At 45.9% G+C, this 72089-nt stretch overlaps 1 protein-coding gene across 1 annotated transcript; it reads left to right on the top strand.

Moving 5' to 3' along the window:
* Positions 1 to 25679: 25679 nt before the first annotated feature.
* Positions 25680 to 59881, top strand: APCDD1 (APC down-regulated 1). The gene is made up of 5 exons (XM_047828093.1): positions 25680 to 25903; positions 38843 to 39026; positions 42049 to 42580; positions 56033 to 56354; positions 57808 to 59881. The coding sequence occupies exons 1-5, from the start codon at positions 25846 to 25848 to the stop codon at positions 58257 to 58259; spliced, it is 1548 nt and encodes a 515-aa protein (XP_047684049.1). The 5' UTR covers positions 25680 to 25845; the 3' UTR covers positions 58260 to 59881.
* Positions 59882 to 72089: the final 12208 nt, after the last annotated feature.

Genomic DNA, 72089 nt, shown 5'->3' with positions numbered 1-72089 from the left:
GTATAGAAACGTATCAACCCATGGGACTTTGAACAATAAGTATAGAGATAAAGTAACTCAAACTTACAGGATTAATTTTGGGCTTTGGTTTATATTTATACATAGAACTGTTCGATTTGTGGGTTAAACTTAAAGTCGAAATTATATTTTAACATTGGTGATTTTTGTCGGTCAATTTTCCTTTTAAGCCGATAGCTCATGAGTAATCCATTCTGTACCTAAAGTCACTGCTTTAACATTATAAAGAACTCCAGAAAACAATAGGTAAAATAGGATTTCGGAAAAACACAGGGTAAGGATTATGGAATCACACAACTGAAGAAATAATTTGAGCGCGGAAAGAACACCATTACAGAGCCAGTACATAGATTAGAAATAATGAGCAGCAAAATAGTTAAAGTCAGAAGTCAATTACTAACATAAAATAATGGACTCCAATAATCAGAGTAAATGGAGAGGAAAAAGACAAATTACAACAAAGAGAACGTAATTCATAAAAGTTAGTGTCCTTAAAGAAACATGTCAGCAAATGAGTGGATGATGGGCATTGAGGAGGGCACCTGTTGGGATGAGCACTGGGTGTTGTATGGAAACCAATCTGACAATAAATTTCATATTAAAAAAATTAAAAATGAGGGAGTGATTCATAATAAATAAATTAATTCATTCATTCATTAATTCATAATTAATTAATTAATTTTAAAAAAGTATTCAAACTAAGAAATGAATTTTCCTGAGATGCAGGGAAAAGGGAACCTCCGAACCACAGGGACATGTTTTCCAGAAAGTTGATGCAAAAATTATGACCGCTGAGACTTTTCCTGATATTAACCTTCCACGCAAAGATCAAGAATTCTTCAGTCATCCAAATAGAGAAGCTTCTAGAGACTATCTGGCTGGCCTCAGACTTGTCCACAACAACATTCATAGCCAAAATACGTTGGAGCAATGTTATTAGGGAAGGAAAGCACAATCCAGGAATGTTACACCCAACCAAGGTATCACTCAAATACAAAAAGTCCCAAACATGAAAGAGCTCCGGAAATACGGTATCCTTGAGTCCTTCTTGAAAAACAATGTATTGATATAACCAATGGACCAATGAATAAATGGAGAAACCAAGGACTAATATTTAATGCCAGAAAATACTGAAGCAATGTTTACAAGATTCTAAAGAAAAGTGATCCAGGAATATGCTATCTGGCCAAGTTTTCCTTTCAAGCATTTAAGAATGAAATCCAGCCAATTAAGTGATAAATCAAAGTAAAGAAGTAAGAACTGGAATAACCACAGTAAAAGAACAGATGGCGAGTAAGGAATCATTTACAAAGAGAACTAGGGTTAGAAAATGGAATATCAATGTTATAAATCTTAAAATCATATAGGACCTAAGAGAGGAGGCAGGAAGAATAAATGTACGCAAATATCCCACTTTTCACATCTAGATGTGAAATGGACTTTAAAACAACAAATGCCTCCTGCCGTTTAATGTTGTCTTGATCTTTTCCATCAATCATAGAAGAATATCTTCAGGAAAGGCTCTTTCACGGAGAAACAAATTGATCTGAATTCCTGAAATCCCATTATTTAACATACATTTGTGCTCACTTGAAGAAAAATTGTTTTTCATTCTTTTTTAAAAAATAGAATGCACAGCATGATCTCACGTTTATAAGACAATGTTTTGTCTGGTTTTGATTTGTATATATGCCCAGAAAGATTGCTGGAAATTTGTTCACAGAGTGCTAATAACACTTGATTCTTTGTGATGAGGTTTAGGATGATTTTTTCCCTTTCTTTATATTTTTCTGCATTGCTTAGACTTTTATATCAACTATGAGCCATTTTTACAAAAAGGATACAGTAGTCATTCTTGAAGAAAAATAAATTAGCCTTGGGGCGCCTGGGTGGTTTAGTCGGTTGAGCGTCCGACTTCAGCTCAGGTCATGATCTCACAGCTTGTGAGTTCGAGCCCTGCATCGGGCTCTGTGCTGACAGCTCAGAGCCTGGAGTCTGCTTCGGATTCTGTGTCTGCCTCTCTCTCTGTCCCTAACCCACTCATATCCTGTCTCTGTCTCTCTCAAAAGTAAATCAACATTAAAAAAAAAATTAAAAAAATAAATTAGCCTCAGGGGGTAAAAAAATTAGCAGACCTGAAGGAGAGGGTTGTATACACCACTAATCAGTTCTGGGCACAGAATGAACTTTAAAGACAATAGAGAAGACATCTGCCTATATTGCGTAATTTGAAGGACATAAAATGACACCAGCCCTTCAAAAATTATCATCCTTTTGACTTATCAGTTATGGTTACATCCACATGAATTCATTTATCAAATCTTTTATCAACCTGCTGGCAGTGAAAAACAAAGATCCGAAGGGATGACAGATGTTTGCTGGAAGCCTGAACGGAGCTAGGAAAAACCATACCCAAGATCAGCAGGTGCATGGGGGAATGAGGATGGAAGAAAGCAGAGCTGATGGGCAGAACTGGCCAAGGAACAAGGTGTCTACAAAGCAGAGACTCCAAAGACTGAATATGTCACCAAAGGAGGTCAGTTTGAGAACTAAAGTCAATGAAGAACTAAGGGACAGATAGGATGGAAGAATAATTTCAAGATGGGGAAACTGGAGTAATTACCTTTGGGCAAGAGTCGTTTGCCAGACTCTTCTTTGGGAGGCCACTGGCTCACATTACAGGTTCAAGTTGCCGATGTGGGACCCCCCAGAAGTGTAGTCATAAGGCTTAAATATTAGGCCTGGTCTCAATGGGGCTAACTTGGGCAGGATCCCACAAGAGCCTGGGAGTGGCAGGAGACATCTGAGGCTCCACGGCAAGCGGGGCAAAGCGTAACCTTGAAAGGAGGGGTGTCTGTAGAGAAGGGCAATGTGTAACCAAGCCCCAAAGATCAACCTCGTAGCCTTCACCCTTTGTCCTATCTCCAGCTAGCCTTGCCCCTGTTGGAACTGTAGGGCACACCCCTTAAAATAAGCCAAGGCAAAGATGCCTAAGAGCTACTAGAAAACATCTGTTTAGGTAGCAAGTGTCGGTCTCCTTGTGATCAGGGGTGGGGATATATCCGTGCTGGTCACTCTGTACACACAGCCATTTCCGAGACCCTCACCTGTGTCTGAATTTTAAACTGGTTAACCCTAGCCGAAGGCAAAAAGCCTGCGTGGCCTCTGTTTGTGCAGCCGTGGTATAGAGGCGACACTGAGCTCCTATTAAGCTAGCTGACTCACGCTGAAACTCGGGATTTATTTCCAATTAGCAGTGATGTTAAGTAGAAGGTGCTCCTCGGGCAGTCTTGAAACACTCCCACTGTGTCAACATGGTTCACAAAGATTATGTTTGGAAGCACTATTGCCCAGTGAGTTGAAAATGGAGAAGGGATTAATTCTGTGCAATAGAAATTCACTTAAAAACCAGTATTAGTCACGTTAGTGTACTCCCAAAGATGGACAAAGCCCGAGTCCGCACACTCCCTCACTGATGCGAAACTTGGAACAAAGATTAGCACAAACCAGCATGCACGGGGTCAGAGCAGGAGTCAAAGAGCCACAAATGAGGTGTAATAAATGGCGTTCCCCGAAGGGGCAAAATGGCTCCCTGAAAGGAAGTCCACGAGTAGAGAGTGTTCTGGGTACAGCTGCTGAAGCAGCTTCTCACTTCTACTCCTATCCTTGTGCTCCTTAAAGACCACGACAAACGCTATACCCACCCCACTAGGAGGATGTCAGAGTCACCGTAAACACTTTGTGGACAAAGAAGCAGTGTGGCTCCTCCCGTAGTGGATATTGTAGGCTTGGCCAATGGTTTAAATGTTCACAGTCTCCTATACCTATCTGTTTATCAGCACCATCCACTCAACCCCCAACCACAAACCCAGGAGCCACCCTCCGGTCTTCAATGCCCGGAAGCCAGGGCAGCAGATCCAGTGTTTCTGTCTGGTAGCATATTTAGCATTTTTGCCCCTTACCCGTCACACCTCAAGCACCTTGCCTCAGGTCATGTCGGTTCTCACTGGATTCCCTGAACTCATTACAGCAGCTTCCTCCCTGCCTGCCCTCTGTTCCTCCCTCTTTTAATCGAGAACATCCATGAGCCTTTTGAAGTGATTTTTCTAAAACACAAAGTTTATTATGATTCTCCTCTGCTGAAGGCCCTTTTTATGGGTGTCATGGCTTCCCGGTTGGAGTTAAAGCCCTATGACCTGGCTCCAAGGAAGACCAGCGTGTGAATTATGCCCACCTTTCTGGCTTTATCCCTTGCTGTTCCCAAGAGACCAACCATCTAGGTTCACCCAGGTTTGTCCTGGTTTTAGTCCTGCATCCTGGGGAACCTCCCAGTCACTCAACAACTGGTAAGATTGCTATCCCTACTGAGGCCCTTCTCTACAGCCCTAAGGGCTATTATAGCTCCCTAGAGGATCCCTATCTGGGCCTTCACCCTTGGTATTGTGTAAGCCTAGAACGATCCTCTCTTTCTTCTTTTACAAAACCCAGCCAAGAGCCTCATCCTCCAGTACAGGGGTTCTCAAAGTGTGGGCCCCCAGTAGGGGTTCAGCATCATCTATGAACATGTCAGAAATGTGTATCCTTGGGCCTCCACCCCAGACCTACTGAATCAGAAACTATGGGGTAAAGCCTGGCAATCTATGTTATAACAAGCCCTTCAAGGGATTTTGATGCTTCCTAAAGTATGGGAGCCACTGCTCCAGAAACCTTTCCTGAGCAAGGGCCCCAGCCCAAGCAGCCTTACCAAATCCCTGCTCTACATGACCAGGAGGCCAGTTCTAGGTGATGTTAGTCCATGTTGATAAGTTTTTGGCAGTTTTATTAACTCTTTTATTAAGGGAACAGACTTACTAAATTGAACTTAGTTCCCTAAGTCAAACCATGCTGTAGAGAGTGGGAGAAAGAAGATCAGAGAATGACAAAGAAGCAGGTGTTCACCTGTATGAGTAAATTTTACCCTAATTCTCATTAAAAGACACAATTCTTGGCTACTCTCATTTCATCTTAATGATAGACACTCTTTTCCTGCTCAAAGGATTATCACTACTTTCCAAAATATCTTATCCCTTGAGCTCTAAGGCTGCACACTGAATTTTTAGGCATTAAAAAAAAAAACCCCTCTGGGGGACTAAAAATTGATCTTGAATATTTCACTGCCTCTGAGTTCTCACTGTCTTTGTACTATGAAGAACCCACACTTTTGGTCTCAATTAAAAACACTGCCACATGTCTGCTATTAATAATGACAGCAATTTACTTCTGTTGAAATTAAAAGCCTTCAATTCTCTTTGAAAAACCTAAATGCAATTCACATGGTTTACAGACATGTTTCAAAGCTTTCTTCCCCTTTATAGTTTTTTTTTTCTTTTTGTTTTTTAAACTAGGCCTAATCTTCAAAGTTTACGATTGCCATTTAGGGTCTGAAGATACAGATCTAAACACACACACAAGCATATGAGTGTGTGCATATACATTGATATTGATATTTGTATGTTGTGGTCAAACAAATAGTTCTGCCTTTTGAGGCAACATGTTATTTGTTCATCTGAATATAATGTAATTGATTTTTTTTCCCCCTAGCATTTTTACTTGACATTTTAAGATTCAGTGAAACTACGGGGAGAAAAAAAGGAAGAAAGAAAAAAACCTTTCAGTGAAGAAACATAATTGTTTTCAGCAAACCACATGTGGCATTTGAGATGTATGTTTTATATAGCATTGTCTTGAAAGAGTATACATTAGGGAAGATTTTTTTTTCAGTAAATCATTAGAAGAAAACCTAAAACAACTAATTAACATTCATCAAATGCACAAGAAGAGATGCAATTTGGACCACATCAAATGTCCAAGTTTTAATGGTCCAGTTTCATACAGTGAACATTGGAAAAACAGATTCTGATTCAAAAGGATTATTCCCTCCCCCAAACAAGTGCATATGGTCCAGAGTTGCTGGTATGGGTGAGGGAGAGACATCTGGAAGCAATTGGGGCAAGACTTCCCCAATACTCAATAGGAAGCAAATCCTATGCCAGGGCCCTGGATTTCTGAAGGACTAGGAAAACTTAGGGTCAATATTAAGTGGAAAGTTTTTAAGGCAATAATATGAAAACTTCATTTAAAAATTATCTTAAAGCCATTAGTAGCAATGTTGGAGATTTTGTTTGAAATGTGTTCAGCTTGACCCATGTTCACTGATAGTTGTTGAAAGAGCTTATCTGTGCCATTTTGTTGAATAGATAGACATAAAACAAAACCATATGCAATCACGTAATTACCTACAACGGAGTGCATACAGAGAACGCCCTAGATTTATGATGACTCAAATGAGGTTTTTGACTCGTTGGTTTATTTGTTCACTGCTGAAAGAGTGGTTGGCTCATTATAGGCGCTTGATAGATTGGCTATTTTAGTAATTGTTCAATAGCTATTGTAAATTCCTAACAGATATTATCTTGTACTATATTGCCTTTGTAACTTAGTTTTGTGTGCAGGAGCTGAACAGACCACATATTTCAGGGTTACGCAGTTTGGCTATATTCGCAAACGTGATGTGAAAAGAGCATACAGATATATTACATGTGGGTGGTGATTAATGAGAAACTAGTTGGAAGTGACATGCAAACAGGTAAATACACCAAAAACCCAGATGCTGCTGCATTACCAGCTCCACGGGAGTCTGTAATCAAAATCAAGTAAAATGCTAATCATGAAGAGCTAAATTAACATAAGTAGATTTCACTGGACCTGGAGAATAGATCAATATTTTTGATAAGGTAAATGTGGCATAAATATTCCCCAAACTTCCACCTGAGAGCACAGTATTTATAAGACTCTTTTTGTAAAGCGACTCTGATATTTAGTAAACCATTATCTAAAATGTGTCAAGACTAGAAGCTGGAAATACATTTTAAGATAAATAGAAATTAAACAGGCTAAAATTCCTTTTACTATATTCACTCTCGGTCAATCACGTCTGTGTTACTGTCATTTTTATTCTGCCACGGCCAGCTACTTTTGACACTTACTTAGGGCACGTTTTAACAAATTGAATAGTCGATGTATTTATAAACAGTTAAACGTGGAAAATTATACACATTTTCTCAAGTCCATACTCTCAACTCCGTCCTTAACTTTTGATTTGAGACACAAAATGAGCACAGTTCAGTAAACCCATTGAGGTTTCAGTTTACCTTACATGGTGCATGCCTCTAACCAATGGAGAGAAGACCATGTTCCATTTGCCTTGTCTATAGGAAGGGATTCCGTTCTGCCAGTTTTATGCAACATCTAGAGCTGCGGCCCCTTAACATTTTTGATCTTATGCACCTGTCAGTTTGAAAAAAGGCATCACTGCTACATCCGTAATAAAACATACGTAGTGAGTATGATTTTCAAAAGGATGAACTAAGGGCAGACTAAACAGTATCTTAAACAGTATTAACGCTATTAAACACTTTCTCTTTGCTTTGTGATTGACTGTGCTCCCTTGAAAAATCTTTGAAAATCTTTCTTTGATACTTTGTGATAAAGAAAGTTAAATGGTTATCTTCTTTCTTCACTGTAATAGTTCTGATGGCTGAAGTAGGCAATGCTCAAAGTTACATCCCTCCAAATGGAAAAAACGTTGTATTCGTTGGGTGTTTTAAATCATGACACGCGTTTTTCAATCCTGTCTACCAATTTTATCAAGGTTTCCAGTGAAATTGGCTGAACAACTTTCATTTTCTTATGTCAATCATGACTTTGAACTGTTCTGTTTCATTGCAAACTAATCGGAAAGTTTTGCACTTGAATGTTTGGGCATTAAATTGGACAGTTTAGAAAATGTCCAAGCGTTTTAGCCATAGAGATATGAGGGCGTTGATACAATGTTAGCAACAAATCATATAATGATTGAAACAATTGCAAAGATATATTTTGAATATTTGAGGGTAGCAATAGTCTGTTTCGAAAACCAGTTTATTCCTCATCTATTATTTTTTAAAGGCACCTTTGCTTTGAAGATAATAAATAACCGCTGATTACTTATTTTTGAGTCTTGCCTTTTCAACAGATTACTTCCCTCATCTTCCTCCCATCTGCCTCCTCCCGCACACTCTGCCAGGTAGCTTTCCACTGGCAGGGACTTATTGTCAAAGAAAAGGTCAGAGTTGCCGAAGCATGCTGTCCCTTATTAATAAGAAAAAAGATACTACCTATTTTATAATAGATGACTCTCCTAAAAACGTTCCCATATGACTAACAGTAAACCTCAGGGTGGTACAAAAGGTATGTTAACTCACAACCTCATTACAAAGTTTCATGAACATTCCCCATCTGAAGTTCTCAGTTTGTGGGGGACCTGGGCGGCTCAGTCGGTTAAGCGTCTGACTCTTGATTTTGGCTCAAGTCGTGATCTTGAGGTTCGTTGAGTTCGAGCCCTGCATCGGGCCCTGCGATGAAAGTGTGGGGCCTGCTTGGGATTCTCTCGCTCTCTTCCTCTCTCTGTCCCCCTCCCCTGCTCTCACTCTCCCAGAATAATAAATAAATAAATAAATAAATAAATAAATAAATAAACAGATTTCTTAGTTTGCGAAAACAGCAAACTGAAGACCCCTAGGACACAAACTGCCAATGCTGCAGTGGGCCCTAGCCAGCACCCGTGAAGGTCCTGCTAGGGCTGCGCATTTGAGTCCTGAGACCCCCTGACACACAGACCAACTGAGGCCTCTGTATGAAAAGTGAGGAAACCTGCATCTTTTTTCTTATTTTAACACAGGAATAAAAGTAAGCCCAAATGCTGCGATCTTCTTCCTGTCCCCTCATGAGGCAGGAAGTGGATAGGGACCACTTTGGAAATCACCGTCCGTGGCTTTCCCAATCATGTCTGTGCATCCCGTCCTCCTGCCTCCAATCTCAAGTCTGGGGATAGGCAAAAGTATAACCATGTTCTATAATGTCAGATCAACCCCTGCCAGTCATATCCAGAGAAAGTGGAGGTTGGTAACTCTTTCCCCTCCATGTCACGGACCTGGGAGCAGGGAAAGCATTGGTGATCTCCCATGGGTTTTCCTGGCTCTGCTTAAGGAGGAGTAAAAGTTCCATGAGCACCCGGTAGGGGCACGAGGAGCTTCTTCAAACCTCATCAGTACACAGGGTAGGGACTCAACCCATGCTGGAGCCATGCGACAAGGCAGAGGCCGGACTGACCTCCCTGCAACCCAGGTGCTCCCCCCACCCCCCACCCCCGTGTGGAAGTGTAGCTGGTGATATGCTCAGGATTTTCAGCCTGTTCCCTCGGCTGACCCCCCTTCTCAAAATTCAGTGATGTCTTCTTCCACATTCATGTTCCAGTACAAAGCAAACTTGCTCACTGTTTTCTGTCAATTAACCCCATAGATGCCTTTTGCAAGGAGACTCACCAGTTCCCACCTTCTGAGCTTTAGCGAAGGCTGAGACCATTACAGACGGGTGGGCTGAAATATCCAGAGCCCCGCCACTGTCCAGTCCTCAAGCATCTCTTCTTGAGTCATGGGTCCCAGGTGCTGGAATGGACTGGATCCCCACCACAGAATTGGGCAGCCCCTAGGGGGCAGTAGTGCAGAAAGTCTGAACAAGAAGAGCCCGTCTTTCCCCAAAGAGTGACTTCAAGGGGTGCCAAAGGTGCCAGTCCAACTCACCCGCTCCGGGTTTATAGCTGGAGCTCATGGTGACAAAAAGGGTTCCCGAGGAATCCGTTCTGCTGTGGGTGGGGCCAGCGGGGGAAGTTAGTCACCACTTTAGGGGGAAGTTAGTCACCACTTTAGTTCTAGTGGCCATCCCGGGGTCCAGTGTCAAAGGTGTCCACAGAGCAATCTACACAGTGTGGTCCAGTGATAGCAGTGACCAGCTGTATGCTTCTCTGTTTAAATTAACTAAAGTTGGTCTGTATTGCTTCACAGCTAAGAACCCTAGCTTGTACAATTAGTGACTCAAACAGATTTCAAGGAAAACGTCAAGAGTTGCAGGGGGCTCTCAGACTGGCTGCTGGCACGGGCTGGCACCATTAGGAGCTCATCTGCTCAGCTTATCTCAAAGGCTGCTCAGCTTTCACCACTAAACACACATTTATTGACTTCCACCAGGTGCCAGGCACGGTGCACAGAGCTTTTTTGTGTCACTCAGCTAATCCGCGCACAACGCCATGAGATCCCCACTGTGTCATTACCATTTTACAAACGCGCAAACAAGGTTTTCGAGAGATTGGATAATGCGCCAGAGCCCCGCAGCTATAGTAAAGATACGAAACGAGGCCCATGGCACACGAAAGTCCACGCCCTTACCTCCAGTCTCACGCATCGCTTTCCCCCAGGCACACAATCATTTACCACCACGCAGACCAGCAACATGTTCCTGACCCCGACAGGACCTCCCTCCACAATCTGATCCGGTATGAACCGATCTGAAACCTGGGAGCAGCCTTCAGCTGCTCATTCAGACTGTTGCCGCTGTATACAAGGCGGGTTTGAGAAACAGCCGTCAACACGGCCAGTCTGGGTCACTATGGATGTGGCCGTGACTTTCGGTGTCACTGAAAAAAAGAAAAAAACTGCCTGAACCACTGTTGGCTTCATCGCCCTAAGCCGCAGAAGAAAAATCTGTCTTCCACCAGGCAATGGTCTGTGGTCTCCCTTTGACGGTATTGTCTCAGGGCCAGACACCCCCATCAATGAGTAAGTGGTGTTATCTTACTCAACACCTACCAGGAGACATTATCAGAATTTTTCCTAAACATCTGATCAACAGCCTTCCTGCCTTGTCTGAGCCAGTCCCGACCACGTGGGTGCTACCTAACTGAACATCCCTCTTGTCAGCCGTCTTGAGGGCGAGCGATGCCATCACTGAAGTTGGGACAATGGAAAATCAGCACTCTGAATGCTCCTTCAATGCACATACAAGTCCCCGTCACGCCTCCCTGCGCACTGGTCTTGCCCAGCAGATGGTTTAGTTTACTTTTACAAAGCCATGTTGTCTCATCTAGTGACACCATCCACACTTCCTACACTTCATAAAGGGAGTTGGTTCTCTATGCTACGGTTTTAATATTTTCCCTCTTTGTATGAATGTTAGTGCTAAAATGCTCACGGGAGACTGTCAACCGGCTGACATGTGAACTTCATCCAGCTCGGTTTTGTTTTCCTCCAGTTTATCCGTATTATCATGCGTATTCTGTGAATGTATGGAGCGGGCACCCTCCGGCCTCACACCCACACAAAGCTCGATTGTTCAGCAGCTGCCTGAAGACAGCTTCATTGTGTAGTGAGATACAACGTCGTTTAATGTTATTATTATTTTTCTTTGTGTGCGTAATTTCAGGCTAGCTTTTAGCCGTGCTGTGTATTTTATGGATTGTAAGTAAAACCGAACCCCGAAAAGCAAATGAGTTAAAGCTAAACTACTCCATTTCTCCTTTGTAACACCTTCTGCATCTGCTTAAAATTACCTGAATAAACTGAAGATGTGACACCTTCAGATTACTAGAAATTGTTCTGCTTTAAAAGCAGAAAATAAAGGGGACATTTTAAATAAACATGGACAGCCCCCCTCTCAGTAGGACAAAAAAAAAACCCACAAAAATACTTTTCTTTGTGTTTCCCATCTCATAAAGAATCACCAGGCTTATTGCAATCCAGAGAAATATGTTTCATTTTACTGTGTTTTCTGGGTTTTTTAATTTCTATTTATTGTAATTTCAAAGAGATCTGCATCCAAAAGGACTACAAACTGAAAAAAAAAAAACATTTTGGAACTCTGATAAGAAAATGTCTGCTTTCATCTGCAAAAGGGCAAACGTCTTTCCAAATGAAAGAAGTGATAGGAAGCTGTTTTCAGAGTCTGTCCTAGTTATTTATTTATTTGAGCCAGGTATACTAATGTTCATAATGGGTTACAAATAAGTTTGTTATAGCTGACAGTTATCATACCAAGTCCCACGAGTAAAAATAGATTTATATATTCCTTAGTTAATACTGAAACAGCAGAGTAATTTTCGTAGGTCTCAGGCTAGGCAAACCCCAGTCCCAGGCCACCATCACCACGTTTGGGGTTTTTGACCCATCTTGAGGTCCATCTAGAGCTTGTAAAGTCCATTGCGTCACTGAAAAAAAAGACCCACGCAAAGTGCTTCTTCCAGGGGTCATCTGCATTTTCCCATTTCGTAAAGTGCTCTTGGACAACGCAGAGCACCATTGGCATATTCAGTGATAGGATCATTGTCCAGCTCTTGAAATGCACCAACTTCCCATCTATTACAGGAGACCTCTTCCATAATGCCACTGGCTAGTAGAGAACTTGAGTCAGAAATCTTGATCTCGGCTTGCTGATGATGAAGAAATCACCACTGGGAACCCAAGATACGGCAATCTGAGCAAACCATGGAATGAAAGCCAGGTAGAGCTTTCGGTTATTCCGCGTATGTCAAGTCTTTCCCCAGTAATACTTTACAGAAGATATAGTGACTGGCCAAAGGATAGTAAAAGCGGGGGAGAGAATAGAACCTTCTTACACATGAGAAGCAAAAGATCCTCTAAATCTAACTAAATATGTATGGTGACTATCTACAGCCATGTCTCCTCTTCCTCTCTGCTTTCACATGGGAAAGGGAAAGGTTTTGCAACCCAATTCATGGTTCAGGTAATCTAGCTGCTGAAAGTATATTACATAAAGTGGAAAACAGAATAGAACTAGATAACTTCTACAAGTTAGAACAGAACCAGAAGACGATACCCCAGTGGTGTCACCAAATTCTCCACTCCCAGATAGAAATCATACACAAAACAACCAGAGCCATAATGAGAAATCTGGCTTCCCCAGAGTTCAAAATAAACAAGTCTCCACCACTCCCTCACTCACACCCCCACAAGGGAGCAAGCAGCCTCTTAAATACAAGCACAGAGGCTCACAGGCAATACGAGTGTTTCGCAAAGTTGAGATGCTCTGGGGTCAGGGTAGTTACTCAAGACGGTTCTTGGATGTCCCTCTGTACTTCCAACTGAGATGCTCTGGGGTCGTCGAGTGGTTACTCAAAACAGTTCTTGGATAGCCCTCTGTACTTCTAACTGATGCCTGAAACTCCACCTCTCCAGCTTCATTCTGGGTCAGGGTTTTGTCTGCAGTTTAAATGCTGACACTACAGACTTATTCTCTGCGTTTTCGTATGAATGAGTGTATGAGATCAATTCTTGTTTTGTTAGGGAAGAAGGGCAGAGGACACAAGGACACTCTGGTATCTTTGGGGAGGATGGGACAAAGGAAGGCAGGGAGGAAGCCAAGTCAGATGAGCGCCGAGCATGACCTCGAGCAGCACCAGGGAGATGAGGGTGGGAAATTCATCTTTTTGAGACCCTTCCTCTAATCCCGATGCTCTTCTGTGTTTTCCTGGTGAAAATAGCGATGCACTTACGTAAACGGTGTCTGAAATACAGTGGATGCTAAGTCAATGCTTATTGAACAAAAGCATGATTTAAAGTAGACACAGAAGGCTCTTGGGCTGTTTAAGCAATAGTTATAATAGGAGGCCCAGCACAAGGGATGGCATACAAGGAGGAAGCCCAAGATGCGGCCCCTTGGACCCACCCCTTTTGGTTCCTAGAGGAACCTCAGTGAGGCTCCTCTGAGGACCAGGCGCTGTGCTTTACATAATTCACATCCCTAATACACCCACCAGCACCAAGAGGTAACTATTTTACTATTAACGACCATCTTGCAGACGAGAAGCCTGAGATTTGGTTTGCACAAGGGCTCACAGACAGTAGAGTCAGAACTTAATCTGGTCTGCCAGGACCCAAAGCCCGCACCTCTGACCGCTACGCTGCCTCCATTGTCGTAGAAAAAGGGAAAATACGCCAGCCTGTGTATCAGTGTGGTTCTCGCCACTCTTATCACATGTGTTTGGAAAGGGCATAGATATCACGTAGCAGACCTTCGTGGGAAATTTTTGGAAGCTGGTGGTTTTCAAGTCAGGAGTGTATCTGCCCGTGCTAATTCCCACACGTGTGTGACTATCCTTGTAACCTCAGAGATTTTCATTTTCAAACATGTCCTCAAAGCCACATATATTTGCAAATGTGCAGGTGCACGTGCGTGGGGGGGGGGCACACGTGTGTGGCTGTACGCGTGTGAAAAGAGGGAGGCGGGGACACAGAAAAGGCTTGTGTATGCGGATGCCTGGGGCATCTCACCTTTGCCCTCACCTCTTATACAGTGACTGTTGACAGACACATCAGAAAATCGTAGGGCACGAGCATGGACTGGTGGAGACTGTGCACGGATCTTCTCCTGGGGCCATCTTTGCCTCCGCTCTGTCCTGTCCTGCAGCAGCCTTTGTTTCTATGCACAGTTTCTGCCGGGTCCTCCTGGTTCTCACTGCGCTTACAGGAGGGGTCTTACCCCGTCTCCCAGGGAAAAGCGCACACCTCTTCAACTCCCCCTCACCCTTCAAGGCCCAGCTCCACCCACACCTCTTTGATGAGGCCCACCCCCACCCCCCAGCCCCCTTATCCTCTGCATCTCTAGTTTTGACTGCTGGCCTTGTTGAGCCCAGTACAGTGCTGCAGTTAGGAGCAGAGAATCTCTCAGAAATGCCTGGGTCTGAATCTGGTTCAGCCTCTTTCTAGCCTTGGAATCTGTGGTACTCAGTTGCTTTGTGGGTAAGATGGGGATAATAACAGCTCATGGCGGGGCGCCTGGGTGGCGCAGTCGGTTAAGCGTCTGACTTCAGCCAGGTCACGATCTCGCGGTCCGTGAGTTCGAGCCCTGCGTCGGGCTCTGGGCTGATGGCTCAGAGCCTGGAGCCTGTTTCCGATTCTGTGTCTCCCTCTCTCTCTGCCCCTCCCCTGTTCATGCTCTGTCTCTCTCTGTCCCAAAAATAAATAAACGTTGAAAAAAAAAAATAGCTCATGGCTCACCAGGGAGAACAAGTGGATGAGTTAATTCAAGGGTAGCTGGAGCTCAGCATGGAAAGGAAACGTGAGGTACAAGGGATGGAGGGAGTTTCCTCGATCTTAACCTGATGTAAATTTTAGCCCACTGCCACTCCGTCAGGAACACTGGGAAATGCAGGATTTCAGCGGGCCACATTTCCACCCCAAACACAAGGATGCTGATACTAAATCAAAGGGCTAGGATAGGTGTTAGACAAGCAATCGGCCACTGTCACACTGGGTTATGTCTTTTCCATCTCTCACAGACATGCCCTCGCCAGGTATATCCTTGATTGCAAACTTAAAGATGTGGAATAAAAACATCATTGCTTCATGCCAAAATGAATATCCTTTGGAGAACATAGTTCTTAGGATCAGGTTCATAAGCTAGGCCTTCAATGGCTTCTGAAAGGTACATAGCATAGTGCTGGTGAAACAACCAATAAGTTTAGGGTGACCGCCCTCTGGCTCCATTTTCTCCTCCCAGCGAAAGACCAGTGGATATAAAAATTCTTCTGCTCCTTCCTCGGGACAGGACTCAGTCCTGGGAGGGGCCTAAGGAAACCCCGATCTCGCAAATGGGGAAACTGAGAGCATTAACTGTTAGGAGCAGAGTTGAAAACAATACCCCCACCCCACCTACCCCTTCATGGTCTCCCAGATTCCCCGTGGTCTCATGTTGCCCTGACTCAGGTTATCAACAGAATGTGTCCAGCAGAAACTATGATTCTCAACACACACTTCACATTGGCTGTGAGCTCCCAGAGCCCAGCCAGACACCTAGAACATGTATCCGTTCTTTTAATTGTGCAACAGGCACTTATTTCATTTATAGTTGTGCCACGCCTGTCCCAGATGCTGGCTTGAGTCCCTGCCTTCCCACAGCCATCGAGTCAAGTGAAGTGTCATCACTCCGCGAAATGCCGTGTGGGCCACGGCCTGAGGTCCAGGAAGGCTTCCAGGAAGAAGTGACATCTGAATTAAGATCTGGGTGATGGGCATTGAGAAGCACACTTGTTGGGATGAGCACTGGGTGCCACATGTAAGCCGGGAACCATGGGAATCCACCCCGAAAACCAAGAGCACACTTTACATTACGTATGTCGTGTGTCAGCATATGTTGTATGCTGTACGTTGTACATATTGCCAAGCCAACTTGACAACAAATTATATTAAAAAAAATGCTTCCAAAAAAAAAAAAAAGATCTGATGGATGTGTAAGAGGGGAAATAAGGCTCAATTCTCAGTAAATATTTGTTGGACAAAGGAGAAAGGTTTTTAATGTTTTCCTTTCTTTGTGTTTGGCTCTCTGTGTGTAGCAACTTTATTCCAAGATGGTTCAGTCATGTTTGTTTTCCTTATTCTTCTGCGCTCTTAGATTGTTCCTGTTCTTTGACTTATTGGAGACAGGTGCTATTTGTTTTCAAATTATTTTGTGACAATAGGATTTCAGGGATTGCTTGTGCAAAAGTGTCTGGTCAGAGACATGCCTAACCACCAACTTCTCACTTTGAGTTGACCTGACCAGCAATGGAATGCGACATCAGCATCACTTAGTATCCGAGATGAGGATTTGGAGAGGGGAGGGGTGTTTGCTTTTTTAATTTTTTTTTTTAATTTTTATTCCAGTAGAGTCAAAATACAGTGCTATATTAGTTTCCAGTGTACAATATAGTGATTCAACAAGTATACATTACTCAGTGCTCATCATACTAAGTGTACTCTTTATTTTGTTAATGTTTTACTTATTTTTAATTTTATTTTTTAAATTTACATCTCTAAGTGTACTCTTTCATCTCCACCCCCTACATAACCCATCCCCCTCTCCCCTCCCCTCCAGTAACCCTCAGTTTGTTCTCTAGAGTTACGAGTCTGTGTTTGGGTCTGTCTCTTCCGCCTCCCCTTTTATGCATTTGCCTTGTTTCTTAGATTCCATATATGAGTGAAATCGTGTGGGATTTGTCTTTTGCTGGATGACTTATTTTGCTTGGCATTATTCTCTCTGGTTCTATCCATGTCGTCGCAAATGGCAAGACTTCATTCTTTTTTGTGCCCAAATAATATTCCATTGTGTATACACCACATCTTCTTTATCTGTTTTATCTATCGATGGACACTTGACGATGAGGATTCAACAAGCGTTGGAGCCAGACAACTGCACGTGGACACCTGTCCTCTGGTGGTCGTCACAATGACTATGGCTGTCTATATAGTGCTTTACGCCTCTTCCGTGGCAGCACCCACCTCCTGCAGCCACACTCAGCCCTGCACAAATGCTTGGGCTCCACGGCAAGGTCATTTCTCTGTGACAGAGGAGCGGACGTGTGCTTGGCAGTGGGGAATGGAGGGTCTTCTGTGCACAAACTTTGTTCAGGGGACTGGATTAAGATTTTAAACCTGAGTTATTGAATTCAACTATAATATGTGGGGTCAGCCCTCTTCAAATGGGCTTCTAGCAAGCCACCCCACCTCTAAAAAGCATCCAGGCTCAGGGGGCCTGTCTGCCACAGTGGCTTCCATGGAATTGATGGCAACATGGCACCATGTTAAATTCAGCGTGGGCTGGGAATGCCTTACCTTCCCGTCTGTGACGCATGGAATTAAGCACTGCCCCTTTCTCTACCTGCCGTGTTCTTGGAGAGCTACCTAGTCTGGGCATACTTTCCAGTTATGCAATGGCAAGGAAAACGTCTCTGCATTTCATTTTGCATTAAAATATTAGAAAGATGAGTCAGAGGATCTAGGAAGGTATGGCACAATACGTATCAAAATGTAGCTTCAAATTTCTCTCCTTTGTCCATCTCTCCCCAGGCTTGATCTGCGACATGAGTGAATTCTTCAGGAAGAGTTTTCCCCAGCAGCACAGCTCATCTCACAGAATCACAATGGCCATCCTGCACAGAGGGGCTCAAAGTCAACAGCTACCGTGATGGGCACAAAAAAGAAAAAAAAATCACAGGTACCACAGATAAAGTCCAATTACTTAAGTTTACAATGTGAACTTACATGCTTATAAACTAGGAGTTTTTCGTGAGGTAGAAAATATTTGGGTCCAGGAGAGAAGAATCTAAGGTACTTCCAGAAGGAGCAAGGACAGAATTGATGCCGTGAAGGAAAGAATTAATTATGCAGAATATACTTTTACAAGGAAATCCCAAATATAATGAATTTAACAAACAATGCCTCGTAAGGTCCTGCTTTCCAAGTTTTTGATCATTACGAGAGAGAAAATACAGATTTGAAGCACCAGGTGGGAGTGAAAGACCTCTGAGATGAGATGGGGACGCGGGGTCTGGTCCCGGTCCCCAGCTTGTGTGACTTCTGGAAAGTCCGAGTTCAAGGGCCCTCAGTCTACTCGTGGCTGTGAACCCTCTGGCTAACCCCCGGGCTCCTCCCCACCCATCGCAGGTAGACTCCATCTCTCCAAGTGTGGGAGTGTTCATTCCGCATTTCAGTTGTTTCGCCTCCGACTGTTTTGGAGTTACTCAACCCTTCTCCCATTCCAGCGTGAAAGAAACGAGTTCCAGCCTAAAGCACAACAGCCCCACTGTTTGGCTCGACCACCTGCTCGACTCCACCTGCCGACACCATGTGTGATGGTGACTGTGCAGCCGTCCTCAGTGGTGCCATTCCGCCCCGCAGCGGGGTGTGGGGTCAACCAACTGATCAGCGTTAGACTTCTACAACCAGAGAACCCTTCCTAAGCGTGATGTTTTGTTCTGGATGAACTTACTGGCTGTTGACATCTTATTCTATGAGCGTGGTTGGTGTAGACGACTCAGTTTCTTACCTCCTTATCCAGTTTCCAGCATGATTTGCTAGCATATTTGCTGCTTTTCATTTGACTCAATGGTTCCATTACAGTAAAACACTAGGTTCCATCTAACCAATGGAGAATCTGTCAATAGCTACTAATTTAGGCTAAAGCCGATGGAAAATCTAGAGATGAAATGTGAGAAAATAAACTGTCTATACACTTGCAGTTTTCCTAGATTAGTAGGATTAATTTATTTTTAATGTTTATCTTTGAGAGGGAGAGAGAGAGAGTGAGGGAGGGAGGGGCAGAGAGATGGAGAAACAGAACTTGAAGCAGGCTCTAGGCTCTGAGCTGTGACAGAGCCTGACGCGGGGCCTGAACTCATGAACTATGAGATCACGACCTGAGCTGGATGCTTAACTGACTGAGCCACCCAGGCGCCCCATGATTAATTTATTTTTAACCAAACTCTGGTGCTTTTTGAGTGCTGTGTCTGTCTTTAAAAAAAAGATTTCCCCTGCTGCCTCCATAAGGATAAGGGCAGCAAAGACACCACGTTCTGTATAAGGAAATAAAAAGATTCTAAGTTAGCACCTGCTCTGCCCTGATAGAACTAAAGTAATGTTGTCGGTGCGTGGAGATGCAAAATTGAGAAGTGTTCTGTGTCGTGAGGAGGTCTTAGCACAGACATCGTAATCCTCTCTGAAACTGGAGTTGGCATCTCTAAATCGAAAGGCCTGACTGTCCTCTGGCCTACACAAAATTGCACGAAGATCAAACGAGACCATGCACTTGGGAGCCTTTTGAGAACTGGGATGTGTTACTCCAACGTGGAGGTTAGGCATCACTACGGACCTGGTGATGTCGCAGTCGGTGGCCCGGCGGACCGTTTTGCTTAAGCTCAACACTGCTTTAGAGACCTGTGCTTCGGGGAGATGAAATGCGTTTGCGCACAGCCGCGCCCACACAGCCCATCCATCACTCGGCCTGTGCACAACCGAAAACACAGTAACACGGATGCGAATGTTCTGAAAGGGCTGGGCACGTCCTAGCGCTGAGTTCGGAGACTCACAGCAGCGGGCAGCACGCGACCATCTGCTCACCCCTCCTAGTTTACAGATTGCAATCATCTGTTCTAGAGATTAGACTTTTTGGGTGCGTTACATGTAAAACAGAGAACCGTGGCACCAACCATCCAGACGGCAGTTGCAATCAGTGTCCTGATAGCCTATAGGGCAATGTGTTTTTTAGCTTGAACGTGTCAGAACCCACCTAACCCAAAAAAGCTTTTCCTTCTGAGAGGTAAGAGGCATTTATCTTTGGCAGTATAGCATTAGAATTGAAAATAGCACCTTCTTAGGGAGCCTACCCTCTAAAGTTGCGTGACCTTTAGGCAAACCACTTAATCTCCTTGGCCTTAGTGTTCCCATCTGTGAAGTGGCTTGTAATAGTTAAAGTATCTAAATCACAGACCAACAATATTGAATGTGATATGATGAGGGTGTAATCAGACGGTAGAATGCCACACCAGATGGCCAGCGGAAGTAAAACATATTTGGGTTCACGTAATCAAAACATACCAAGCGGATTAAAGAAATAAAGTTATGGTAAATGTTTGATATACAATTAACTATAATAGGACTGACCTGAAACTTTATTCCTCCAGTACCGTTTCTCAGACTTTTTTTCATTATTGGTCCCCAACGAGCCTTTTAGACATTTATTGCTAATTGCTCCCACCCCCATCAAATTGTAGGGAATGTGGATATACATTACACCTGTTTAAGCACTGTGCCCCTTTGGAGACCCACAAACCCCTGTGTTCGTCGTCGTTGTCGTCGTCGTCCCCTCTCTGCACCGAAACTCAATTTGCACCCTCTTGGGGGCAAATTCACCATCACTGACAACGTAGGGTCTAATCTGAAGTCATCATTGTCAGTGAGTTATTTTTTAGGGTGCGCTTACATAGTGCTTGGCTACGTGCAGGTAGGTATTCGTTACCGTTACGCCCATCTCACGGCCACGTTAAATATCTTGCCAAAGGTCCTGGAGCTGAGAGGTTTGGGCCTAGCGAATCTGGCTCCTTAACAACTGTGCCACACTGCCTCATTTGACAAACATGTTTGAGTGTTGCCATGTGCTCCATAACAACACAGGGCGTGCTCGGATTGAATACCAGTGTTTTTGTGTCTTCCTGTTTCTGTAGTTGTGTGCTGCGGTGGCTTAGGGTAGTGTTGGCCTCATAAAGACTCTTTCTTGATGGTCTGATCTTATCCCGCCTCATCTACCAGCCCAACAAATGCCCATTATGGAAAGACTTGCGGAGGGGCTGGGGGAGGAGATACAAACATAATACCCAATTTTCTTCCCGCCCTCCAAGAGCCAAGTAATCTCGTTAAGCAGATAAAGCAGTTAGACAACCAGGGTGACCAGCACTACAAGGAAGAATATTACAAGAGGCACATGAAAGTAAAGACCAAAATGTTACCAAGGTCCTTTATTGCCTCCTGTCCCTGTTGATCTCATATTTTCCTTCGGTGATAAGGGTCCTCAGTCTTGTTGTCAGCCCCCCAAATAGACGTGTGACATGGGATGAATGGGTGGTTAAACTGGGCCATCCTCCTGCATACCTATCCCTATTTTTGGATCATTGTACACATACGTCTGTATTTGGCAGTGGTCCATACGTGTTGGGACGGATGAACGAATGAATGCTAAGCTCACAGACATTTTAGTGGTTTCCCTTGATAACCGCCATGAGTATAAAATGGAAGGTAACCTTTAGTTTCTGAAGCTCAGAAAACCATGTCACTCAGAAATATATCTGAACTACACTTTATTTTCAAAATAGTTTGTTCAAACTAATGTGTTGTAAAAATGTAACTCAGACGTACGTCCCCTTCTAAGGACTCCTCAGGATAATTTTGTTAACTCTGTCTCTGAGGAAACTATAAAAGATTTTTTAAATTTAATATTGCTATCAACTGCTAAAGTCCTGCTGGGGCAAAACACTGAAAACACTGGCCTAGGTGCTAAAAGGGTTAAGTCATGACTTGACATCATTCCTATCCTCCAGACTCTGACACTCAGAGGCATTTCCACAGTGTCACAGACTGGGCATTGACGTCTAACAAGTTTCGAGAAAAGCCTATTCCCAGGGACATTTCCCATCCTCTGAGGACGCGGCCGTAGTAAAATGCTTTCAACCTTATTCATAGTTGAACATCTTTCAAGATTAATGTTTTCATTCCTCTGACCCTTCGTAAAACTATCATTTTCTTCGAGAACCAAAAGACATGGAATCCCCCAAGTTGCAAATGGCTTGCACGATCGTCCACCCTTAATCAATTTCCCCAAGGACTGATTAGGAAACCAAATTGTAGCACAGGTTTTAAAGGACATTGGTCCTGGCACCTCCCAGGGCAATAATGCTGTTGAGCTGTCCACTACTGTACGCTCACTAAAACCCGAGACACAAGCTTTGGGGCCAGCACAGTCCATTCCAGAGAACGTGCTCACGATTCGGAGTTACCGGGAAGAGCGAAGGGCTGGTTCTGACTCAAAGACAGGGCCAATTGTAGAGCCTCTGAGTGAGGATCAGCAGTGTTCTTGGGAAAATACCACTTGCTGAGCATGTGAGACACCTCGTGAGCCGGTGATGGAACACTCCTAGGAGTTCCAAGTGTGCCTCTGATTTGCCGCGTGGCTGAGAACTCAGACCCTTTGAGTTTGCTCTTCTCCATCGACCCGGCAAAAGTGAATTATGAGTAGCTCTGAATATTCTAACACACTTGTTGATGCTGCTGAGGGTACCCGTCCCCCTACCCCTGCCAGGGACTCTCCCGTTATCACCAGGACCTGGCCACACACGCTCCTGCTCGAGGCTCGATCCTCACAAGTGGCCTGGGGAAATTTCTCGTGCAGGTGGCAGGGGCCCGCCTCTGAGCTGGAGCTCACAGCCACCTTATTACCTCCTAGAAAAGGCCCTCATCCCAATCGTATTACTTTAAGCAGATAGCCACACACTGTGTAATCACTCTAAGACAAATGTCTAACATCGTTTTCATTATTCTCTTCCAGAAGAGAGTACACTCAGGGTAAAACTAAACTTTAACACAGAGAGTGAACCCTACTCCTACGACAAGGCGGAAGGCTATGAGGGAGCAGAGACTCTGGCTGGATGTTATGCTGAGAGTTGAGGGTCGAACATTTAAACCTATGACACTACATGTGGAAAATAAACTGGCAAAAACACATTTTCAAATGATGACATCATCCTGGCTATGTTTATACGACACCAGTAAAACCAGTTGGAAAACAAAAATTGAATCAATTTGACTGTCAAGATGACACCAAATTATTGGCTGGCCTGCTGGTTTTCTCCTTGTCTTCCTCCTCCTCCTCCCCCTCCTCCTCCTCCTCCTCCTCCTCCTCCTCCTCCTTCTTCCTTTTAAGTAACAGAATCAAGTAATTATTTAACTAAATATATTACCTAATTTTTCTGCTAACATGTGATGAATGACCTTAGCATTTTTCAATTACTGTCCACCCAGTGCTTATTCATAAACACACCAACCCTAACATTCTGTCCTGTTGCTTGCTTGTTTCAAATATTCGCGGATAGGCTAGAAAAGCATCAAATGACCAGGAGGCATAGAAAAGCGAAACACTGCCTAGTATGTGTTCTTGGTGACAAGGCTAATGTTCTGCTTAAGCAGCCAAGTATGCTGTTTACATCATTTCCAACTGCCCAACATTCGTGAGGAAATCAAGTTCCTGCTTTAAACACGACTGACCTTTGGGCAACATTCAAATCCAACCAGTCATAGTCTGCTACCCAAACCTCGTAACAGGGACAAGCCAGAGACGGGGGGACAAAGTGAGCCCAGAGAGATTCAAGCCCAACACAAAATCATGCTGCTGCTCTGCCTTCCCTTCTCTCGCACACAGCTAGTCTTTCATCTTTGAGATTTGCAAACACTGGCACGTAACCCTCACAACATCCTTGTGAGCCAGGCAGGTGGTACATGTTATGATCCCTCGTATTAAAGATGGAAAGATGATAATGATGGTGATAAAAATTGAAGCACATCAAACAGTGTCGGCACTATCACATCAAAAGACTCATGGCTTTCTCAAAAAAAAAAAAAAAGAAGAAGAAGAAGAAAGAAAGAAGGAAGGAAGGAAAGAAAAGAAGGGAAAAGTAGAAACTGTCAAATGTATTCTTATCTATTTTACTAAATTGTACGCCCATGCTAAGGTCCCACTAGTTTTGAAAGTCTAGAGCACAAGGAGTTGAATTGTTACATTGTTCAAAGGGGCAGAAAACTCTCTTGGGAAGCCAGGCATTCTTTTTAAGTGTTTTATTTATGAAAAACAGCAGCAGAGTCAAGAAACGGTCTCTTGATTCATCTGGTCCCGTGGCTGCTCCCTTATCCCAGTGTGAGGAGGAGGTGACATTTAGCCTAGGAGCCTGGTTAAACCTCCTGGGAGCTGCTGAATGGTCCGTGGAGGAGCTCCGCAGAGGAGGGACCTCCAGATAAATCAGGGAGCCCTGGCACATCAGCCCAGGGGAGCTGCCCTGTAGGCAAACAGCTTGTACCAGGGCTCTGGGGAATGAAGAAAGTGGAAGCCGTTCCTGCCTTTGGGTCTGTAAAATTGACCATACCCCCCAAAGGCCCACAGAACATAAATAAAATCAAGATTTGGGCTGGGAGTGAGGAGGAACCAGAAAACGGGCCTCCGTGCACTTTCTTGGAGATCGACAGCGAGTGTTTCTCAGAGATTTCTCCCGTGTTTCAACAAGTCATTTGCCTCCTGGAAGGCTGGCGGGGGGCGGAGGAAGCAAGGGCTCCTGCTGCCTACACCATTCGCTTCACAGGTTGGGGCTGTGACCGGGCTCCTTGCTCACCCGGTAGGACGGCCGGTTAAAGCGCACACTGCACCCCCCCAGGGAGTAGGCACTGCAGCGTCGCCACCCTGAGCAATTTTCCAGAACTCACAACTCCTCTTTTTGCAGTAACCTCTTGTCTCTCCTCGTCTCCCTTTCTCTCCTGCGCGCGGACACACACGCGTCCACACACACACACACACACACGCGTCCACACACACACACACACACACACACACACACACACACACCCCAATCGTTGCAAGTGGACTTTTCTCAGACCCCCACCCCCTCGCCATGAGCCCCCCTAGCTCTACAGCGCCCTCCCCGCCCCTTTTCGGAACAACTTTCAAAAGTGGTGCCTCCACCTCTGGGGAGGGAAGAGAAAGAGTCCAGAGTGCCCGGGGGGAGACGGAGAACGGGGGGAGGCAGGGACGGCGAAGGGCACCTCTTTCCTGGCCTGCGGGTGCGCGGAGGCCGAAGAGGAGGAGATGGAGGGGGAAAGGGGCGCTGAGCCCAGGGCGAGGAGAGGGGGCGCCGGCGGGAGGGAGGAGGATAAGAAACGGGAGGGGAAAGGAAGGTGGAGGGGAGCGGGAGGGGAGGAGGCGGGAGAAGGCGAAGGGGCTGGAGAGGAGGACAAGGAGGAGGCTGGAAGGGGAAGCTGGAGAGGCGGTGCCCCACCCGCCCTTTCAAGTCTCCGCGCCCCCGGCCCCCGGCGGCGGCCCGGGAGGCGGTGGCGCGGCGTCGCCGCCCCGACTCCTCCCCCGGCCCCTCCCCCGGCCCGCGGCACGGCCGCCCCGCCGGCGGCGCTCGGGAAATATGAAGAGACGCTGCAGCTGCGGCGGCGGTGGCGGCCACTGCAGCTCCGAGCGGCGCGCGGCGGCAGAGGCGGCGGCTGCGGCCGGGACGGGACGCGGACGGCACGGGAGCCTGAAGGCCGGGAGCGCGGATAGGGCCGGGCCGGGCGCGCGGGGCCCGACGGCGCCCAGGGAGCGCGCGCCCCGCAGCCCCCGCGCCGCGCCCCTGGGGCATGGGGCGCGCCGCGGCCGCCTGACGCGCGGGGCCTGGGCCGGCCGCCCGTGTCCCCGCGCCGCCGCGCTCGCCTCGCCGGGCGCCGCCGCCTCGTCGCGTCCTCCGGGCTGGAGGCGGGGGGACAGAGCGCGCGCGGCGCCGCGGCCGTTCCCGGGGAGCGGCGTCCCTGGCCGGCGGGCGGCTCGCGCGGTCCCGGAGGAGGACTGGAGATGTCTGGTCTGTGCCGCCTCCTGCTCGCGTACCTGTTCCCGGCCCTCCTGCTTCACGGTGAGTTCTTCCGCCGGCGCCGCGGAACCCGGGCGCAGCCGCTGCTCCCACCCCCACCGCATGTCCGCGCCCCCCCCCCCCCCGGGAGGGGGGCTCGCGGGTTCCCCGGCGGCGCCCGGAGCTGGTTTGCGGCTGGAGCTTGCTTTCTGGAAGGGTGCAGAGCTCACACACAGACACCTTTTAGCTCCTGAATGGATTGCTTCAAGTTCGAGGGAAAACTTTTACGCAGCCTGTTGGATTTTCAGAGTCCAGACTGTCATGAAATCGCAGGCTTGGCGATCCCGTCTCCAAAGTGTCACGGCGCCTGCCGGAGGGGCTCTTGATGTGGTCCAGGCTTTTGTGGGTCTGTAAAGCGAAACTGTGGTCGTTTAAGGGGGAAAAGCAGCCCGCGCGGGTTTCTCTGTGGCCTCAGAGAGGACTGGTGCCTCCCGAGGTGTGGCGATGGGGCTCTCTCCCAAGTGGACTGGGTGCAGTTCAAGGAGCAGGGGACACTTTCATGGCCACGGTGTAGTCATTAAAACCAGTCTGCTAAGGTTCTCCGGGACGGGACGCCTCATCTCCCGCATACTCTCGCTGGATGGTTTTGTTTCTGCGCTTCGTGTGCCGCATTTTCTCAGGGGCTCCGGTAACCCCTTAGCCGGAGAACTCATCAGCGCTTTCAAAGAGTTCCAGGAATTGCCCTGAGAAAAATAAGGCAGATTTTGTGGTAGGTTGGTGTTGATGCTCGCTGCAGGCGGTGGGCAGAACGCACTGTGCTGATTCAGAAATCCAGAGTGAACTTTCCCTAATGGTGGACACCTGACATTTCAGCAGAGCGTCAACGCCGTGGCCTCCACAGCCCCTGCAGGGCAGATGAGCACCCTCGAGGACACTCTGGGTTTCTGAGGATCTGCAGCAGGATGGAGCTTCAGAATGCATTGATGCATTGTTGCCAGCACTGAAGACCAAGCTGTGCCCCCCCATCCCCCCCCGGCCCCCCCCCCCCCAAGATCTAGGAAGGGAAGAGGGGGAGAATCCAGGGGCTAGAAGTGGCCCTTTTCTTTGTAGTAGGGCTTCAGGGCAGACAGCTCCAGCCCTGCAGCCCTGCTAAGGTGTCTGGTGGGGCCAGACCTGCCTGATTGCCAAGGTGTGTACCCCGAGCCCCAGTGATCCCAGACTTTAAAAGTCAGGATGGAAGGCTTGCAGTTTGAGGGCCGGGGAGAGAAGGTATAATTATAGGGTTGCACTCCTAGGCCCATCTGCTTAGAATTACAGAGCAGTTTTAATCTTTGGCTGAAACATGAAACAAATCAGAGCCAATGAACAGATCAAACAGCAGCTGCCACACACACCAGGGGGGAAAAAGAGGGTGAGAGAGATGAAACAGACAAAATTGTCCCCTTAAAAAAATCTGTTGTAATATCTGTGAGCAAAACTGGCAGTGTGGTCAAATGACTTTTGAAATGAGAAATTACTTGAGAGTTTGGCATAAACAGAATTTTTTCGCATAAGCTCATTGCCTTTTGCACTACAAAAGTGGTCCTCAGATGTGCAGTGTGGACCGTCTCATTCCCAACTTTCTCTCTCTCTTTTCAGAGGTGGGGGTTGTAATTACGGCCCCGCCAGTCCAAGCTGGGATAGTAACTAATAGTTCGTAATAAGAGCCCAAGTATATCCTTAGTGAGTGTAGCCCCTAATCTCCAAACTTGAGTCCGTGTTGGCCTGAACCTCTTGGAATGAGCGATTTACCCAGACCCGGTGGTGCTGGGGAGAGAACCTTGTGGTGGGAGGGAGGAAGGAAGGGGCCAGTCTGCACTGTAACCCGAGGAAGGGGGAGGGGGGCAGACCCCGTGCTTGTGTGCACGTGTGTGCCTGTGTGACGAAGAGGATGTAAGATAAAAAAGGAGTTTGCGAAGTTTAATTGGATGACATTGATACCCTGCAAAAAGCTATCCAATTTCAAAGTGAATCTGCGATGGCAAAATTATTAACACTGAAGTTGCTCAAAGATCAACTTAGATCCTGCAGGGAGTGTTGGACCCTAGCACAAAAAATAAACAGATGGAATAGTTGTGCAATGCATGAATCCTTGGGATTTAAGAAGGGCTTGTCATAATTCGTTAGGATAGTGTAAAGCACCAAGAAAGAATAGAGTATGCTCCCTCTCCCCTTTTTCTTCCTGATTCTACCCGATGGAAGTAATTTTAACAGAAAATGGGTGTTAATCAACTTAATCCAGGAGAATGCCTTGATGAATGTGTCCTATTCTATAGGGAGGGGTTTTACAAGCATTTACAAATTTGGTAGTGACAGATGAACTTGATCATATATTTTAATAGTTATGAGTCTGAAGATTACCTGAGATCTTTTTAGAATGGCTTAATGATTTTTTTCCCTCGATACCTAGGCATTTTATTTTGCTAACCATAGGACATTATTTGTCTATTCATGGTAACTATTAGTAGGTAAAAACACATTTTCTAGAGTTATGAGTGTATTTGTGACCAACTTTAATAAATGTAGTTTCAGACATTTATAGATTGTTACACCTGCAAGTCACATTAATGAGATTTAAAAGGGCACAGGGCCTTCATGAAGATTCTGCATGAGGATGCTGTAGAAACTATGATGTTTGGCCTCCAGTCTTTGTTCAGTTTGTTGGTTACTTTTATTTCAACTCATTGCAAGTCATAAATCACCCCCGGCTCCTATTGGTGAGTAAGTTAGGCTCCAGCTAGACTCGAGCCTGTGGTTTGTTTTTGCTGTTTTGTAAAGCTGTAAATGTAGTGCAAAACTCAAGTTCAAAATTTGATGGAATAAAAGTATACATGTCAGTTTTACTTTCTTCTCCTTCAGCTTCTGAAAACAATTGCATTTCTTAATCCAAAAAAAACCTATTGAATGTCACGGAAGAATGCAGCTGGAAGATGTCCATTATCACTGTTTTCTTTGCTTAGATGAAAAGCCACAAAAATCATTCGGCTCCAGAAACACAGATTAGCATGAGGTATTCCAGAATAAGTGGTGCTTTAATGCGCAGCAAAGTGCTGACTCTCTTTGCTAATGGAAACCTTTGATTTTAAGTTTTGGAACTGATGCTGGGGGACATGTCCTATTCCCCAGAGCTGTTTACTTGTTCAGAATTCATTGACTTTTTTGAAAGGTGAAGGCACTTTTGAGCCATTCCCTTTCATTCAAGCATATTCTAGCAAAACTTGAAACACACACACACACACACACACACACACACACACACACAAAACCTGTAGATTTCCAAATGATACCTTCACCAACAAAATCTAAGGAAACCCTTAACTAGGGTAAGATAGGAATCTTTGAAATACCATTTTTCTGAAGACCGGTTTTGTAACCAAGAAAACATTGTGTTTCCTGCGCCCTTTCCCTGTTGGTCATAAAATGAAATCTTGAAAAGAAATATGACTCATTAGTACATAACAGGGAGCAAGGGTCTTAGATGTTAAATATTCTCTTGTGAAATAAATGGACTTGCTTCAAACATGTGGCCCGGCAGATCTATAATAGCCACATTTATTCTTTTTTCTCCCCAGATGAGAAGAGAATCGACCATTAAGTGGATGATATGACTGTGTAATTATATACTGCTTAGGGACAGACTGATGACAACTTGATGTAATCAATTAAAGTGGAGCATAGAACGTTTAAGACTAGAAACATAAAAAGAGATGTTAGTGATTGTATACATCTGCTGACAGCTAACACAGGAGGACATGTCTTCTATAGAGTCTCGTGTGTGTAGTTGAAGCACAGAACCTGCCGCCGTCATCCACGCACAACTTCTTGCCGTGTTAAGATTTTGTGTGTATAGACCCTTGTTTCCTTCTCTCTAATGCGGGAATAGAATTTTTCAGGAAAGTCACATGGTAGGTATCTAGGTCAGAGAAATGATACAGTGTCGCCCTAAAATCATTAAGAGTATTCTGTTCTGTGGGAGTTGTCCCGTTTTGTTTTGTTCGGCTAACCACTCATTCAGGAGGTACGTTTATGAGGTCCTACTCTGGGCCAAGGGGCCCTGCATGCTAGGGACAGGAGGTGTGAGGAGATGCACACTGCCTTTCCTGCAGAGCCCCAAAGAATATCGAAGGGCGAGGAAACAAAAGCAGAGCTGGGAGCGTGGCAGGCTCTAGATGACTGCAGTATTTTCCCTGCTGAGAATCGCCACAAACCACGCCAAACATACACGTACCACGTGCACACCACGCACACACTCCATGCGCACGCACCACACATGCACGCACATGCACACGACCGAGCTGAAGAGGACGGGTGTGGCAGGCAGCAGCAGTCAGTTTCAGAGGCAACATGCAAATTTCGCAGTCTGTGGCTCCAGTTCAACCCCAGTGTCTAGCTTGGGGACTGTGGCATTAGAAGAAAAGGACATAGAAAATTACCTCCTTTGCAACGACAGCTGAATGGAGCCAGGAATTTGAAATCTTGACTTTATTATAATATAATATCCTTTAGATAAAAAGGCTTAAAGATTGGCAAAGCAGCTCTTTTAGCTTTTGTCTCAAAAAACAATTTGGGATAAGAGTTTGGTAGGCACAGCTACCCACACGGTCGTAAAATCCAGTTTGTCTGCAATGCGTGCGTGCTTTTATTCCAGCACATGGAAAACTGTGCTGGGGCTTATCTAGCAGAATCCAGGGTAAAGCATACATTTACAGTAATGACTGCTTATATAATTGGGCTGGGCAATTTCATGGCCAAGTAATTACCTTCATTTAATCTAATCAGTCACATTTTATCTGCTTTGGGTTTTTACATATCACACCAGTTCTAACTTGAGAATACTTTCTCATTCTGGTTATCCAAGTAATATATGTCACGTTATTGAAAACAGGAGCACGCGAAATGAGCAAGAAAAGAATCGCTCAAAATCCTCTACCCAGAGACAACCATTGTTAATATTTTCACATTATGCTTATTTAGCTCTTGAAATTTTTTTGAAGCATTCAACCACATATTCTAAAGACTGACCTGGTCAAAGATTAGTTCAGTCCCAGTGTGCTGGAAAATTGTTTCCTTCCCCACTAATTTTGCATTTTACGACACGTAAAGCAGTTTGGAGCTTTTGGTTCTCAATCTAGATAGGTGAAAAACTCTGGAATATATCTAGAAAATTCAAAAATTTTAATATGTTACTGAAAAGTTGGCGATTTGGACTTGGGGTATACCTACCTTTCCTTTCATTTATAAACAATGTCCCATGCTTGAGAGAGAACCTCACAGGTAGTAGGCACTCAGCTACTTGGTGAATGAATGAATATTGACTTTCAAAACGCAAGTAGCCCCTGCTTCCTCCCCAAACCCCCACCCTTCACTCTTCTGTTTGGTTCCTGTCCCTGGATTGGCTTGCTTCCTGACAACACCGTGGGTTTAGGAACAAGCTTTGCCATGGATGACTGTAGGAGAGGTACTATATTCATTCCCTCTGAAAACTATGCCAAGAACTGCTTTCTGAATGCACAATCTGGTGAATTCGGTGGTATAAACAGTCACCTGGTCCCATATGCTTTGTATTTAGGGTGTAAATCTCTGTGTAGGTGGTCAACCCTATGCTTCATTTTGGGAAATCTATGGGTTTTTTTATTGATATCATTGAGAGTTTTCAGCCTCTGAACAGTAGACTGTTACAATTATGATAGTGGTTAAGGTCATTCTACAGTCATTTTGGATTACTAGTATAGAATGATTTATTCCCTGGGAGTAAATCATTTGTGTGTGTGCATGTGTGCGCACACACACACACAGGCACACACGTGAATAAACCCTCCAGAGCTCCAGGGTCTCATTTAGTTCTCTAGAAATAGTAATCTGTAGAATTACATCCTAAAACCTTCAGGAATTAATTTTTTTCAATAGATGAATAATTTCCTTCCAGAATCTACTTTTTTCCCCCACGCTCACTTGAAAGAAGTACGCATTTGCCATCATAATTTTATCTGAGCCCAGGCCAGGGGACCCCCCCAGTGCTGGAGACCATTTTATGGTGAAGTCATTTTCCTGATTTGGACGTCTGCCGGACAGGGCACGATGCTGTGGAGAGCTTCCAGTTTAGTTGGTGTCGCAGACTGGCAATCTATATAACCCTTCGACTTTAGTTATTATTACCATTACCATAATTTTTACTTTTAAATAGATAAAAGGCACATATTACATGACCCACCCAAAGCTGCCTTTGAGACTGAATTCACAGTCACTTTCTTATTGTAGGGGTGTTGGTTTTTAATCCTTTGAGATGCTCTTTCCCTTGGATTCATTTGCAGCAAAAATCTTAATAAATGAGAACCCAATGAGCTAGTCTTCTCAATTAGCCAAAATGTCTAGAATCCTCAGTGAACCAAATTGTTGATGTTACTCGCACCTGCATTTCCACACACAGACATTGTCACTCTTGTCTTATTAAAAAAATGAGGAAAAAAAAAACTTTCATGGCTTAAACAGAGTTATTACCTGTTCACCCCAGTATCTCTGTATCCAAAGTACCATCCTACAAGGACTGATGTTCCTAGTAATGACCTTGAGCCACTTTGAGAACCTAAATCATCAAAGAAAGACCGTAAATATCAACTGCGTTCAACACACAATGGCAGAATTTTCAACAACTAGATATTGTGATTAGTCAACACTTCCAGTTACATAGGTAATCCAATTAAGTGGAGGTTTTAAAAAGTTATTATATGGGGCGCCTGGGTGGCGCAGTCGGTTAAGCGTCCGAGTTCAGCCAGGTCACGATCTCGTGGTCTGGGAGTTCGAGCCCCGCGTCGGGCTCTGGGCCGATGGCTCAGAGCCTGGAGCCTGTTTCCGATTCTGTGTCTCCCTCTCTCTCTGCCCCTCCCCCGTTCATGCTCTGTCTCTCTCTGTCCCAAAAATAAATAAACGTTGAAAAAAAAAAAAGTTATTATATATAACAAGCGCGTTTAGTATAAATAATAGGAATACTCAGGAACCATTATGATAGTCACCATCCTTGATTACTACACTGCTAAGTACCAGGATGACAGATTTACATAATTTAAAATTAAAGTAGGACATAGAAATATTTTGCACAAGTTTTATTTCAGATGTAGTGCCAAATTAGTATAGGTTCCTATTTTCCTTCCTCCCTTCCTCCATTCCTCCCCCCCTCTTTCCTTTCTTTGACTATAACTTCCCATATACCTTGTATACAACACGCAAGAGATGGCCAGTACAAAAAACTCCCAAGACTACAAAAGAGATTTACTGCTATTTGTCCAGAGTGGTTCATTTATTCAGGCAAAAATGATACACTGAACCAGACAATACACTGACCCATAGTAGAAGCTTCATAATAGATCTTCCTCTTTCCTATCTGTTTCCCATCCCTCCGAAAATGGGAAAAGTGATCTTCCCCAATTGGAATTCTTATTGTGCTGTCACATAGCTTAAAGTGTTTTGATGGTTTCTCTTCACCTTTCCAGTGAAATGCACACTCAATATGACCGTGACACTCTTGATCACAGCCCTGCCTCTCTGCTCTTCTGTCATGGGCCGCCCTGTGGTCCCCCCTCCCTAAGTCTATCCCCAGTTCCTCCTATGTGATCCCCTCCTGTCCGCCTCTGTATGTTTGGATAGGCTGCACACTCTGCCTAGACCACTTTGGTTCAGTGTTCGAGACATGGCTGCCCCTCCATGAACCCTCCAAGGATGAATTTAGAGACTGCTCTCTCTGTCCTTATGAGGCCCTCTACATGCCCATTCGGGGTCTGGTTTCTGGCCCAACTGAGACTCCCTCAGGGCATAATGTGTGTAGCTTCAGTGCCTAGAACAGAGCCTGGCCCTTCAGAACCATTCTGATGGTTTCTCATTCTGATGAATGAGTTACTAGTTTCAGTCCCAAATTGGAGTTGACATACTCTGAGCGATACAATGAACAAAGGGGTCCCTGGGTTAGTAAGGCTGGTCTCCTTGGAGGGCACACCATGGCTGAAACAGAGGAGGAAGTCTTGGGGGATAAGGAGAGCTATTATACCTGACCTCTATTGCAGCTAGACTTGGTGCTTCAAATGGCCTTTTAATTCTAAGCCAATTAATAGAAGTAGCACTCATGAGAAGGCCTCCCAGAGTTTCCACACCAGACAAAACGAGTAAACGTTGGAGACCACTGTTGGCAGTTGACTGCAGACCAAAGACAGTTTCTCCTACCATACAGCAGGTCCTACTTTCACGTGACCCATTTATTTTTTTTTAATGTTTATTTATTTTTGAGACCGAGAGAGAGCATGAACGAGGGAGGGGCAGAGAGAGAGGGAGACACAGAATCTGAAGCAGGCTCCAGGCTCTGAGCCGTCAGCCCAGAGCCCGACGCGGGGCTCGAACTCACGGACTGTGAGATCATGACCCGAGCCAAAGTCGGACGCTTAACCGACTGAGCCACCCAGGCGCCCCTCACGTGACCCATTTAATTTTGCTCCTTCATGGTACCCCAGGTGGTGGGTACTTCAAAGGGCAAAGATAGAAAGGGAACAAATCCCATTTTTTCTATGCTAAAAATATAGCATCAGCCACGAGTGCAAACCCTAACTCACTGTGTGCTGAGAAGCCATGCTGACTGGAGAGTTCTTCTCCATCTGGCTGCTCACACTACCACTCTCCTCCCCTGACAGCCTTGCTGGGTCTGTGAGCTTTACTCGTTGTCTGATGAGAGCGATGGCCAAGTGGAGATATGTCTCTAGAAACCCAAGTGATGTAATGATCTTTTGCCTGCTTTCCAATGGTTTGTGTGTTGGCGGTTCTGGGGTTTTATTTCTTCCACCCTCGGTTAGAAAGCATCACTGTAGGCTCCCTTCCTGTGTGACTGGCCTTATGAACGATCCATGCAAATCCTGACCACCACTCCCTCTTCCTCTGCCTTTGAACTCCCAGCTCCCTTCCCAGAGCACTCCTTCATCATCTCCACCCTTGTTCTTTGACATCCAGGCCAATGAGTCCTTAAGAGCCTCAAGGTCAGAAAAACTTGTCTTCATTCTTGGTCATGCTTCCAGCTCCTGAAATATACAAAGTAAGAGTGAATAGGTATTTGTTAAACTGAGTAGAACTCGTCATCAACCACAGAGCCCGGTGCTTTGGGTCCCACCTTCTTCTGCATCAGGGTCTCACCAGTTAACTTTGCCGGGGAGCCCCGTGTCATTCTCAGAGCCCAGAGGGGCCTGGCTCTGGATGACTTTTCCCATTATTTTAGCTGTTCTATTAGTTAGAATGGACTTTTTGAGGGCAGTCTAAGAGCCTAATCGTTATTTAAAATAATAACGCATTTAATGAGAACTATGTGCCTGTGCTAAGGAAGACAGTCTCCGATAATCCTGAGACCAGCCCTAAGAGATGGGTAGCGTTATCCCCTTTCTACAGATGAGTACACAGAAGCTTGGCGAGGTTAAGTCATTTGTTTAAGGTCACAGTGCTAATGGTGTGTTTCATCGATTGTGAGAAACACATTTTCTTCCCATTTTAAGATCTCTGCAGTGGATAGGCATCTTATGGTCGATGGGGGTTCCAGTCCCTGTTAGCCTGCCGGGAGCAGTCAGGGGGTGATACGGCCTTTGCCTCTGTGAACCTGGACATAGTGGCACACACTGTCATCCCATCACTTCCCTTGTGTGTGTCCTTGTGACTCCATGTCTATGGATTAGTTGCAGACAGGTTGGTTTTGAAAGTAGAGTAAACGTTTGACGTTTTTGCCCCGCATGCTTGGTTGCTTTCTCCGTAACTTCCTGATAAATTACACTCTTGGCGCTGAAAAGAAAAACCACTGTGAAAATTGGAGTGGCCTCATAATAGAGCAGCAGAGCGTTAGTGTGACATCAATGAGGCAAATACTTATCACTGGAAGAATAACTGCAATTCTATATTTTCTCATGTTAGCAGTGATCAATTACCTGGAAAGGAAGATACCCACAAAACGGTGTGGCTGTGTTTGTTGTTTTGCTGTTGAGATCCTTGCAAAGCAAACATATTGCCTGTCACGTGTGAAGCATTGCAGCCGGAGGCAAGAGACATTGTCAAATCTCTTGGAACAGATAAAAGCGATGTCAGAGTAGCAAATGCTACTCTGATTCGGGGTATCTCGGGACTGTAGTTCCGGCATTGTGTCCTCATTTAAATGCAAGTGTTTTGTCACTAGTACTAAAATAATGATGCATCTTAACAATCCTTGAAGTCTTAGATTCAGAGAAATCCTTTAAGTGGCAGATCCAGTTTCAAACTCACGCAGCCTAGCTCCAGATATTTCGCCCATACCCACTATCCTCCTGGCTTTCATCATCTTTACGGGAAAACAGTTGCGGGGTATAAAGGGGCTTACAAATCGAATTTTAGAACATAGCTTGGTTGATAGCGAGCTGATGGTTCTTTACTAAATGTTTAGTGTCGCATTTAAAGCAGAGCCTTCCCCAACTCCCACTGCTTTGTAACTTGAATTAACATTGTAATTGATCACACAGTCCATTGACCTACCAGAGACAGCAAGCTGTACTGTCTCTCATTTCTTGATTGCCTAACAGGGAATTCAGGAAATGCTTCCCATCATCAGGATAATTACAACTCTTGGGATTGGTGGGGGGTATAGTCCACAGTATCCCCTCTCCCTCCTCTAGTTCAAAGCCAACTGACAGATCAACAGAGGTCTCAGACAGATGAAGACATGAAAACATGAGGATTGTGATAAAAATCAGAAGATACCGTATAGATGATGGCCAGGATAGGATTGCTAACAGTTCACCTCTGAAGTTTTCAGACTTTCCACCTGGCCTAGTGCCACAGTCAAACATCGGAAGGGGTGAGGTCCTTGCTACGTGGCGAGTGTGGGAGCTGATCAAGATACACGAGCAGTTGACTCTTGAACAACACAGGTTTGAACTGAGTGGGTCCACTTACATGAGGACTATTTTTTTTTTCAATAAAGACACTACAGTGCTATAAATTTATTTTCTCTTACGATTTTCTTGAGAACATTTTCTTTTCTCTAGATTACCTTATTGTAAGAATACAGTACATAAAACATATAACATGTTGTTCAAGGGTGAACTATATTTTGAAAACAGGCCAGTTTGGCAAAGAAAGAGAAAAGGGCGTGGTCACACACACTTGTTTCCTTCTCCATCCTGCACCAGGCTTCACTGGGGAAGGGTGAATGAGGGAGGCAGAAAGGGTACCGAGAAATGCCACTCTTCCTTCGTCCCTGGAAGCAGGAGCCACGGGAAAGACGGTTCTCATGGAACAGCCACGAGCATCGACACCACCCAACGTGGATTTCAGATTTGAGTGTTTCTCTCATTCTGGCTGGGGTCCCAGTCACCTGGCTGGGCGACACAGGGTTGGTGGTGAGGTTGCATGTCATTTGAACACAGCACCATCATCTCGTTTTAGAATCTTTTTTCACACTTGTCATTTAGTTGAATTGTACCCATAGGTGTCTCTGCCTCGTTCCCTGTTCGCTTCATTTAAGATACATAAGAATAATCCCTGCTCTAGCCCAGGGCCAGCATGTTGCTCAGAGGAAAGCCCCAGACTTCCCACGTGGAGACTGCTGTCTTCTCAGTACCAAGGACTTTCCACAAAGGATTTGTTCAGCCCTCTGAATCATGGCAAATATCTGAAAATCTGAATATTTTACAAGTATCTGAATGTTATCAACCTGTGGGTCTGGGTTTCCCCAGTAGATTTTATCATGTTGCTGTAAGTCACCATATTCTGGGTGTAACGTTTCATTTTTAAATTAAATTACATTTTCTCTTGTAAGCCATGGTTTCTCTATGAAGTTGTTAAGGTGTTGATTAAAAAATACATGATTGCCGCCTCATAGGTAGCATTCTAACAGATGCATTTTATTTATTTCGTGTGTATGTCTATTTTGTTTTTATACATTTGTCTAACTGGTGTTTTGCGGGGGGGGGGGGGTTTGCTAACAAGGTGCTGAGTACTTAGCAGGTCCACGATGAAGTCGTATTAATGTGTTAATTACTTCAGGAGTGAATCTCAAAACAATGGGTTTTCAGAGTATAACTTCATTTGCCAGCATGGCTTTATTCTGAACATGGGGCTGGTGGCTATTTTGCATGGTTAAGTGTCCGGCAACATAAACCACTTATACTGAAGACAAACTTAGTCCTAATATCCCTTTACCCATGGGAAATAAAAATGTACAGTCTTCTTGTAGTTATTCCTATTAGAACCCTGTATTGTCACCAACTTTGTGGGTGTGAAGAGTTGGAGTGGGAATGTAACTGGGGGAAAGTGCCCCACACTTCCCCACTGTAGGGAGGGTAATATGACTTATACCCTACTGATGGGCAGCCCCGTGGAGGGTGTCCATCCAGAGACAGAACCAGAGGATGGAAGGCTTGGCAGGAACAGCTGGGAGCCAAGCCAGGGAGCACATGTCAGATGGGAGTCCATCCAAGTTGTTCCTGGGCCTTTCTCCCCTCCATCACAATTCCCTTTCCCTTTCCACTGAGGCTGATCTCCACACTCTTCCCCCTCCTCCCCTAAATGGGTCCCTGCACGACCCCTTTCTTACTCCTCCCTTGGGACATGTTCCTTTCTCTCTTCAGTCCCTGTTACGTTCATTTGCCTGCACTGTAAGCTGCTCGTTTGGATGCGCGACCTTATTTGCTGCTTCACAGATGCACGGATTTGAGCTCAGGCTTTGCCAGGAACTAGCCAACACGAGTCCGTGTTGTCTCCATGGGCCTCGGCTTTCCCACCTGGGAAACCGTCTCCAGGGACACCTCTGCCTTTGAGATGTGAACTCCACGAGAACAGAGACAGTGATAAGCGTGGCGGGGTAGGAGTGCGTTTCCCACTTGCAGTGATTTCCGGCCAAGGAGCAGTTCCTCAGCCTGACTCCTTCCTGTCTGCTGCAAGCTCTCCTTTCAGCGAACTTCCCCTTTTCTCTTTCAGGGCTGGGAGAGGGTTCTGCCCTCCTTCATCCTGACAGCAGATCCCATCCCAGATCCTTAGAGAAAAGTGCCTGGAGGGCTTTCAAGGAATCACAGTGCCATCACATGCTCAAACATCTCCACAATGGCGCCAGGATCACTGTGCAGATGCCACCAGCGATCGAGGGCCACTGGGTATCCACTGGGTAAGAGGGCCAGGGCTGGACCGGGCCAGGGAGGGACCAGAGAGCACAACGTCTATGGAAGGCCTTTCTTAGGGTTTCTCAGATGCACAGAGACTCTCTCCTATCTGCAATGGTGTAGGTGTTATCTAAGTTCTAACTAAAAGCCAAGCAACACTTTGAAACTCTGGTTGGTAAAGAAACAGAGCTAAGTACTGTAGAAATCTTAGCTAAAGCAGAGATGTACCACTGTTAACCAAGGGGTGTGAGTGAATGGGTCCTTGTTTACCGAAGTCTGTGGGACCACTCGTGTATGAAAAGAAACCATTAGCAAGTGAAATTAGGAGTCTGTGTTTCACCAACCCTGAAACATGACTTGCAAGGTTTTGATGGTCTAAATATTCTAGCCATATTCTGGTAATTTAATATACGGCTTCAGGGTTCTAAGAGCACGTGAAAAAGTACTCAGGCTACCTCCACTAGCCAGGGCGTAGATCTTGGACTCTTTTCCAGGTTGCAGAGCTGAGATTTATCCCAGTTTGAGCTCTGGCTTATCTTCCATTAGAGCTTTTAAAAATAGCCTAGAGGCAGACCTGCAGTTTTTCCCCTACCCATTAAATTGTTGAGAATTAACAAGGCTCACTCTGGGATCTAATCACTTCTCCCTTGCAGCCTCCAGGTACCTTGGGGAGGGATCAAATGCACACAGAGAAGACAAAAAAGGAATTTTATAAGATGATGAAGACCCAGAGGTTTTATTTTTTTCTAAAGATGGGGTTTCTTAAAATAAGGAGATGGTAAATATTTGCACAGCCTGAATGCGATGTGCTTTTAATAATTTATCATTTTATTCAAAAAAAATATGTATTGATTGCACAACTATTTACTGTGTGCCAAGTACTGTTCTAGATTTTGTGTACACAGCAGTGAACAAAACAAGACATGGTCCCTGTCTTCAGGAATTTTTCAAACAAACATACAAAGAAGTGCTATGAAGAGGGAAAAAAACAACAGGTGCTAAAGGGGAATACCAGGGACCTTATTTTAGGATGGGGGTGGGGTCAGGAAAGGCTACCGAAGGAGAGGACACTTGAGCTGGGATGTTGTTAGCTGTGCAAAGACCCAGGGAAGAGCTTTCCATCTGGAAGAACTAGCAAAGGCTGGGTTGGAGAAACAACTGACCCAGAATCCTTGTAGCTGAGGTGCAGTAAACCTGGGTATCTGATCTGGGGAGAACAGCTCCAGAGGAGGCTCCTGAGGCGGGCAAGGCCAGCCAGAGCACGTCTGTCCGAACTGGACTTACCATCCAAGAGGAGAACTGGAAGGTCTTTGACGAGTTTGCAGCAAAGACCATGCTTTCATACGAGGCACCCTGGCTGAGTGGTAGAAAAGTGATGTGAGGTTGACCAAGTAAAAGCCGCAGCAGGTGCATCTAGTGGCGAGGAGGCCTAGGTGAGGGAGGTGGTGGGTCCGTGGAGTGTGGAGGACTTGAGATGCTCAGAGCGCCGAGCTCTGGAGCCCCCCGAGGCACACCACCACCAGTGCCCAGATGAGCAGTTAAACTGCATTTACCACTCACGCCAAAGGGAGCCTCCTTCCTAGGGGGGAGGAGCCTTACGTCTGTCTCCTTCCAAGCCTTCTCTGCAGACTCTGCCGAGTTCCTCTGAGTGCCTTCTGTGCATGCACCCTCATCGGACGTTCACTGACTGCCCTCCCCAGAGGGACTTGCCCGCTTGGAGTAATGTTTACCTCTCTCCAGTGTGTGAGCTGAAAAAAAGGAAATGTCAGCAATTTTGAGAAGCACGGGCCTTTGAGATTTCAGCCCCACTGCTTGATTTAGCGATGCTGGATCTGCTCAAACCAAAATTATTATAAATAACATATAGTAAATACTATAGATATAACATGATATATGATATATTGTGTATCACATTGAGTTCTGATATTACATTGTGTATATATATATATGAAAAAAATGTGTGTGTGTATACATATATATATATACACATATACATATCACAGATTAGAGCAGGTTTATAAGGTCAAAACTAATGACATGTAAGTCATGATATAACTGAGAGTGGGATCTAGCAGAGGGTTACAGAGGACGGAGTCTTTGGCTCTTTGGCCGATATGTTGAAGAAACTCTCCAGCATTTCTCTGGTGCAGGCTGTGCTGCAGAGACAGGAACTGGCCACAGGTACAGCGGTGATCAGTTCCTGTGAGCCATTTGTGCCCTGTAGACCTCATCCAAGTATTTCTGGCCTAGGAATCCAGCATTTATCTAAAGCCACAGCATAAAACCATTTTGTCATTGTCATTTTGTCAGCACAGACGGAAGGGACCCTCATATCTGTTGTTATGTTAGCTTTGCTTTTTCACTAATGGACCCTTTGTTTTTCCAGGAGAGGGAAAATTAATTTTCACTAGATGGGAGGGTGAATGTGCAAGTGCCTCTAAGTGACTTCTCCCCAGACTGGATTCCATTTCAGGATGACAGACATCCAGCACCTGCCTGCTCTAGACAAGGTCCATAAAAGGGAATTGTTCAGGAAATCCACTGTTTTTGCACTAGCATAAGGATACTTCCTTCATAGGCCAGCACTATACTCTTCCCTCGTCCCACCAGAAAGGAAGACACTTCTCTGCAGTCAGGCCCCCAGGTGGAAGTGAGGCTGGCAGGATTGGGCTCTCCTGGCTTGTTCATAAAATGAATGAAAGAATGTGGTGTAGAGAGATTAGGAACACAGACCTGCAGCCAGACTGCCTGGATTCCTGGTCTGCTCCTGCTACTGGCTGGTTTTGGAGCCTGGGGCACATTCCCTAATCTCTTGTGCCTTGGTTTCTCCAGCTGTAACATGGAAACAATACTACTTTACTCAGAGGTGGTTGTGAGAATTCAATGAATTGGTGTCTCTGAAGGCAGAGAGTAACGTCCGGCCGAGTAAACGTTTGTTATCATGACCATGATTTCTTGACAGGGTAACGAATCTGTTCCGCATGCCTTTGGGTTTTAAAATGCCTTCCTTCCCCTTTTCTCCTCCAGCTGTGAAGTGAGGTCGGGCCCAGAGTTCATCACAAGGTCCTACAGATTCTACCACAACAACACCTTCAAGGCCTACCAGTTCTATTATGGCGGCAACAGGTGCACGAGCCCCACCTACACCCTCGTCATCCGGGGCAAGGTCCGCCTGCGCCAGGCCTCCTGGATCATCCGCGGGGGCACTGAGGCTGACTACCAGCTGCACAATGTGCAGGTCGTCTGCCACACGGAGGCCGTCGCCGAGAGGCTCAGCCAGCTGGTGAACCGCACGTGCCCCGGCTTCGTGCCCGCCGGGGGCCCCTGGGTGCAGGACGTGCCCTACGACCTGTGGCGAGAAGAGAATGGCTGCGAGTGCACCAAGGCCGTGAACTTCGCCATGCACGAGCTGCAGCTCATCCGCGTGGAGAAGCAGTACCTCCAGCACAACCTGGACCGCCTGGTGGAGGAGCTCTTCCTCGGGGACATCCACACCGACGCCTCGCAGAGGATGTTCTATCGGCCGTCCAGTTACCAGCCCCCGCTGCAGAATGCCAAGGTACCCTGCAGCTGACCGCCCTCCCGGCTTGCGGGCTGTTTGTTCTTTAAGTAAGATGAGTGGCCCGCAGGGAGACGTGTCAGTGGGGCCCAAAGCGCCCCATGAGAGGAAGCACCCGGCGTCATGGGGGAGATGTGGAGGGCTGCACGGGGAGGCACGCGCAGCAGAAGCAGGAGACCTGGCTGGGCCACCACCTTGCTCTGCGGCCAGGGGCTGTGGTTTTCCTGTTGACATGGGTGGTGGTAGTGGGGTTGTTGGTGTGCTAGGGGTTCCTGGGGTGGTTATTCTAGAAGATTTGTAAGGCTCTGTTTAGCTCTGACCCTCCAGGAATATCTGCTTTGATTCTAAGAGGAAAGCATAAAGGGAATTCGGAGATGTTCTAACCACACTTGGGAGAGACAACGGCAGCAATGATCCCAGCCCTGGAGGAGGCGGAGGGGTGCCTGAGGGAAAGCGACAGGGCTCTTGTAAGGCTGTGGTCTTACACCCACCCACGTTACTGCTGTCAGTCTTCACAACGACCCCTTGAGGCAGATGTCGCCACCCTATTGGGCTGAGGGGAGAGGCAGCAGAGATTCAAGGGGTTGTCTTTTGCCCCAGGTCACCCAGTTAGGGAGGTTCTGCACTGGAACTTGAACCCAGCCCTCTTTCTCCAGACCCCACATTCTTTCCATTCGACTAAGTGAAATGTAAAGTCACTGTAATCACCAGGGAGGACGGAGGGGGGCAGGAAACAATTAAAACCTTATAATGTTCTTTTCTTGAATGATAGTCCAGTAATTATATTTGGAATTCACAAAGCATTTCCTTCCCATGGGCTCAGAATCCGTGTCAGCCTGTAACATGATCGTTTCCACCGCAGAAGTTGGGGAAGCTCTAGACAGGGAGGGGGTGCAGAGAGGGTGCCAGGGGAGATTTCTCCAGTGCTCCCCTGCTTCAGATTGGCTTCTGTGGAATCTTCTCTAGAACAATGATTTTCTAAATGAGGGGCCCCATTTAACTTCTGTTTGACAGTTTACTCATTATTTTTCATCTTTTTTTTTTCATAGTCCTTTGAGTTCATTTATGACTGGCAGAGATATCCCAGAGTACTTTCCCTGCCAAAGACCACTTGGTGTTATCTTCTATTTATCTGTGTTATCGTGAGCTCCTGTAATGAAAGTCGCCTTTATTATAATTGTGGGAAATCTGCTGAGGAAGCCCACTTGGCGGAGGCTGCTTCCTCTAGATGCGTCTCACCAGGGACTGTCCCCACGTGTGAGGTGAAGCCAGACGAAGGGCGCAGGGCCCCAGACCCAGCGCTCCCTGGGCTCACGACTTGACTGTGTCCTGCCGTAAGGTGCCAGACGCACTGAGGAGGAAGAAGTGAGTTAGGGCAGTGAGGGAGAGGGTGGCCTTTCCTGCCTGCCTTCGTCCCAGTATCTGCCTGGGATCCCCCAGCACCCCTCAGGATGGGGGAGGAGCTGAGAAGCTGAAGCTCCACCCAAATGCACATCACACAAAGGCATCCAGAGGACAGTGGCACCTGGGCACGGGTGCGGTTTCTGGGGAGATTTTTAGGAGTCACGGGCTCCCAGTACCATTGTGGGACCCTTCCAGGTGGAAGTGTCATCCAGAGGCGGTGCTGAATGCTGCTGCTAAACAGCACTTCCCTCCTTTTTATTTTTAATGTTTGTTTAGTTTGAGAGAGCATGTGAGTGGGGTGGTCAGAGAGAGAGGGGAAGAGAGAGTCCCAAGCAGGCTCCATGCTGGCAGCACAGAGCCCAATGTGGGGCTCGAACTCTCAAACCGTGAGATCATTACCTGAGGTGAAGTCAAGAGTCGGATGTTTAACCAACTGAGCCACCTGCTGCCCTATGAATAGAACTGCTCTTGATATCTCTGGTGTGAGAGAGCAGCAGGGTAAGGAGCTTTCCTCCAAACATTTGGCTTTCTCTGAGTACAATCTAGCCAACTCTTCAACTATCTATGGTAATGAGAGGTAAGAATGTCATGAATCAAAATGGCCCACAGATAATCCAGAAACGTTATGCAAGCCAAGAGCACCAACCGGGTCCCACTCTGAAGCTTTATGAAGATCTGCTATGCACAGAGAGTCCTTTTCGTGGCGTGCTCACCCACCAGCAGAGACACTGCTCAACAACAGACAGCCAAGAGGCAGGAGCATTGAGGCAGGGAACTGAATATGGAGGAGGGAGTCCGAGGGAGGAGGCTGAATTGCTGCGGGAAGAGGCAGGTGCAGCCCTGGAGCTGCCCGAGCTGGAGTCTGGTTGCTCTGCTGTCTGCACCTGACCTTGGGCTGATAGCTTGCACACATTCAGGTTCAGATTCCTTTTCCTCAGCTTCAGATGCCTATGGAGGCTCTTTTTAGGACTGAAAAGAAAAACAGATTTAACCATAACACCTTTCTCTTCTTACCTCTACCCCCTCACTCTGAATTTACTGTGGTACTTGTGGCATGCCTCATCAGGAGGCCTGACAGGTAAAATCAGTATTCCTAAGACTTGCAGCTCTGGAAGATTCTCTCCCACTCCTTCCCAGACCTGTAGGAGGGATTTCTCATGCTGTCAGTCGACTCACTGAACAGAGCCTGTCTGTTGGGAGGGCAAAGGCACACACTTGTGGTTCCTGGAGGAAAAATATCTTGACTGTGAGTTATTACCATTGGCACAGGAACTAAGGATGACAGTTGTAAGGCTGACCTTAGGATTTTTGTAAACAAAAAAGTGAGAGACATGCCTTTTTTTTTTTTTTTAACACTGTCTGGATAAATTGATGAGAATATGGACTTTGGAGGTGGTAGCCAATCCTGGAATCCTCTTCTGTGTCCATCAGCTGCGGGGTGTTGGTTGTGTCATCTGACCTTCTGAAGCCTTAATTTTTCTTCTATAAAGTGGTAAGACTGTAAGAATCGATTGGATTGGTGTGCAGAATGCTGCCTGCCATCTGGAAAGGGCCCTCCACCAATGCTCCTTTCTCCCCACTCCTGGAGTAGGTAGCCCTTCTGGGCAGGTGTCTCCTAGAGGGATGACATTGACCACGGGCCTCCAGGTGTTTGACGATGACTCACAATGAAGCATCTCCTTCCATTTTCCGCTCCCTCCCCTGCTAAGGCAATTGTGAGGACATTTACCCAGATTCTTAAGACATAGATCCTTTAAGCCCCAATCCTAATGCCCTGACTTAAGAAATTTTAAAGGTAGAAGGAACCTTGGGCGTACTGTTAAGAAGAAGGAGGAGGGGGAGGGTGAAAGGGGACAGGCAAGGGGTGGAGGAAGAAGAAGTATAGAAGAGTATGAACAGTATGATACCACTGTGTAAAACTAATAATGAAGGGAGAACAAGATAAGCTTACAGAGGGGGCAGTATTTCTGGAAGGGGACTTGAGAAACAAAATGATTGTCTCCGGGGAAGGGAACAGTTGGAGGACAGTTGGACGGAGCCTCAACACTGTATACCTTTTTGTACCTTTTGCAGTTTGTGCCATGAACCCGTATTATCTAAACAGAATCACCATGCAAACTTACAATGAATTAGGAAAGTTAGGACCCTGAGGCTCAGAGGAGCGCAGTGGCCACAGCTAAAGATGGCGGCAGGGCTGGGAGGAGGACCCAGGCAGGCGTCCAGGGCCGATGCGCCCTGTCCACCGCCTCGACTGCCAGCCCGCGTGGCCAGGGGCGTCCTTCGAAGGCCGGTGAGGTCTGTGTGGCTCTGGGAGCTGAAAGGGCCCATTCTTCTCTTGTTGTCCCTGGCGTTGAACGTCTTGGCCTGCAGCGTGCCGCCAGGTCCTCAGGAAGTTTTTAGATCCTTCCCCAGGACAGCTACGAGAAGAATAAACGGACTTGGCCATTGGTGCCTTTCCAGACTCGGTGCAGGCAAAGCCCCAGGTGCTCCCTGCCTGCTGGCCAGTGGCGGGTCGCCTCACCCGCTGGGAACGGGAAGGAGGAGGGCTGGGAGCACATCCGGAGAGACCGCACTCCCCCCGCCACCCGCCTCTTTGAACTCTTTGCCTCCCCCTAATTGCCGGTCCGTAGAGACCTGGCTGAAAATTAGTTTAAATGCTAAATTGAGTTTGAAACCACTAGTCTCAGCCCCTCTGGAAACGGGACACCGTGTAAAAATAGAAACTTTAAATCAACTTGCTTTTCTAAGCTTTATACAGCTTTGCTGTGAGGTTCAGGATCCTTTGGCAAATACATTGCCTTTGAAGAGAATCAGGTGTGCCGGAAGGATTCTTTCAGGATGAAATTGGCTACCCTTCACTACGAAAAATCAGGACTGCATAAAATAACCCCGAAAGGAGAGGCTTTGCCTGAACTGAGCTTAACATCAGGGCAGCTGTCACCCACTGCCTAGATTTTTTGTGCAGTTGAAGGGTTAGCCAGCCGAATTCTTTCAGTGGTAGAATCAAATAGTAATTAAAAGCAAATGATTGCCCGGGAAACGCCAGAGCCTCAGGATCAGACTTGTAAGCAAATGGAATTGGTCTTTCGCCAAAATCCTGCACTGATTTAGCCACAGGGTCGTAAATCAAAGGGGTTGTCTGAAACCAGACAACTTTCCGCAAGCCGTGTATCTCAAGTATTCTGCCCCAGCACATGCATAGCACATCGGAGGAGGACAAGCACCGAAGTGTTTTAAAGAGTAGCTGAGGACTGAAAAGGAAGAAGGAAATACTCATGGGCTTTCTGTCCTGAATTCTGTAGAAACTTCTAGACTGTGAACGAGCATTCGGTTTTGAGGGAGCTTGCTTTTCCAAGCCTTTTCAGAGTATGTGAGAAATACAGAGACTTTCTGCTATCTGTGACATCAGAGAGACTGTGGACCAGGGCCGTGGGCAGCACACTTCTCGGGCCAGCTCCGGGAGATGGCTGTGCCGTGGGAAGTGGCTCCTCCTTAGGCATGTGCTTGGCGGGGACCCCGGACGGGTGGGTAAGTGGGTGTCACGGAACTAACAGTAGAGGGAGCCGTGCATGGTGTTTGTGGAAGATCTTGTGTTCTTTCTCTTCCCGCCAGCGTAGGGAAAGGAGACGGGCTTCGTGGAGGCGACAGGGAATGGAAGAGGTGATAGAGGACCGGAGAGCTCAAGGAGTCATGACCTAGGAAAGCCCGTCTCGCATTAAGGATGAATCCTAAAGAGAAGCGTGGCCCAGCTCGCCGGGGCTGGGTGTTGCAAATGTTGCACATCATAAGGGAAGACAGAGCTGATGACTGGGGTTGAGTGATGGGGTCTTGACTGTGAAAGGGTTGCCTGTGTGGACCTTTTATTTGGGCCAAAGTATGAAATGCCATACAGTTGCTCTGCCTCATAGCTGCTGGCATACACTTTTACTGCAGAAACAGTTCATTACATTTCTTGACTCCAGAGTGTTTCAGCAGATAAACAGACATGCAAGGTTGCTTTATTTAAGGAGTTAGCAGACCAGGAAATACTTGTTGTCAGGGACGGAACAAGTGGTAAACATTTCATCTCTTAAAAGGCAAGAGAGGGGTGCCTGGGTGGTGAAGCGTCCGACTTTGGCTCGGGTCGTGATCTCATGGTTCATGAGTTCCAGCCCCGCGTCGGGCTCTGTGCTGACAGCTCAGAGCCTGGAGCCTGCTTCAGATTCTGTGTCTCCCTCTCTCTCTCTCTGCCCCTCCCCTGCTCACAGTCTGTCTCTCTCTGTCTCTCAATAATAAATAAATGTTAAAAAATTTTTCAAAAAAGAAAAAAAAAAAAAAAAACAAGAGAGCCCAGCGGACGGAGTGAGAGCCTGGGCGTGCCAGAAATCAACCATCCACAAAGTCTGTAGGAAGCCCAGTCTGTGGGAAGAGTGGAAGGGGGACGGACCCTTGGATGGGCCAGACCTTGGGGTCTGCTGGATTTACAGCAGATTTAATTTAATTATTACAATGAATCTACTTCAACTATTTAAATGAATTTAAATTGATAAGAGTATAAGAAACAAGCAAAAACATCTATGAGAAATTTTCTTCTGAAACATTTTTGAAGTCATTTGTTTTAAAGAACCAGCCTCTTAGGGCCCTTTACATCTGGCTGTTGAGTCTGTACATAATGTGTACGTGTAGGCAAGGTGGAGGCAAAATTGTCTTTTGTGTGATTTGCTGATGTTTTGCAAACTGGAAAGGCCTTTGTGGGCTAACGTCTCAGATTCTAGACTTCTTAGAGAACGCCGTTCTAGGAAATGAAGGGTTGCTCCCAGAGACCCCCCCCCCCACCGCCCCCAAACATGTGCACCTTCTAAACTCCAGGATGCAGACAGTGTGGAGTTGACTTCTGCCTCGGGAGACAGATGTGATCCGTGAGAGTCAGCAACCCACCTGGCCTGTGTTCTTCCATCCACCTTCCATCCCCCGTCCCTTCGTGGGCACCATCAGCCACCGCTTGTGGCCCCGAAAGCTGCTGTTTTAAGACACAACAGGTGTGACCGTGGCTGTGCCCCTTGCTTCCTCCTGAAAGCAGAATCATCATGACTCATTGAGGTGGTCAGAATGAGCCCAAGTTCATGAACTCCTGGGATCCCAGATCTGAAAAGCACCCAGTGAGGCCCCTTCCACAAGGTGGTCAGCTCTCATTTGTGATGAATGCTGGCCTAATCTATTCATATTGTTAAATAGCCAGTGACCGCATTCAAGCAATCAGGCTGTCACTCTCGAACCTTTATCATACCCTCCGTGCTCCCCCCAGATGTCACGTGCAGTCGGAGAAAGGGAGAGTACTTTGGTCTTAGTTTCAAAAGGCTTGATGAAGTTGTTCTCCAGTGAAATGGAAAGGCCCTGGGAAGTCTGTATGTGTAGGAATACCTACAGTAGAAATTTAATCAAATGTGTGGAGATTCGGAGTTGTAAAAAAAAAAAATAAATAAAAAAGCTTTCAGCTTCAGTCATTGGCAGGTTTCTTCCTGAGAAACATGAATGTTTTTTATCCCATGGAAGAAAACTCTGTGAAAGGAACTTTCCATCATCTGTGCCCATTTCTCCTCCTCTTTGAGCAAAACTTTTAGACCAAGAAATGTTTTATTCATCCTGCTTTTCTAGTTGATCTGTTCACAGCAAGATGATATCAAGTAATTTCTTCCATTCTGGGAAGACGCTGGAAACAAGTGGATACTGTCAGCAAATGTTGTCGACGCACCAAATCTCTCCAGAAATAAATATTGGCAAGGAACGAGAGAAAGCCTAGAGAATCCCTATCAGTCATCAGCCACAGAAGACCTTTACCCAGGGACCCGAGTCCTTGACAGGGAGACATCTGTTCTTTGCAGGACCTCAGCCTAAGAGACAGCCTGGGGCCAGGGTGTAGCACTCAGCAAAGCCCAAGACCAAATTATGCTCCAGATTCTACTTTTGGCTTGTAAAGTCATCTGGGCCATGTTATTCTATCTCTCTGTGCCTTGGTGGCCTCATCTATGAAGTGTCCCCGTGGTGTCTTTGAGAGGTTGTAAAGCTAAGGGGATGGTGTACTTGAACCTCCTCAGAATCAAATGGCCTGTGTGTGCAAAGCTGCCCTTAGCTGACGTGTTGCCAGGGCGCTGGGCAGGAGAACAGAGTGGGCAAAACCCCACTCTTTGCCTAGAACATTGCTCGCTTATGATGTTGAAGGTTTATCTTTCGTTTTTAGAGTAAGTTTGGTTGTTTTCTTTTACGATGTTAATTACATAGGGATCTTTTTTTCTCCCCTCCTCCTTCAGAATTAAAGCTTTTTATGGTTGGTGGAAAGAGTAGTAACAAGGAGACATATTCTGGTCCCTTTGCTTTAACCTTCAGATCTTTTGTGTTCAGAAACCCAGACTTCAAAGCAGCCCTTTCTAAGAATCAGGGAGGGGAGTGATGTAGAAAGAAGCCCAGTGGGAGAGCCTACAAACCGACAGCTTCTCAGAGGAGAATCACGTATCAGAGTGTGGACCGAAACAGAGAGCAATTGCATAAAGCAAGTGATATTCCATACTACACATGACTCTTCATGTCGAAAAACTCTTCTCATTTAGTAGTGTTGAAGAGCTGCGATTTAAGGAAAGCATCCTGAAAAAGAGAAACGTTAGAGCCAGTACAGTGTATAGGTCTTAATTTCTGCTTCCCCATCATTGTTCCTATAGGCCTTTGGGGTTTTATTCAAGCCGAGGATGGTGGGAATGAAGAGCACAAAAATCTAAAAATCTGTCCATAAAACAGAGTGGTTTCCCCTGTACCTAACCATGACTAAAACTGGTCTCTTGGTGATAATATCCACAGAGAGGTCAAAAATCCCACCCCTGTTTGCTACATCTTTGGTTTTTTAATGCCTTCTCAAAAGTTGTTATCAAAAGTTACTAGTCGGCAATAACCAGAAAAGCAACCCTGTTAAAAAATGGGCAAAGGACTTGAATAGACACGTCTCCAAAGAAGATACACAAATAGCCCATAAGCACACGAAAAGATGCTCAACATCATTCCTCATTAGGGGAACATAAATCAAAGTACAGCACACCATACCCATTCGATGGCTGTTATCAAAAAGAGAAAAAAAATACCAGTTGGCAGGGATGTGGAGAAATTGGGACCCTTGTGTACCGTGCGTGGGGGTGTAAAATGGCGCAGCTGCTGTGGAAAACAGTATGGTGGTTCCTCCGAAAGTTAAACACAGAATTACAGTGTAATCCAGAAATTTCACTTCTGAGCACATGCCCAGAGTTCCTGAAAGTGGAGTCTTAAATAGCTTGTACACCTGTGCTCATAGCATCGTTACGCACAGTGGCCAAACAATGGAGTGTTCGGGGCGCCTGGGTGGCGCAGTCGGTTAAGCGTCCGACTTCAGCCAGGTCACGATCTCGCGGTCCGTGAGTTCGAGCCCCGCGTCAGGCTCTGGGCTGATGGCTCAGAGCCTGGAGCCTGTTTCCGATTCTGTGTCTCCCTCTCTCTCTGCCCCTCCCCCGTTCATGCTCTGTCTCTCTCTGTCCCAAAAATAAAATAAAACGTTGAAAAAAAAAAATTCAAAAAATGGAGTGTTCGTCAACAGATGAATGGATAAACAAAGTGTGGTCCGTACATGCGTTGAGATACTATTCGGCCTTAAAAAGGAAGGGAATTCTGCAACATACTGCACCATGGATGAACCTTGAGGGCATTATGCTAAGCGAGATAAGCCAGTCCCAAAAAAACAGTAAGTCTGTATGCTTTCACTTGTGTGAGGGACCTAGCGTCGACGGAAAGTACAAGGGTGATTGTCGAGGGCTGGGATTGAGAGAATGGGGAGTTGTTGTTTCTTGGGTACCGAGTTTCAATTCGGGAGGACGGAAAAAGTTCTGGAAGTAGACGGTGGTGATGGTTGCACAACCGAGTGAATGTACTTAGTACCACGGAGCCGTGCACTAAAAATGGTTCAGATGGCAAGTTGTGTGTTATGTATATTTTACCACAATTAAAATAGTTTAAGAATTTGGCAAGATCAATACCTAAGGGCCAGGTTCTTCCCATTGTGTCCCTCAATTCTCACCGACCCAACTCCTGGACGGCGAGCTTCCTTTGCTTGTGGCCCGCTTTTCTCTGTCGCCAAACAGGAATTCTTCCTCCAGGTCCCCATCTCAAAGGTCAGGACCCTGCCCCATTATTCTTAAAAATGCCAAGTGGACTCCAGGTGCTACCATGGCACCTTTCTGGAACAGCCTCAGCCAGGCTGGACGGTCCTCTTTCTTTCCAGAGCCGTCTTCTGCACAGCTCAGCATCCTTGCCTATTACAATAGGCCCGGGCACCAGAACGCTGCTGTCCTGTCTGTGAAATCTCAGGGATTTGGATCTGAGTACTGGGCTGGTTTTACTCAGACTGTGTGGGGCAGGGGCAGGGGACCAGGGAGAGCAGGTATGGTTTGGTAAAGGTGCTGGTCATGATGACACTTGTTAGCAGTTAAGAGGCTGCTTCCTCTTCATATGTGTTATAGACATTTTGTTCACTTTGCATCCCAGACTTTGAATATCAGAACCCCATTCCAGGGTAAGAAGTTTGGATTCTTCCCCTCCTGATAGTTGACTAAGAAAATACATAATGAAAAAACTACTGAATTTGGTGGTGCTTTGTTTTATTTATTTATGTTTATTTATTTTTTATTTAAATTTTAGTTAGCCTACAGCATGATACTGGTTTCAGGAATAGAATTCAGTGACTCATCACTTATATGCAGCACCCAGTACTCATCCCAACAAGTGCCTTCCTTAACACCCATCACCCATCTAGCCCATCCCTCACCCACCTCCCTCTATCAATCCTCAGTTAAGAGTCTCTTGTGATTTATTTCCCTCTCTCCTCCTTTTTTCCTCTTCCCGTATATTCATCTGTTTTGTTTCTTAAATTCCACATGTATTTGTCTTTCTCCGATTGACTTATTTTGCTCAGTATAATACATTCTAGCTCCATCCACATCGTTGCAAATGACAAGATCGCATCCTTTTTGATGGCTGAGTAATATTCCATTGCATAGATATACCCCATCCTCTTTACCCAGTCATCAGTCAATGGACATTTGGGCTCTCTCCATAGTTTGGCTATTGTTGATAGTGCTGCTGTAAACATGAGGATGCCTGAGTCCGTTTGAAGTTGTATTTTTCTACCCTTTGGATAAATACCTAGTAGTACAATTGCTAGGTCGTAGGGTAGTTCTGTTTTTCTTTTTTTGAGGAACCTCCATACTGTTCAGAGTGGCTGCACCAGTTTGCATTCGGTGGTGCTTTAACTACATTTCTATCTTATCCACCCTAACCTGTGTTTGCACCTGTAGTGAGAGACATGCCTCTATTTAGTCTTCCTGTCAAATGCCATGCATGCCTGCGATCCAGCTCCCTGGGCCTCATCTGAGAAGTTTCTCCCCAAGTGATTCTGGGTGCACTGAGTGGGAGCCATCTTAATCTACTGCTAATTTCTTGCAGCAGTTATGCAAGCAGAATGACCCCCATTTTACACATTAGGACATTGGAATAGAGATTAGTGACTTGCCCAAGGTCACCAGCCGCTCAGCCGGCAGTCACCGCTGAAAGCATGGGGCTGGCCCGTGGCTCCCAGGACCTGGCCAGAACTTCTCCTTCTGTGCACAGAATGTGTAACAGATGCATCGGGACCCCAACACAGTGAGGACTTGGCCTTCATCTCACTCTCTGGCGGCCCACTTGATCTTACCATCTACAAGCCATAATCGGTGTTAGCAAAGGAAGCCTTCTCTCCCCTCAGTGACAATCTAGGCTCATCTAACAAGCACGGTGACAAGTTAGTGAGCCTTGAGTTCTCCCTGGAGGAGAATGTGGAGGGAGGGCAGCTCCCTCGCTCTCAGAGACATCCGAGCACTTAACTAAACAAGCGCAGGAACATCACGCTGAGTCAGTGCTGAAAATGAAAAGGCCTTGGGAAGTTGGATTCCTGACTTTGGGAAACACGTGTGTGCCCTCCTGGGAGTGCCTGCCAGTCGCTGTTACTCGGGCCTGGGGCCACACCATTGAGCAGCTGCACACCCTGGGCCCCGTGGCTGGGGGAACCCCAGGCCGGTGTCCGGGAGCTGTCCCCCTGAGAGCGGGCCACAACTGTCACCCTCCTGCGACGGCACTGATTAGATTTGCCTCGTGCTTCTGTCCGCTTTGCCACAGCCGGTGTGGGAGGGAGAATTCCAGAGAGACACTCCCCACGGCCAGGGGCAGGCAGCCCCTGGCACACAGGCGTCCTCTGACTGAGGTCAGATAGCCAGGCAATGGCGCGGGTGCTCAAGAACCCAGCTCTGCTGTCTTCTAGACCGTGGCATTTTGAGGGGAGCCCTGAGCCATCCAGGCAAACAGCATTTATGTGGCTGGCAGTCACCTCTACTCACTGGAGGTTTTCTAAGCCACAACCCTAAACAGACGGCCCTTGTCTCCGAGGCTCTGTTAGCGTTCTGAAGCAAATGCAACAGGGAGGCACTCCCGGAAGAGCCGCAGCTATCTTGCACTAATTAAGTGGCTCAAAGCTATAAAGCAGGAAGCAAATGAAGAGCCCATAAACCTTGAAACCTCGGGGCCAGCAGACCCAAATGCATGTGCGTGCTGACTTCTCAGAGGCCGCTGCTCTCGCCCTCTTTCCGGCCTCCTCCTTTATGCCCTCCTTTGAAAGGACCCCTGCCTTACTACGCAGCTCCCCTTGTCATCCCAGCAATTAGAACGTTATCCTTTTTGTGTGTGTTATTTTGTGTGTCTCATCATTGTTTTTAGTGGGAAAAAAAATCTGTCAAATACACACACAGAATTTCCATCTTAACCATGTTAGGTATCTGGTTCGGTGGCATGGAGTACGTTCACACCGTTGTGTAGCCGTCTCCCCCATCCATCCGCAGAGTTTTTTCATCTGCCTGAACTGAAGCTCTGTCCCCTTCAAACACTAACTCCCCGTTCCGCCCCTCCCCCCCCCCGAAACCTACCCACCCCCCCCACCCCACCCCCGCCGCCAGCCCCTGGCAACCACTGTTCTCCTTTGTCTCTGACTTTGATCACTCTGGGTCCCTCCTAGAAGTGGAATTGTACAGTTATTCGTGCTTTTGTGTCTGGCCTATTTTTTATTTACATTTACTTAATTTTTGAGAGAGAGAGAGACACACACAGAGCACGAGTGGGGGAGGGGCAGAGAGAGAAGGAGACACAGAATCGGAAGCAGGCTCCAGGCTCCGAGCTGGCAGTGCAGAGCCCGACACGGGGCTCGAACTCACAAACCGCGAGATCGTGACCTGAGCCAAAGTGTATCTGGCTTATTTCATTTAGCGTCATGTCGTCGGGGCTCATCTGTGTTGTAGCGTGGGTCAGAATTCCCTTCCCTTTTCAAGATTGAATAATATTTTGTTGTATGCGTGGACCACATCTTGTTTATCCATTCACTCGTCAGTGCACATCGGGTTGTTTTCATCATTTGGCCATGTGAATAACGCCGCTGTGAACACGGGTGAACAGCCGTCTCTTCAAGACCCTGGTTTCAGTTCTTCGGACTATAAACCGGAGGTGGGGTTGCTGGCTCCTACGGTAGTTCTTTTCCACAGCAACTGCCCCGTTTTCCATTCCCACCAGCAGTGCACGAGGTTTCCAGTTTCTCCACATCCTTGTCAACACTGTTAGGCTCAGATGTTTCTCAGAGTAGCTGTCCCAACGGGTATGAGATGAGGCTCGCCTTTCTGAAGTCAAGTGTCCAGGACGTGTGATAGGATTCTAAAGAGAGTACACATCGCGGCTGAAATAGACAAGTCCCTGATGTCGGTGCTCACAGGTGCACTCTTGAGCCCACACCAGCGCGCACACACACCCACCGCGACCCTCCTGTCTGTGCCCAAGGGCGTAGCTCCAGGTGTCTCTTGGGTTCCCAGGTGGCTAGTAATGGTGCCTTGCCCGGCCCCACTGGTGAGCCTCACTTGAAGGAAGCATGTGTGCGCTGCTCTGTCGTGGAGACAAACGTCTCTCCGTGTGTTTGTTTCTTGGCTCCAGAACCACGACCACGCCTGCATAGCCTGCCGCATCATCCACCGGTCAGATGAGCACCGCCCGCCGCTCCTGCCCCCCAAGGCTGACCTGACTGTCGGGCTGCACGGCGAGTGGGTGAGCCAGCGCTGCGAGGTGCGGCCCGAGGTCCTCTTCCTCACGCGTCACTTCATCTTCCATGACAACAATAACACCTGGGAAGGGCATTACTACCACTACTCCGACCCCGTCTGCAAGCACCCCACCTTCACCATCTACGCCAAGGGCCGCTACAGCCGGGGCGTGCACTCCTCCAGGGTCATGGGAGGAACTGAGTTTGTGTTCAAAGGTAGGGCTTCCGCCTCGACTCCCAAGGGAGCAGCCCCACGGGTGAGAAAGTGGGCAGTTTGGGGACATTTTTGTCCAGGCAGAGCCTGAGGGAAAGGGTTTTTCTTCTGGTAGAGATGTTGGGGGAGAGATTAGGGAGGACTTTCTGCTTCAAGCTCATCATTCGCCACAGCCTCTGAGGTCCTCTCTGTTCAGAATGGGGCCAACAGGGGTGGCTCAGCCCATGGGCCACAGTGCTGGAGCCGCCCACCCCGCTGTGCACGGTGTCAGATGTGGTCAAGGAGCATGTTCTCCTAGTAATGAAGCCTCAAGTCTGCATGTTTCCTTTCTTGTGCACAGCTCATGGCGACTCTGAGCTGCCCCTGTAATAACATCACACTTACTTGCTGCATTCAGTGTACTTTCTTGAGTGGGCAGTAAAGAGCAGGTGTTAGTCACACCGCAGGTGCTCCCACAGTTGTCCTTTCCAGCGCTGTTTGTCACGTGCTTAAGAGTTGTCATGTGCTTGGGTTGAGGAGGTTTGAGATTTGCAATGATTACCTAAGCGAGGAAGGTAAGGTGAGGGGTGAAATTCACCAGGCTGTTATCAGCAAGGGAGGCCTTGTGGCCTCTATTTCTAGAATCTTTTAAGCTTGTACACCTTTTTAAGACGGAGTCAGTCATGTGATTGACAAATAAAAGAGAGGTGGCCCAGAAACTGGGTGTGACCCCTTCTAGGATGGCATTCCGTGGTTCAGTCTTTTTAATGTGAAGTATTTCTGCTGACCCAGGTAAGTCCCAGGGCATCTTAACCCTCCTCTTAGAGAGAAAGATTTTCTCCAGGAAATATGGACCTTTGCTAGATTTGGCCAAGAGAACAACCATCTCTGTCTGATTCCACCCCGAAGCTGCCTTGGTATACATAAAATATAATCCCCTGGGGTCTTTCAAAAACAGCCCTCTCAGCACTGGGATTTTTTATTTAATGCGTTTACTCACATTTTCCTTGCTCGCAGCCTAATTTATTTTAGTCGCCTGATCTATGGGCCAGTATAGGTGCTAATTAGTATAGGTGTGTGACATGACAGCAAAACTAAAAACCTCCAAACCTTTCATAAAAATAAAATTCCAGTTTGCGTCGAATATTTGGTCGATCCCGAAGAGTCAGTGTTCCCAAAGACAACTCCTTGGAGACCCTCTGTGTGACAGTTTGATTTCACACTAACAGGCAGTCAACCACAGTCTGGGCTCCGCATTTATACACCAAATACAGTCTACCTGCATTGTATTCAATGTGACGGCCATTCGGACCAACACGTTGAACTCTTCCCACTGGGGAATGCTTTTAGGGAGGCCGCGACAGGTGGGTGGCTGCGCAGGGTCGGGTTTAGAGCAGGTGGCCTGTGCAGACAGAGTGCTTTCTTCACCGCACGCCACCCCCTTAGAGTCACCACCCTGTCGTCTCTCCTTCTCAGTGAACCACATGAAGGTCACCCCCATGGATGCGGCCACAGCCTCGCTCCTCAACGTCTTCAATGGGAACGAGTGTGGGGCCGAGGGCTCCTGGCAGGTGGGCGTCCAGCAGGACGTGACCCACACCAACGGCTGTGTGGCGCTGGGGATCAAGCTACCTCACACCGAATACGAGATCTTCAAAATGGAGCAGGATGCCCGCGGCCGCTATCTGCTGTTCAACGGCCAGAGGCCCAGCGACGGGTCCAGTCCGGACAGGCCTGAGAAGAGAGCCACCTCCTATCAGATGCCCTTAGTCCAGTGTGCGTCTTCTGCGCCCAGAGCCGAGGACTTCTCCGAGGACCACCGGGGTCACCAGTATGGGAGCCGGGCGCCAGGGAGGAGCGCTCGTCCCCTGCTCCTGGCCACGCTTGCTGGCCTTTTGACTCTCCTGCAGTGGCACGTCCTCAGATAGAAGTTGTTAAAAAGCTATATGTTTTTCCACACCAGGATTCCTTACAACTTACAGGTTTTCTTTACAAAAAGGAAGGACACTTCTTGTGATGCACTTGAATGGCCGAGAACTGTGGCTCCTTTTCTGCTGTCCGGCCCCCTCCCTCCCGGCCTGAGTCCTGAGCAGCGCTGTTTGAAGTTCCTGCTTTGAACTCCGTCCATGGGATCCCAGGCCTGGGTGCCTTCTCAAGAGTAATTGCACTTTAAGACCGCAGAGAGTGTCGAGCTAGTGTGTGTGGTAGAGGGGGCAGGGTGACAGCTAAGTCCTCTTCTTTTCTTCCCTGTAATTATTATTAAACTTCCGAGTTAAACTTAAATGGATATCAAGCTATGGCGTTTTTTTTGCCACTATACCGCAGTCGCTTCCTGTCCTCCCTCAAAACTGCTTTACGACCTGGGAATCCAGTGTGGAGTTGGTTTGGAACTGCAATCAAGACACCTTTCATTAATAGAGAAGAGACTTGGGTGTAGATATGTACATAGGGAAAGACACAGGGTTTAGCTTAACCGCCTCGACAGCCTTTATGCAAAAAAAAAAGGAGGGAATCCAAGCTTTCAGATGTTGAGTGCAAAAGTATCTGTAATTAAAGTTTCAACATAATTTAAAGTATCACTGTTTTAACTGGTGGGGAAAGGAGACTCGGTTTCTGGGTGGCTGCAGGACGCACACTGCTTTATTCCTGCTCCGTTGACGAGGGCGGTTGAGCAAATATCAAAAGCAGTACAGACAGGAACAGTGACCTCCGGGATGGTCACAGTGTGTTAAATGCCACCTTACTGATAGAAAGTGCCTGTTCCTTCCACAGTTGCCTCTTCGTGGGACCGTCGTCCTGGCTCACGGTGTTTCTGGTGAGGGGCGACCAGACGTCTTCACTCTGCCATCTCTGCTAACTTCAAAGATGACTGTTCAGAGACCACGCTTTGCTGTTAAGGGGCCTGGCCGTTCAGAGAGTGCAGTGAAGGCACCCTCACGGGGGCGCTGCACTAGACCCTCGACTCGTGTGAAACCCAGGCTCTGGGTAAAGCCGCTTTCTCATCGGACATGCCAGCTTGACTCGATTTCTGTCCTGCTGTTGCCTTGGCCGTGTGGCAGAGAGTCTCAGGGTCACCTTCTACAGAATCTGTGAGCGTCTTCCTCACAGGCACTGGGAGGGCGCCTGAGTCACGTCTGCCCATTACTTTGGATTATTACAAACGGTGCTGTCTGCACACCAAGTGCTATGATGGAGGGAAATAGCAAGTCACTGAAAGCCTGGATGCAACCGGAAGTGAGCATCAAACCATGCTCAAGGTCAAGAGTCATACTTGTATTTAAAAATTAACTTTATGAAATGCTGTAGCATTCAGGATGGTGATAAGTTAAATGGATAGCATGGAGCACCAAAGTGCTTTATCTTTAGAATATATTTTAAGTTGTGGTGCATACTGAGGGGGGTTATTCAAATGAAAATACTAACTTAAATGTCTGCCGAGTTTCATAAACAAAGATGTCAACGATACTCCCACAGAATACATTTTGCCTGTGGATCTATTTAATACTAATGCTATCTTTAAAGGATATAATAAAATTATGTGGAAAACTATGTTCACCGCTAAAGAATACCTCAGTGATTTGCCGTAAAAGTGATAGATTTATAGCCATTTAATTCACAGCCACTCACCTAGACTTAGCTGCTCACACTCTTAAAAAGTACACACAGGGGCGCCTGGGTGGCGCAGTCGGTTAAGCGTCCGACTTCAGCCAGGTCACAATCTCGCAGTCCGTGAGTTCGAGCCCCGCGTCAGGCTCTGGGCTGATGGCTCAGAGCCTGGAGCCTGTTTCCGATTCTGTGTCTCCCTCTCTCTCTGCCCCTCCCCCATTCATGCTCTGTCTCTCTCTGTCCCAAAAATAAATAAATGTTGAAAAAAAAAAAAAGTACACACACACACACACACACACACACACACACTTATATCCAAATACATAGGTATTAACATGCATATAATGTATGTGTATGTCTATGTGTCTTAGGGACAAGGTGGCATTCATGTGGTCATATCACTTTCTGATACTCTATACAGAGAATGGCCAGTATAATTTATTCACAAGTTACCAACTCAATTAGGTGTATGCCTGTCACTTGCTGTATCCCCCACATTTATCACATCTTGTCTTGGTTGTGTCATGCTAACACACATAAGGGTTAGGAAGTTAGTAGCAAGCAGGTCCACGTGTAAATTCTAGGTTTGGTGAAAGAAGTAAGTAAATAAAGGACGGCTCTTCTAGACTTCCCTGGCCTGCTACAACTAGACTTGCTCCCTTCCTGGGTAGTCGCTGATGATGGTCAGGATCAGGAAGTTGTTCCTTGGGCGAGCATTGTAAACTCAAAGTTGACCTTGGACTCAGAAGCCTCCTGGAGCCTCCAGTCCCCGACCTGTGCGGACATGACAGATCTGGTCATCTGCTGAGAGTAGTAGCTGACACCGGGCCCAGTGTCTGTGATGTCCATCCCGCCATCCTGAACAGTCCGCGATGATGCCACAGTGCCGTGGCAGCCCACGGGGGTGACTCTCAGCAGTGCCCAGCACCAAGGACGCCTGCAAGAGAGGCTGGGGGTCAGGGCATCCTCCATGGGGCTTTACACACACCTTGTAAACATGACTGGATTAATGGAAGTCCTGTGATTCCTGGTTGAAGGGACGGCTTTCACAATCATAAAAAAGCCATTCTGTATCCCAACTCTTTAAATATATCTTGAAAACAAAGATGGTGTTCAAAACAGTCCACACACTCGTTGCCATGTTTTATTGTAACGTGGTAATCCCCCCTCCCCCCATCCCTACAAGACTTACTAGGCACGTGGCAATGGAGTGCAGAAACCGACAGATGGCACCTCACTGGGCATTTCGGGATGCTGTCCTCGAAGGAAAATGCAGACCATCCCAAAGTGGTGATATTGGACCAAGGATGTGGGGTGGAAATACAAGCGAGAGTGGGTCCACTCTCACACACAGACTTTCTCTGCCCGGCACAGAACTTTCCGGCCATTTCGAGACATTGAAGCTTTCATGAATCCAAACATCTTTCGTAAGGATACCTCTGTGTCCAGAATAAATAAAGGTAGCTGGGGCAGATGTTTCTCACTGATTTCTGGATTCACGAGAAAATGTGTAAGCACTCTTTCCTGAATCACGTGTCCTAAAGTACTAGTTCTTTAAATCCCTGTGATGGTCCAAGAGTGTTTCCGGCTTGCAGGGTAAACAGTCTCTGAAGGTACGTGGGACTCCTATTTTATGATTGTCCCATTTCCCCGGTGTTCCAGCAGGCAGAAGTAAGTGACACTATCATGAGAAAAAAATACTGGGGGGGGGGGGGGTATGACCTCCAGCTTCTCCATTGACTGAGACGTGATGACGTTATGTCACATCGCTCACGTGACATAACCACATTACTCCAGGGGAGACCCGACACCAAGTTGTGCTCCACAAAGGGTGCCACACTGAGCAAACACAGCTCTTTTACTCTAATGCACGGCACACTGGGCAGCAGGTTGCAGGATCCAACCGGTGGGCACCCCCATGGTTTCCGTGGATTCCTTTTGGTCTCTTGGTGTCTCACATCTGCCACACAGTCACCTCTGAGAGCCCTACGCCCTCTGGAACACCACCTGACAAATTCCACACCCCCTTCACTTAATCAATCTTGCGTAGCTCTTACCTTAGAATTTAGAGGTTAGAGGGTTTGCGGGCACAGAGAGCAGCACTTTGCAGCCCCAGGCCTCCACGCCACCGCGGCAACCGGTGGGTAAATCTTCATCCTCCTGAGCTGGAGGGGCTCCTGGCAGCTTGGTCAGCCGCTCAGGGACTGCTCCGGCCTTCTTATTCCTCCTGAAGTGTCTCCCTCTCAAGCGATATGAAAGGCTGGGAAAGATCCTCAGAAGGCTGGGAATTGTATTTCCTGAGGACTTTAGGCACTTGAGGCTCGGGCTTTTTCTGCAGCAGATAAGGCAGCATAGGTAGGACAATTGAGAGGATGTATGTAACCTTCAGAAGATCAAGGTTATAACAAACAGGTGAGGGACACTGTGTATTAAGAAAGCTCATTTATGGGGCGCCTGGGTGGCTCCGTCGGTTCAGTGTCTGATTCTCGACTTGGGCTCAGGTTATGATCTTACAGTCAGTGGAATCAAGCCCCGTGTCAGGCTCTGCGCTGACAGCTCAGAGCCTGCTTGGGATTCTCTCTCCCTCCCTCTCTCTCTGCCCCTCCCCCATTCTCGTGCACGTGCTCCCTCTCTGTCAAAATGGATGAATAAACATTTCACAAAATTTTTAAAAATAAATAAAGCTCATTTACAGAATATCTTCCTGTTCCCTAACTAAAATAGGTTGTGTTCTCATACACTAGGCCCAGGGCAATGCATCTGCCCTGGAATCAGTTTGAAGTCTTGAGATATCTCATCGAAACTGAGATATCTCATAGATGGAAAAATTAGGATATCGGTTGCATATTGCGGTCTTACCCTCTCAGTCCCAGCATCACTTACGTAAAAGAAAATAGTTAACCAGCCTCGCAGTATTCTCAACTCATAGTGCCTAAGTAGAGCATTAAAAAAAAAAAAAAAAAAAATTCCCTGAAAAGAGTGTGCAGTCTCGAAGCAAAAGAGAGTATATTGCATTGTATTAGAAGCAAGCAGCTTGCCCTGGGAAACTCGTATTTGCAAGAAAATACCTCTTCCGCTATTGCTGCCTTGCTCTCCCTGGAAACAAAAGACACCTTAGGAACACATAGGGCTGCTTTGTCTTAAAATCCCTTTGCACAAGTTAAGCTTTTGAAATGAATTCTCTTCCTAATATCGCATGGAGAGCACAGCAATACGTGCACCGTGGGCCATTAAAAAGAAAGAACCTCGTTTATAGAGTTCTCTGCCACCTATGTAGAAAGAGAGGCAATCATTATCCAATTCCGGTGGACATCTTTATGCATTTTCAATGCTTTTTCGGCCCTTTATCAATGGGAAGATCTTTCTGTTTTTTTTTAACCGTGTGTGTATTTTGTCAACGTACAAATCAGTTCTTCCCCATTACGTGTTCCAGATTCTATTGCCCATGAAACTTGACCAGGTGTTAAATGTTTGTTAAAATAAAGCTAGCGAATAGCCTTAAACAAGCATTAAACTGCCTGGAAACTTCGATCAGCTCTAGAGCAGACCAAAAAGGCATTATTAATTTCATGTTATAGATGATGAAGGTGAAGCTCCCTGAGGTCAAGGATTAGGGAATCAAAGAGCTTTTAGTGAGCTGTTTTTTTTTTTTTTTTTATGCCCCAGCAGTTCAGCCTGGTTTTCTCAAGCACGGCAGCCGTTTCTTGAATGCTCACCGAATATATTGCATCATAACTGGTTGTCTACATATATTGCTTTGTTTAATCTTCAACCTAGTACCACGCTTTGCAGTCTGGAGTTCTTGCTGAAAAGTCTGGTCATGGTTTGCTTGTCCTAATTCCCTACAAACAAACCAGTTTTTCTTTAGGGACTTTATCACCCACCCTTCCAGAACATGTGGAGACGCAGTGAGCAAAGCTTATGAAGCATATGTTAGCCCCCGATGTCAGGATAGAGAGAGAAGAGAGACTCGGGGGGGGGGGGGCATTAGTCTCTGCTTTTAAGTTTGAGAGTGAAACTCCCAATCATTCTTCCCAGGATCAGGCTTGGGAAAGCCAAGGGAGCCTCTTTCCTCCCAGAAGGCTTCGGGAACCATCTGGACAGAACAACCGATGCCCTCTTTGCAACAAGTGGGCCTTTTCAACTTCCAAACCTCGTCAGGCTTGAGTGACGACCCTCAGTTCCTCAGCCAACCCAAGATGATTCCGTCCTGATCTTTCCTGGTTGGTCCAAGGTCTACTAGACCAATGGGTAAAGGTGCCTTCAGGATGGGCTCCTCACACACGAGCACACACTTGATATTTAAGGTTCGAGGGACAGGTATTTGAGCCCCTCGGGTCAAGCCGGAGAGATATTTAATGCACTCAGTGAAAGTCCTTAGAAACAGCATGTTGTGCCCATATGGGAGGGATCCTCTGAATAGAAGTACATGAACTAGCGTCCGTGCTCTCTGGGGCCAAAGTATATTTTAGGCCAACTTTCATCTTGGCCCTGGCTTATCACACAGTCCAGGTAAAGCCACATCTGCCAGGGTGGCTAAATAGCCATTGTTCAGTCCATCACTCACTTCAGCTCTCCATTGTGCCTTTCAGTTCTGTCACCCAAGTCAAATATTCAGCCATTGCTCCCCTTTGTGGGGTGGTGTTATCAGCCAGGCCATAGCCTAGACATTTCAGGTATACAGGCTCACCTACGTCTTGAGGATGAAGTTCTAGAAGCCATGCTCAGCAGGAGAGGCCCAGAGGAAAGTCCAGGGGAAGGACTCCATGGTAAGCTGAGCAGGGTAGTATCTGCTGGTTTCTCCAGGTCCAGATCTGGGCTCCACTTTTCCCCGCCTGGGTCCCCACACAGACGGCAGCCATGCACTCCCTGGCCATCCGACCGACTTCAGCCAATGGGGGTATAGGCGGGAGGAGAGGGGTGGGAGAGTCTGTGGAGAGGGTGTGGAGAGGACTGGCTGGTAGGAGCCCTGGCTCTCTCCCCATTGGCTCAATTTGGTCAGCTGCCAGAGCCATGGCTCCTACCAGACAGTCCTCTCCACACAGCTGTCTTCTCTGCTCTCTCTGGAAGCCCTTCCTCCCACACCCTGCATGGCTCCCCACCAGGCTTGGCCCTCGTTGCTTGCCCTTCATTTTTGGTGCATTCCTTCATAAATAACTTTCATTTCCCCCACTTTTGGTGACCAGCTTTGTTTTTCTATCTTTGTGGCACATCTGATCTCATTAGAGGGAACACATAAATATGCATTTGAATCTTTTTTTTTTTTTTTTTTTTTTTTTTTTCAGATGATGCCTTAGCGCTTCTAGGACATCTGGGCGAATCTGGTGGCAGCCTTTCCAAGGAGCTGCCTCCTTTCATAAGCAGTAAAGTCCTTCCTTACCTGACCCAATCTTCTGGGGCCCATGCCCACACATGTGGTGGCCCCTCACACTGCAGATCGCATTTCCATGGAGACAGGTTAACTGCTGGACAGGGGGAGGGGGCAAACAAAAAGAGGAGAGACGTGGACCAGAAGCTGAACTGCTCAGGTTCCATGAGGGCATGCTGAGTGAAAAATATTTTCCATATTACACAAACTTCACTCTCCACTTGGGGGAGGGGAGTAACTGATCATTTAATTCAGATCAGATTTCACGTTTTCACCCAAGCTCTTTTCTATTTGCCTGCGTGCCCTATTAATCTTCCCGTAGGTGACTTACGTAGTCACTATGACTTTGAATTAGTTGACGCTTTTATTTTCAATATGAAGAGTTCAATGCCAAAACGTGGTGTGTGTTACATGTATTATTTTTTTATTATAGTAAGAAGATTGAGAATGTCTAGGCTTTTAACAGAATTTGAAATGTACAGGAAAGTATTGTGAACTATAGGCACGATGTTGTACAGCAGATCTTTAGAACTTACGTGTTTCGCATAACTGAAACTTTATGCCTATTGAAGAACAAGAACCATTTCCCTTGCCCCACAGCCTCTGACAACCACTATTCCACTCTCTGATTCTGTGAGTTTGACTATGTTGCATACCACATATAAATGCAATAATACAGCATTTGTCCTTCTGAGTGGCTTCTTACACTTAGCATAATGTACTTCTAGCTCATTCGTGTTGTCACATTTTGCAGGATTTCCTTCTTTTTTAATGCCGAGCAAAATTTCATGGTGTGCATATACCCCATGTATCCATTTGTCTGTTGATGGACATTCAGGTTGTTTCTACATCTTGGTTATTATAAACAATGCCGCAGCGAACATGGTACAGATATCTTTGTGAGACAGTGATTTCATTTCTCTTGAACAAATAGGCAGAAGTGGAATTGCTGGGTCAGATGGCAATTCTATTTTTAAGTATCTGAGGAACCACCATGTTCGTTTCCATGGTGGCCGCACCATTTTACATTCTCATCAGCAGTTACAAGGGTTCCAATCTCTCCATGTCTTCTCCAATACTTGTTATCAGTTTATTGTGGTGGTGGTGGTGAAGTGGTTTTATAAGGGCCGTCTTAGCAGGTAGAAGGTAATATTTCATTATGGTCTTTATTTGCAGGTCCCTAATGATTTTAGTGTACCCATTGGCAATTTGTATGTCATTTCGGAGAAATGCCTACTTAAGTCCTTTGCTCATTTTTTTTTAAAATAAAACTTTATGTTTTTAGAGCAGTTTAAGGTTCACAGCATAATTGAGGGGTAGGTACAGAGATTTCTCAGATGCTTCCTGCTTCCAGACATTCACAGCCTCCACCATTATCAACATCCTGGCACCTGAGTGGTACATTTGTTAGGATAGATGAACTTATGTTGACCCACCATTATCACCCAAAGTCCATGGTTTTACATTACAGTTCACTCTTGGTGCTGTGCCTTCTATGGGTTTGGCCAAATGTACAGTAACATGTATCCATCATTCTGGTATCATACAGAGCATTTTCATTGCCCTAAAAATCTTCTGTGTTCCGCCTATTCATCCCTCCCCCATTCCACCCCACTAACCCCTGGCAACTATTGACCATTTTATCGTCTCCATAGTTTTGCATTGTCCAGAATGTCATGTCATTGGATCATACAATATGTAGTTCTTTTCAGATTGGCTTCTTCACTTAGTGATATGCATTTAAGGTTCCTCCGTGTTTTTACATGGCTTGATAGATCATTCCTTTTTTCTACTGAATAACATTTCATTTTCTAAATGTACCGCAGTTGATTGATTCACACGTTGAAAAGCATCTTGGCTGCTTCTAAGTTTGGGCAATTATGAATCAAATTGTTATAAATATCCATGTGCAGGTTTTTGGGTAGGCATGAGTTTTCAACTCCTTTGGCTATATACCAAGGAGCATTCTTGTTGGAGCATACGGTAAGAGTATGTTTAGTTTTGTAAGAAACCATCAAATTGTCTTGCAAGTGGCTGTACCATTTTGCATTCCCTCCAGCAATGGGTGAGAGTTCCTGATGTTCCACATCCTCACCAGCATTTGGTGGTGTTCATTCTAATAGCTGTGTGGTGGTATCTCATTGTTTTAATCTACATTTCCCTGATGACATATGATATGGAGCATCTTTTCATATGCTTCTTTTCCATCTGTATATCTTCTTTGATGAGGTGTCCATTAAGGTCTTGAGCCCATTTTTTATTTTTATTTTTTTTTAATTTTTTTTTCAACGTTTATTTATTTTTGGGACAGAGAAAGACAGAGCATGAATGGGGGAGGGGCAGAGAGAGAGGGAGACACAGAATCGGAAACAGGCTCCAGGCTCTGAGCCATCAGCCCAGAGCCTGACGCGGGGCTCGAACTCACGGACCGCGAGATCGTGACCTGGCTGAAGTTGGACGCTTAACCGACTGCGCCACCCAGGCGCCCCGAGCCCATTTTTTAAATTGGACTTTTTGTTTTCTTATTCTTTGGTTTAAATAGGTTTTTTTTTTTTGTATATTTTGAATAACAGTTCTTTATCAGGTGTTTATTTTGTAAATATTTTCTCCTAGTCTGAAGCTTGTCTTCTCATTCTGTTGACATTGTATTTCACAGGGCAGAAGTTTTTAATTTTAATGAAGTCCAGCTTATCAATTATTATTTTTTGTGTGTGTGGATCATTCCTTTGGTATTGTATCTAAAAAGTCATTGCCCTACCTAAGTTCATCTGGGTTTTTTTCCTATGTTATCTTCCAGGAGTTTTATGTTTTACCATTAGGTCTATGATTCATTTTGGGTATTTTTGTGAAGTGGAAATGTCTGTGTCTAGGTTCATTTTTTTTTTTTTTGCATATGGATGTCCAGTTGTTCTAGCACCATTTGTTGATACATTGTATTGCCTTTGTTCTTTTGTCAAAGATCAGCTGAGTACATTAATGTGAGTCTATTTCTGGGCTCTCTGTTCTGTCCCATTGATCTATTTGCTTATTCTTTCCCGAGTACTACACTGTTTTGGTTACTGTAGTTTTTTTTTTTTTTTTAATTTTTTTTTCAACGTTTTTATTTATTTTTGGGACAGAGAGAGACAGAGCATGAACGGGGGAGGGGCAGAGAGAGAGGGAGACACAGAATCGGAAATAGGCTCCAGGCTCCGAGCCATCAGCCCAGAGCCTGACGCGGGGCTCGAACTCCCGGACCGCGAGATCATGACCTGGCTGAAGTCGGACGCTTAACCGACTGCGCCACCCAGGCGCCCCTGGTTACTGTAGTTTTAAAGTAAATCTTGAAGTCCAGTAGTGTCAGCCCTCCAACTTAGTTCTTCAATATTGTGTCAATTATTCTGGGTCTTTTGCCTTTCTACATAAATTGTAGAACCCATTTGTCAGTATCCACAAAATAACTTGCTGAAATTTTGATTGGGTGTGTACTGAATCTATAGATCAATTTGGGAAGAACTGACATCTTGAAACTATTGAGTCTTCCTATCCATGAATATGGAATGTTTCTTCATTTATTTAGCTATTTTATTTTATTCCTCAGAGGTTTGTAGTTTTCCTCATATAGATCTTGTACATATTTTATTTGATTTATACCTAAGTATTAATTTTTTTAGAGTGCTAATGTAAATGACGTTGTATTTTTAATTTTAAATTCCACTTCTTGCTACTATGTAGGAAAGTGATTGACATTTGTATATTACTCCTATGTCCCAACAACCTTTCTGTAATCACCTGTTAGTCCCAGAAGGTTTTTTGTTGAATCTTTCAGATTTTCTACACAGATGACCATGTCAACCGTGAACCCAGTTTTATTTCTTCTTCCCCAATCCACATGTATTTTATTTCCTTTTCTTGTCTTTTTGCATTAGCTACAACTTCTAATATGATATTGAAAAGTGATGGTGAGAGGGGATGTCCTTGCCTTGTGCTTGGTTTCAGTGGGAAAGCTTCCAGTTTGTCACCATTGGAGATGATGTTTGTTGTAGGTTTTCATAGGTAGTCTTTATCAATTTGGAGACTTAAGTCCTCTATTCCTAGTTTAGTGAGGATTTTTATCATGAGTGGATGTTGGATATTGTCAAATACTTTTACTGTATCTATTGATGTGATCATGTGATTTTCCTTTTTTTTTTTTTCTCTATTGGTGTGATGGATTACATTTTTGATTTTCAAATGTTGAACCAGACTTGCATGCCTGAAATAAATTCCACTTAATTATTGTGCATAATTCTTTTCATTGTTCATTGTATAATCAGGATATTTATTTCTTTTGCTCTTGGATTGTAAGAGTTATATTTTTAAAATATTAACCTCTTGTCAGATTCATAGTTTGCAAATATATCCTCTAATTTCATAGCTTGTTTTTTCATATTAGAATGAACTTAACTAAGAAAGCAAAAGATTTACACACTGAAAACTATAAAAACATTGATGAAAGAAATTAAAGACACAATAAATGGAAAGACATCCAGCTCATGGAGTGGACAAATTCATGTTGTTAAAATGTCCATACTGGCCAGAGAGATCTACAGATTCAATGTAATTCCTTCAAAATCTCAATGGCATTTTTTGCAGAAATAGAAAAAATAATACTAAAATATATATGGAACCACAAAGGACCCTGAAGAGCCCAAGCTATCCTGAGGAAGAACAAAGCTAGAGGCATCATACTCCCTGATTTCAAAATGTATACAAAGCTACAGTAATTAAAACAGTGTGGTATTGGCATAAAGACATAGACCAATAGAACAGAATAGAGAGCCCAGAAATAAAGTCAGACTTATACAGGAAGTCATCTTTGACACGGGCACTAGAAAAACATGGGAACAGCCTCTTCAACAAATGATTCTGGGAAAACTGGATATCCACACCCAAAAACATGAAATTGGACCCTTCACCATATACAAAGTTCAAATAAAAATGGATTAAAAGCTTAAACATGTCACCCGAAACTGTAAAATTCCTAAGAAGAAAACATAGGAGAGTATCTTCATGATATTGGTCTCGGCAATTATTTCTTGAATGTGACTCCAAAAGCAAGGGCAACAAAAGGAAAAATAAATCAGTAGCCTGCATCAAACTCAAAAGCTTCTGCAGAGCAAGGGAAACAATTAATAGAATAAAAAGGCAACCTATGGAATAGGAAAAAAAAATTACAAATCATATATCTAATTAGGGGTTAATATTCCAAGAAATATAAGGTATAAAGAATTACTACAACTCAGTAGCCAAACACAAAGGAAGTAACTTAATTTTCAAAATAGGCACAGGACTGGAATAGACATTTCTCCAAAAACAATATTACGTTTTATATTGTCTTTTCCTTGACTTTTTCTAAACTTTTAAAAAATTACTTTCTTTGCCATGGAAACGGCTGAATGATGTCACAGACAGATTCCATAAACATGGAAGTTCAGACTTCACAAAAGAGTTGGTCAAAGATGAGAAATGGCTCTGATTTCCAAATACAAATCATTTCAATGGCCAAAAAAACAAAGTCCCTGGTACGATAAAATGCATTCTCTAAAGAAACTTCTTTGAGTGTGTTCCAGTACAAATGTCTATCTACAGTATTCATAGCAAACTCTAGCCAACCTCTGCATTTCCTTATTAGCTTGAAACTAAATGGCAGGAAACACCCAGGGGCACCAATAACACTTCAGAATCTTGTGCCAATTCCAAACTGGGTAGACAGTACTATGAAGCTAGTTTCTGGATACTTTGAAAAATTCCATTGAAATGAGAGATAACAAACTTGAAAGGCAGGTCCCTTTTTTGCATCAATAAATAAAACATCAAAGTGATGATTGAGCCAAAGATCCAAAGAAGTCATGTGCAATTTTCAGCATAATAAAGCAGTGAATATGAATTCAAATGAGCAGTCTGATTCAAAACAAAACAAAACAAAACAAAACAAAACAAAACAATACTTTCTATTTCTGGAGCAACCTTTCTTCTAAGGAATGAGGTAGGCAATAACATCACTGCACTGTGCCCAATTGTTCATTTGTGCCTAGTTTCTGATCATTTTTCCAGACAGCAGAGAGCCAAGAAGTTAACTTTCCAGTCGCAATTCACTCAAAAAGCACCAGGATGTTGGAGAAAATGGTGACGATAAAAATAATTACAAGCTAATAGGAACTCTGCAAGCCCCAAGTGTTTGTGGTAATACATAAATTTAAGGAAGAGAGTGTCTAGCCTCTTACCTTTAGCTGACCCTTCTAATGGTTTGTAAGCGATCCCGAAAGTCACCGATCTTGCCCTGGAAACTATTTTCTCCTTTTTGCTGTTTCCTCTGGGTGGGTTGGCCAGAACTGCCATCATTTCCTGTAGCCCTTCCCTGAGCATCTGTGCAAGACATCCAGTGGGAAGACCACAGGCTTCGGAGCCAAGCAGACCCGCATCCGAATGCCTGCTCACCCACTGCCCACTTGCCCTCTTTGAGTAAGTCCTTCAGCTTTTCTGTGTTCAGCTTCTGCATTCATATAATGAGAAGCCTAGCCCGGTGGGATAGAAATGTTTATAGCAGACCTGCACTTATCAGTGTCCTGGATTCGTGGACTGTCCGGTTCCCTCCGGAAAATATCCTGGAGGCCTGGCTGGTGCTCAGGGCTTGCTTCAGCACCTTGCTTCTCAGAGTGTGGACCACGAACCAGCAGCGTGGCGTCCCCTGGGAGTGTGTTAGCAATGCACATTCCCAGGCCCCGTTCCAGACCTCCTGAATCAGAATCTGCATTTCAGTAAG

This window comes from Prionailurus viverrinus, chromosome D3, assembly GCF_022837055.1.
Source record: "Prionailurus viverrinus isolate Anna chromosome D3, UM_Priviv_1.0, whole genome shotgun sequence".
Classification (NCBI taxonomy): domain Eukaryota; kingdom Metazoa; phylum Chordata; class Mammalia; order Carnivora; family Felidae; genus Prionailurus; species Prionailurus viverrinus.
Note: the sequence above shows the minus strand (reverse complement) of the source record. Positions and strands in the feature narration are given on the sequence as shown.

Excerpts from the sequence above, each read along its gene's own strand:
- APCDD1 (XM_047828093.1), top strand. The coding sequence starts at position 25,846 with ATGTCTGGTCTGTGCCGCCTCCTGCTCGCGTACCTGTTCCCGGCCCTC. Across the intron at positions 25,904-38,842 it reads CCCGGCCCTCCTGCTTCACG|GGCTGGGAGAGGGTTCTGCC; the intron begins GTGAGTTCTTCC and ends TTTCTCTTTCAG. Across the intron at positions 39,027-42,048 it reads GGCCACTGGGTATCCACTGG|CTGTGAAGTGAGGTCGGGCC; the intron begins GTAAGAGGGCCA and ends TTTCTCCTCCAG.